General features: G+C 37.1%; 10 protein-coding genes, 2 non-coding genes and 1 pseudogene across 35 annotated transcripts in view; 7 read left to right on the top strand and 6 right to left on the bottom strand.

Annotated features, from left to right (window-relative positions):
- The first annotated feature begins 9,759 nt into the window (after nt 1-9,759).
- On the top strand, nt 9,760-13,000 carry LOC106441125 (transcription factor MYB59-like). Of its 13 annotated transcripts, none has more exons than XM_048746641.1 (7): nt 9,760-10,136; nt 10,218-10,347; nt 10,451-11,811; nt 11,897-12,179; nt 12,259-12,416; nt 12,489-12,609; nt 12,697-13,000. In XM_048746641.1, the coding sequence occupies exons 1-3, from the start codon at nt 10,079-10,081 to the stop codon at nt 10,914-10,916; spliced, it is 654 nt and encodes a 217-aa protein (XP_048602598.1). In that variant the 5' UTR covers nt 9,760-10,078; the 3' UTR covers nt 10,917-11,811; nt 11,897-12,179; nt 12,259-12,416; nt 12,489-12,609; nt 12,697-13,000. The 13 variants fall into 13 exon arrangements, with proteins under 13 accessions (XP_048602598.1, XP_048602585.1, XP_048602586.1 ...); XM_048746640.1 differs by having other exon boundaries at nt 9,808-10,104; XM_048746628.1 differs by having other exon boundaries at nt 9,780-10,347.
- Nucleotides 13,001-14,477: 1,477 nt separating this feature from the next.
- Nucleotides 14,478-16,424, top strand: LOC106441127 (very-long-chain (3R)-3-hydroxyacyl-CoA dehydratase 2-like). Of its 2 annotated transcripts, none has more exons than XM_048746642.1 (9): nt 14,478-14,673; nt 14,785-14,873; nt 14,964-15,011; nt 15,096-15,184; nt 15,278-15,331; nt 15,552-15,619; nt 15,728-15,799; nt 15,946-15,964; nt 16,157-16,424. In XM_048746642.1, exons 1-9 carry the CDS (start codon nt 14,609-14,611, stop codon nt 16,271-16,273), a joined length of 621 nt encoding a protein of 206 aa, XP_048602599.1. In that variant the 5' UTR covers nt 14,478-14,608; the 3' UTR covers nt 16,274-16,424. The 2 variants fall into 2 exon arrangements, with proteins under 2 accessions (XP_048602599.1, XP_013738386.2); XM_013882932.3 differs by having other exon boundaries at nt 14,479-14,673; nt 15,728-15,774; nt 15,867-15,964.
- A 191-nt stretch (nt 16,425-16,615) lies between these two features.
- LOC125581348 lies at nt 16,616-22,299 on the top strand (annotated as a pseudogene).
- Nucleotides 22,300-22,506: 207 nt separating this feature from the next.
- LOC106385544 lies at nt 22,507-23,712 on the top strand. The gene is made up of 2 exons (XM_013825459.3): nt 22,507-22,769; nt 22,866-23,712. The coding sequence occupies exons 1-2, from the start codon at nt 22,731-22,733 to the stop codon at nt 23,514-23,516; spliced, it is 690 nt and encodes a 229-aa protein (XP_013680913.2). The 5' UTR covers nt 22,507-22,730; the 3' UTR covers nt 23,517-23,712.
- Nucleotides 23,713-23,897: 185 nt separating this feature from the next.
- On the bottom strand, nt 23,898-24,015 carry LOC125582855. The gene has a single exon (XR_007320299.1). It is a non-coding gene; the product is annotated as a U5 spliceosomal RNA (small nuclear RNA).
- A 128-nt stretch (nt 24,016-24,143) lies between these two features.
- On the bottom strand, nt 24,144-26,815 carry LOC106441124 (monofunctional riboflavin biosynthesis protein RIBA 3, chloroplastic). Of its 2 annotated transcripts, none has more exons than XM_048746625.1 (7): nt 26,524-26,815; nt 26,174-26,435; nt 25,874-26,095; nt 25,348-25,673; nt 24,990-25,119; nt 24,604-24,900; nt 24,144-24,474 (listed from the first exon to the last, which is right to left on the bottom strand). In XM_048746625.1, exons 1-7 carry the CDS (start codon nt 26,577-26,579, stop codon nt 24,268-24,270), a joined length of 1,500 nt encoding a protein of 499 aa, XP_048602582.1. In that variant the 5' UTR covers nt 26,580-26,815; the 3' UTR covers nt 24,144-24,267. The 2 variants fall into 2 exon arrangements, with proteins under 2 accessions (XP_048602582.1, XP_048602583.1); XM_048746626.1 differs by having other exon boundaries at nt 24,144-24,508; nt 26,524-26,776.
- Nucleotides 26,816-26,874: 59 nt separating this feature from the next.
- On the top strand, nt 26,875-29,454 carry LOC111212172 (UDP-galactose/UDP-glucose transporter 5B-like). Its single transcript, XM_048746627.1, has 12 exons — nt 26,875-27,090; nt 27,202-27,345; nt 27,412-27,525; nt 27,609-27,701; nt 27,780-27,845; nt 27,922-28,020; nt 28,140-28,219; nt 28,345-28,457; nt 28,564-28,652; nt 28,825-28,911; nt 28,996-29,064; nt 29,195-29,454. Exons 2-12 carry the CDS (start codon nt 27,238-27,240, stop codon nt 29,306-29,308), a joined length of 1,032 nt encoding a protein of 343 aa, XP_048602584.1. The 5' UTR covers nt 26,875-27,090; nt 27,202-27,237; the 3' UTR covers nt 29,309-29,454.
- A 4,371-nt stretch (nt 29,455-33,825) lies between these two features.
- On the top strand, nt 33,826-36,014 carry LOC106441123 (exocyst complex component EXO70H1-like). Its single transcript, XM_013882923.3, has one exon. The coding sequence runs from the start codon at nt 33,985-33,987 to the stop codon at nt 35,830-35,832; it is 1,848 nt and encodes a 615-aa protein (XP_013738377.2). The 5' UTR covers nt 33,826-33,984; the 3' UTR covers nt 35,833-36,014.
- A 14,169-nt stretch (nt 36,015-50,183) lies between these two features.
- Nucleotides 50,184-51,642, bottom strand: LOC111214342 (18.1 kDa class I heat shock protein-like). Its single transcript, XM_022717066.2, has one exon. The coding sequence runs from the start codon at nt 50,891-50,893 to the stop codon at nt 50,435-50,437; it is 459 nt and encodes a 152-aa protein (XP_022572787.1). The 5' UTR covers nt 50,894-51,642; the 3' UTR covers nt 50,184-50,434.
- A 213-nt stretch (nt 51,643-51,855) lies between these two features.
- LOC106441122 (probable NOT transcription complex subunit VIP2) lies at nt 51,856-56,034 on the bottom strand. 7 transcript variants are annotated; one of them, XM_013882920.3, is made up of 13 exons: nt 55,825-56,034; nt 55,372-55,439; nt 55,139-55,250; nt 54,887-55,065; nt 54,422-54,797; nt 53,745-53,930; nt 53,496-53,623; nt 53,269-53,367; nt 52,711-53,190; nt 52,583-52,635; nt 52,444-52,485; nt 52,212-52,350; nt 51,856-52,113 (listed from the first exon to the last, which is right to left on the bottom strand). In XM_013882920.3, exons 2-13 carry the CDS (start codon nt 55,384-55,386, stop codon nt 52,054-52,056), a joined length of 1,869 nt encoding a protein of 622 aa, XP_013738374.2. In that variant the 5' UTR covers nt 55,387-55,439; nt 55,825-56,034; the 3' UTR covers nt 51,856-52,053. The 7 variants fall into 7 exon arrangements, with proteins under 7 accessions (XP_013738374.2, XP_013738372.2, XP_013738376.2 ...); XM_013882918.3 differs by having other exon boundaries at nt 55,369-55,439; XM_013882922.3 differs by having other exon boundaries at nt 53,269-53,357; nt 53,525-53,623; nt 55,825-56,033.
- LOC125582838 lies at nt 55,142-55,222 on the top strand. The gene has a single exon (XR_007320283.1). It is a non-coding gene; the product is annotated as a small nucleolar RNA snoR35 (small nucleolar RNA).
- Nucleotides 56,035-57,370: 1,336 nt separating the features above from the next.
- LOC111214344 (histone H4) lies at nt 57,371-57,962 on the bottom strand. The gene has a single exon (XM_022717069.2). It carries the CDS (start codon nt 57,876-57,878, stop codon nt 57,567-57,569), a length of 312 nt encoding a protein of 103 aa, XP_022572790.1. The 5' UTR covers nt 57,879-57,962; the 3' UTR covers nt 57,371-57,566.
- Nucleotides 57,963-59,531: 1,569 nt separating this feature from the next.
- Nucleotides 59,532-67,775, bottom strand: part of LOC106386409 (probable LRR receptor-like serine/threonine-protein kinase At5g59680) — a 9,479-nt gene continuing 1,235 nt past the window's right edge. The window contains exons 3-15 of one of the 4 annotated variants that reach the window (XM_048746647.1): nt 64,075-64,082; nt 63,014-63,339; nt 62,407-62,882; nt 62,150-62,294; nt 61,982-62,053; nt 61,811-61,882; nt 61,650-61,718; nt 61,385-61,551; nt 61,050-61,297; nt 60,726-60,852; nt 60,547-60,612; nt 60,271-60,460; nt 59,532-60,189 (exon numbers count right to left, since the gene is read on the bottom strand). In XM_048746647.1, the coding sequence (XP_048602604.1) occupies nt 59,781-60,189; nt 60,271-60,460; nt 60,547-60,612; nt 60,726-60,852; nt 61,050-61,297; nt 61,385-61,551; nt 61,650-61,718; nt 61,811-61,882; nt 61,982-62,053; nt 62,150-62,294; nt 62,407-62,882; nt 63,014-63,339; nt 64,075-64,082 (2,375 nt within the window). In that variant the 3' untranslated portion in view covers nt 59,532-59,780. Of the gene's footprint in view, nt 60,190-60,270; nt 60,461-60,546; nt 60,613-60,725; nt 60,853-61,049; nt 61,298-61,364; nt 61,552-61,649; nt 61,719-61,810; nt 61,883-61,981; nt 62,054-62,149; nt 62,295-62,406; nt 62,883-63,013; nt 63,355-64,074; nt 64,083-64,495; nt 64,504-64,615; nt 64,624-67,775 lie in introns of all 4 variants that reach the window. The other 3 variants (XM_048746646.1, XM_048746648.1, XM_048746645.1) reach the window with 3 other exon arrangements.

Here is a 67,775-nt window from a genome sequence, read left to right on the forward strand (position 1 = left end):
GTCATGTCCCTCGATGCAGTTCACCGCAGTAAGTTTGTTAATGTCGGAGAAGAGGTTATCTGACCAATAAATTTCAAGTTTTTAAGTCTCAAGATGACACTAAGCTAAAAGGCATTGTTTTAAAATCAAACCAATAACATACAAAAGGAATTCACCAGAGATTCCGATCACATCCATATCAGGGGAATCATCGCTGAGGAACTCAATAACATTATGCACACCTTTGGTTACCATGTCGATCCCCATTGCACCACACCTGTGTTACAACTGAACCATACATAGCCATTTTTTCCCTGCCAATGTACAGTGAACAGTTTGTAGCCTCGTAAATCTAATTGACATGCATCCACAAAATCATTATTTCATCAGCAAAAGTTTCAATCTTGAGTCGAACCACACCACAAACATAAAAAAATGTACATCTTGGTGGTACATGTTGTCTTGGTGGATTCTCCTAGGAAGGCTTAAGTTCCATAGCACGTTGGCACGACAAAAACCAGACAATAGGCGCTCTAGTTGTACCGTCCTTCAGCTCCGCCTGGGACGTACCCAGCCTTGCAGCCTCTGTTAGTCCTAGCAATCAAATAACTTTCCGTTATAGCCCATCAGAACATAGTTTACATCATATTAGTTAATCGGACAACTTCAAAGCGATCAATCAACTTTCACGATCGACCCCTTATCGTAGCGATGGATGGTAGTGATTCACACGAACTGGGATAGAACCATGGATCTCGGAATTCTGCCCAGAGAAATATACGCTTAAAGTATTAAAACTGATAGCTTGAGTATTGATTAAACAAATATGGTATATAGTATTCCATAGAAAGTCAAATTGTCAATACCTTTTCCTGGGTACTATGTTCTAGGTGGAGAAAGGTGGCGGGGACAACGACTGATTAAGCAACAACAACACTGGAGACTGACATCTTCGAAGGTTGGCTAAAAGCCGTGACAGTTCAATTTAGGAGTAATTTAATAAGAGATATGGGTCTCAAGGTTTGTTTGAGGAATTATATATACTGAGACGGATCGTTTCAGAGGTGAAACGGTACCATAACTGATCGTTGGAGATATAGAGAGGTGAAGATGAAAAGTTTCATAATTTTTTTTGATAAGCTAAAAGGGTAACGCTTTGGTTTATCGGTGGAAAAAGAGTACTATAAAAATCCTAGATACATACAAAAGAGATTTAGCCCACTTATAAGTTTTATTGGGCCAGAATGCGGATTTTACTAAATAGGTTTTGATGATCAAAGTTACACGTGAGTATTGAAACATTACAGTTATGTGTGGGATCCACTATAAGAAAGCCTCGATAAATATATATTAGTTTCGGTAATCAATGTACAAAGTATCCTTTAGCCGGGTTCGAGTCACAGACTTGACACTTTTTCACAATTTTTAAAAGTGGGACCCACATATCGCTGACGTGTCGCATCAGGAGTGATGCAACTGCCCTATTATAATGTATTTTTTTTTTTGAAACACGGACAAAAAATGCCTTTTCTTAAATCGTTTTAAGTGTGTGATGTCTTCACAAGTCAGTGGCCAGAAGAATTGAACGGGAAAAAATCTTACTTAGTGGAGTGGCCATAGAGTAACATCACCAAGAACTATAAACCCTTTTTCTCTCTTTCGTCTCCCTTATCTCCAACTCTCGCGGCGGCTCTGTAACTACGATTGACCGGCGCGTGGCGGTTCCGATAGCGCCACCGCCGGTCTAGTTCGCTTTGTCTCCTTTAGGTTATAGTTTGTGTAGCCATGACTTTTGGTTTGTCGGTGTGTAACTTTACATCTGTTTTGGGAGAGACTCGCTCACTTCAAATCAACTTGGGCTTTCTGATTTGGTTGGGGTTTTGCTACAAAAGTACCGGATCTATCGATTTACGGTGTAGTTTAACTACAAAAGCTTTTGTTTTCGAACCTCATTCTAGATATATTTTGCTCGGTTGATGTTGTGTTTCTTCTTCGCCTCTGGGATGGTCTCTTCTTTGTAGGTGTAGGCTGTCTGTGTAGAGTCCGCTGTGGCTTCCATCTAGTCCACTCTTATGCCGTTCTTGGCCTGTGTTCGTCTTTCGGATCAGGTGGGCCTCGCCCCTAGCTGTCTGTTCAAATCTCGTGGAGATTTGTTGTTTTGTGGCTTCATTCCTAGGCTTTCAAGGGTTGATGAAGACCCAGCCGCTTTCGGGAGTTCTCGTCTGAATCTGTGATTGATTCTAACTTCTGGTTTATGAAGCCTTGTTACTTGGTTCTTGAGGTGTTTCCTCGTTGTGCTAAGAGGAGGTGGTTTAGCGGTGGGCTGGCCGAGGGCATTCACGTTAAACAGTTGCCATAGATTCTCTAAAAGCTAGTCATCCCTTCTGTTGTCGTTAGACTTTTTCTGGAGGGTTAGAAGTTTAGTTGCTTGTGTTAAGAGTGTAGTTTGCTTCGTTCTTGTTTGCTATCCCGCAGTGGGTTCTAGTGTCCGGAGATATCTCTGTCTTCTACCGGTTTAGTTAACCACGGAGAATCATATTATCCGTTGGTGTTGTATGATCCTACTTTGGTTTAATAAAATATGTTGATGGGAAAAAAAAGGAGTGGCCATAGAGTAAGTGGTGCCGTCCACGTATCTCAGTCTTATATCTGTCTTCTTACTTCACTCCAATCTCTTCAGAACTTTGGGTCCTCCATTACAAAGACACCGCCTCCATTACAAAGACAACTTCAGAAAGAAGGGGCCAATACTTGAATTCTGCAATTTTACACAACTTGTGATAATTTTTATAGTATATATTTTAGAAGAATAAATATGAGTCTGGCCAATATGTTAAGAGTTATTCATCCTTATGGCGAACTTGTAGGTTCACCAACCAATAAAAAGTCGTTATTTTATTTAGTATCTTTTAAAGAAAGAAACAAAATATTATTAATTTATATCATGATTTTAAAATTAAAAATTAAAATAAAAATAGTACTAGATACAAAAAAATATATTTTTAACGCCATCAGCAAAACACTAAACCCTAAACTATAATCCTAAACCCTAAACTCTTGGGTAAACCCTAAACCCTTGGGTAAACTATAAACCATTGGATAAATCCTAACTCTTAAACCTTTGAGTTTAGTGTTTTTAAGATTTAGTGCTTAGTGTTATTGATTTAGGGTTTTACCCAAGGGTTTAGGGTTTATCTAAAAATTTAAAGTTTAAGATATAGAGTTTAGGGTTTAGAGTTTAGTGTTTTGTTTACGGCGTTAAAAATAATATATTTTTTTGCTTCTAGTACTATTTTTTATTTATTTTATTTTAAAATCATGAAATAAATTGATAATATTTTTTTTCTTTTTTAAAAGATATTAAATGTACAATAACGACTTTCTATCAGTATCAGGTTGTGAAACCAAGTATAACTCATATGTTAATAAATGGGCTTGATTCTGACCAAATCGATTAACACCGGTAATGTTTTTGACGTGGTTAATGTATAGACAGACAATCTATTAATAGTGTCCACTCAACGTATTATAAACAATACTACTTTTTATCAAATATATTAAAAAGTAGAAACATATTAAATATTTAGAAAATCTCCAAAAACTAATCAAGTTGTCTAGTGTCTAGACGGTCCCTGAACACCGGATTAACATCTATATGATGACCAAACCAACTAACAAAAATGAGACTGATATTTACTTTAACTAATCATTTTGCTTCAGTCACCTACTAATCATATATATTCTTCCAAATGCAGTACTCTAATTGTCCTCATTGTTAAAAGCTTAATATAAGTGATCAAATCTAACTACTAAGTATAAGTACGACTAGCTTCCCGCCACCACCCGCAAAAGTAGCTTTTATGGTTGGTAGGGGTTATTGGTGTTTTGCAACAATCACATAAAACGCTATAAATCGTTTTAAACTACTCCAAAGCTCTTAAATTTAAAGATATTTTCAGCTATAGTGTTTACGGTTGCGGACGGTTGCGGAAGGTAAACAATTTTTTTTTAAAAAAAAATTATATAATATAAAAAAAATCAATTAAAAAATTATATTGACATAATAGAAATACTACTTTATATATATTATTTTAATTTATATTATAAAAAATTAGAACAAAAATATTCTCTTTAATTTAAAAAAAAAATCTAATTAGTATAATTTTATAAATATAAATTTTATATTTACTATAATAATATGATTTTTAATACTTTTTAATTGTATAAAATGTAAATATTGTTAATTTATTATTTAATCATTGATGTATTTAATAGTTAATCAGTCATAAATTTTCCGTCGATGCATTAATTTTTAACTGTTGTATCAGTCGTACAAATTTTACATGCATCCGCATCTGCAACTGCAATAGCTGTTGTCACACCAACCAGACAGCGATAATATGTAGCAGCTTTCAGATTGTGGTGCTGTGCAGAATTTTTATATTCGCTATTGGACAATGGACAATTCGAGAAACTGAAAGCAATAGAAGAAGCATTATTCATTAAGAAATGCATTAGAACCCGAATATTCCACACCAGGATATTTAAGGCATTAAGCCGAACCACGTAACATTTAAGAGGGAAAACAATTAAGGGAATGTATTCAACCGAAAGTTTCAAGTGATTTGTATTAAAATGACAAATTCACTGTTATTGAAATATGAATTTTAAAAACTCATTTAAAATCCACTGTTATTGAATTTGACATTTCTTAAAGTACTCTGAAATCCAGTGTTATTGAAAATATTTTAAGTTGTGAGTTTTAAAGTTTTCAGGTGATTTTAGGGTGTTTGGGTAGGATTTCTTAGGGGGGTGTATTCAATTGAGAGTTTTAGGTGATTTGTGTCAAAATGACAAATCCACTGTTATTGAAACACGAATTTTAAAAACTCATTTAAAATCCAGTGTTATTGAACTTGACATTTTATAAAGTACTCTGAAATCCAATGTTATTGAAAATATTTTAAGTTGTGGAGTTTTAAAGTTTTCAAGTGATTTTAGAGTGGTTGGGTGGAGTTTATTAGTTAAAAAAAATAAAACTCAAATCCCATGGTTTTAGGTGATATTCTAGAGTGGTTTAACAAAAATCATTTTATTCTCTGCAATTCCTCAAAATCATCTAAAACCTCATTAAAAGTCAAATCACCTCAAATTTTAGATTGAATACATCCCCCTTAGTTAAAAAATTAAAATTCAAATCTCATAGTTTTAGGTGATATTTTAGAGTAGTTTAACAAAAATCACTTAAATCTCTGCAATTTATTGAAATCATCTAAAACCCCATTAAAAATCAAATCACATCAAATGTTAAATTGAATACATCCCCCTTAGTACGAGTGGCAGCCTGGTAGTAAGGATTGGTTTAAAACAATATATATAAATTTGTCTAAATTTGTCTGTTTTGGATTTGATTCTTGTTGGAAACTAAGTTATTATTGTTTGACGAAACAAAAATAATGTCATATCTTAGATTTACTTAGAAATTAATAGTGATCATGGAACGGCGAAGAATAATATATTCCCTAACATTCCTAAAAATATCACCATTCAGAAGAAATAATTTTTTTTCTCATTTCCTACCATTCTTTTTTTGTAGAGAAATAAAGAACAAAAGTCCTTGTTAAATTTGAGAAGGAACAATCATTTCTTTTCATTCCTGCAATTTTATTCCTTTACGTTCCTTTTCTATTTGTTCCTCTTGTTTCCAAAATGATCACCAGTCGAATTGAATTAATCGTCGGTTCTGTTTTTTTTTTATAATAATTTTAGATACTTTTGAATATAAACAAATATGTGAAAATACCAGGTATAATAACATGATATACTTTTAAGTAAATGTTGAAACAGAAAGGAAAGTACAGTGAAGGAAAAGAAAGCTAAATAGAGCAAACTCTAAACTCTGGTGGACACCGGTGGCAAGAAATCCAATCGATGGGACCTCACGACGCCGATGAGTCCAAGAATCATGCATGTTCCTTCGCCTGACCGTCAGATCACCACCCGTAGAGTCGTCCTGGGGGCCCAAACGCCTGAACTGAAAGATTGAGGTTGGCTCTATAACCCTAACGCCGGTAATCCGACTGAAACTCACCCTTCCTCCTAGGTCCAAGAGACACCACATATACCTTCTCACAGTTACGGCGGCGAAACACAGACTCCGAGCCAGAGAGAAGCCATCAAGAGAACCGCCATCCCATATAATAGAACCTCCAACATAGAAACTCGCTCCATCCATACACCAAACTCCGGTAGTTGACTAGCGGTTAACGGCCCCGTTCCCGCTCTTCTCATAGGAAGCTGACACCTTCACCGACGAACCACCAGAGCGACGGTGCTCACCTAGAGAGCTGCAGCACCAGAGACCAGTGCCGTGCTAGGACTTTTGGGAGCTCATGGCTAATTTTAAAAATAAAATTTTAAAATATGTAATAGAAAATATGAATTTTAATTGTGATGAAAAAAACCATTTTTATTTGTAATTTAAAAGTAAATGTTAAAATCATAAGTAGAAAACTAGTATTTTTAGAGAAAGTTAAAATAATAATTTGGTATTTTAGAAAGATAAAGATAATCATTTAAATACAAATGATAAAAATAATAAAAATAAAAGTGATAATAACAAAATATTGAATAAAAATAATGGTAGATAAAATATACAACATTTTGTCAATGATGATAGATAAAATATGTATGTTAAAACGTATTATTATTATTTTTTATGAACTCTTTTATCAAACTATCATAATGTATAAATAAAAATACAAACAACTAATTTTTTGTGAGGAAAAAATTGGATAGTAGTAAGTAACAAAAGCAAAACAAAAATCAGAACTGTGAGTTGAACTGTGTCAATTCTTAAATTAATTCTTTGCATTTTATTACACATATTAAAATTGATTAGAATAAACCATTCAGCGAAAACAAAAGTCAAAGTCAAAATCAGGTGAAAATTTACCTAAAACTATACATTCAGCTCTGTAGAATAATTTTATAAAACTAGGGGGCCTAAAAATTGCACATTTTTCGGGGTGTAAGGCAGAAGCTTTTTTCAAACCATGGTAAGCACGGCTCTGCCAGAGACCTAACCCAACCGGAAGGAGAGAGAGATATACCACCTTGACGATACAGGACGATTAATCCTCTGTCTTGTTGATCAGATACCGGGTGGGGAAGACGAGACGAGCTCCGACGAGGTCAGCGGAAGACACGCAGCGCCTCCACTCATGGAGAACATGAAGCTTGAAGATGAGAGAAAAAGTTCGCCGCGCATTAGATGCACTCGCGCCACTCAAAGGTCGACCCATGTAACTTTCGTAGTGACCTAGTTGATACAATTATTGCGAATCGAATATGGAATAGATATGCATGTTAGTTCATTTTCGAAGAAAATAAGAGGACTTGTTCCTGACTTCCCTGCTCTCAAGTTTCTCTACCTAAATGGTAAACCGGATATAATATATGAATAGCCAAATCGTTCATACTAGACCATCTGACCATGTATGTTTCAAATTCAATTGTCTAAACTTCCACGTTAAAAGTCACCATCATGGAATTTATAGATGTGAACTTTGGAAGGCTGTAAAAGACAGTCTTGTTTTCAAACATAAAGTTTGAGTTAAAAACATTTTTGTAACACAAACGTTTTCGGGTTTGAGATAATCTTTGCACTGTGTTACAAAAAAAAAAAAAGATATCTTTGCAAAATGCAAGCACAAAGAAAATGTTTCAGGTTTGAGCTATTAAAACAAAACTTGTACAGTACACAAAGCCAACACACAAAAAAAAACAATTGAAATAGTAACCACAAACACATAGAGCTCTAGCTTAATTTTAGGATCGAAGGTAAGTGAAGGGAACTAAGAGTAGGGATGTGGGATGTGGTGACCTTGGTAAATCAGTATTGAATTATTTCACGGCCCATAAAAATAAAATTAAACCGGAAACTTTTTAGTGTTTCGGTATATTTTTGCTTCTACGTAAGAACCACTATGCAACATCAATCTGAGTATACTTATCATATTCTTCTAGGTCATTTTCAGAGTTTTCCACAGAACAAAACAATTTGAAGAATCTTGGGAACTCTTTGCCAATTAGAGATATATGCTGAGAAAAGAAGGATATATATACTCCTTATTCTCTGCTTCTATGGACCAGCACATCAGGTCCTTAGAACCCTGTCTACTCTACTTGTTCATGCATCTAGAAGACGTAAGTAAGCCATATAAATTGCACACGTGAGCAACACTGTGTAAGGTCAATGAAATCCAATAAATCATATAGTTATAATAAAGAAATAAGTATATATATATATAAAGAAATATTGAGAAACAAGTATTACTAATGACGATTATTGGGGGGGTGTTAGGGTGGAGTTTTTAGCGGAATATAAGAACATGTCTCTTAACTTTTAAATAAAAAGCTAAGAACTGGTTTTTAAATAAGAGTTTTTTAGTTAAAAGTTAAGAGACATGTTCTTATATTCCGCTAAAAACCTCACTCTAAGAATCCCCAATAATCATGCTCTTAGACCATGATTAACCCGGAGTTCTTAGAATGAGGTTCTTAGCGGAAGTTAAGAAACTGTTTCTTACCTTTTAACTAAAAAAGTTAAGAACCGGTTCTTAAAGTCCTTATTTAAGAACCGGTTCTTAAAGTAGCTTTTTTAGTTAAAAGTTAAGAAACAGTTTCTTAACTTTCGCTAAGAATTTCATCCTAAGAATTTCGGGTTAATCATGCTCTTAGGGTTTGGAAAGATTATGGACTAAGAATTCAAACTTCTTTTTTTTTTTTGAAAAAAGAGCCAAGAATCCAAACTTTCGTCGACAAAACAGAGTACCAAGGGGCACATCACAATGTCAAGGCAAATTAAATTGGCCTTTCTCATCTACTAAATAAATAGTTTATTGGGTCACTAAATGAACTTCAAATCATTAAAACAATATCGAAGTATCTAACTTTCAATCTCAAGTGCTGCTGCTAGATACAAAAGCCACTTAATAGACACCCAAAACAATTCGACCCCTTTTACATATGCTTTTATTTAATTAAAATTTATCTTTCTTTACCTATAATATAAGAGCAACTCCAATGGGGTTTTTTTCCCATTATTTTAAAAACTTTCGGTTAAATTTTCCGTAATACTAAAATATTTATAATTAAATACTATTATTTATATCTATATACACATATATGTATTTTTAGAATTTCAAGAGAAAAAATCTCATTAGACATGCTCTAAGCTTCTATAGTGATATCGAGATTAACTTTTAATAAAGTCAAGGGACAAACTGCAATCATAACCTCACAAAATAGTAAAAAATAATCTCTAGAGCCTTATATATACTTCTTCCATGTTGTTAAAACCTTGAGATTAAAGACAACTAATAATCTGTATACTACTTTGTTATATAGATAATACGGATTATATGTATATAGTTTACCTTATTTCCTCTTCTGGTTTGATTTGTGGGATGCTGCTGAATATTTTACTGACACGCGAGCGAAATAGTGCAATTGAAACTATTGGGACCTGCCAAAAGGAAATATAAGAAAGCGTTCTTATTGCAACACACAAAAAGACAAAGAAAAGGCAGCATTAGTGGGGGTGTTGCATCAGTCGCCTATTAACGCGCGATCATTTCCTTTTTTATATATTCGCTAATGGCTTGGTGGCATCATAAAACAAGAGACCCCACATTATCATCAGCATCATCGCCTATTGACGATCATTTCCTTTATAAATATTCTTCTCTAATGGCTTGATGGCATCATAAACCCCACATTATCTCCAACATAATCGCTCACCATATGGACGGTAAAGATTATAAAAACAAATCATTAGGGAGTTGTAATAATGTGAGTGTTATACCGCGTAGACACAACAACAGTGTTCAAGTTGGCTTATATAAATATTGGTCTAGAGTATGCCATATAGATTCCCATAAAACAAGACTGAGAAGTAACTTTTCTATACACAGAGAGAGAAGAAAGATAGAGAACGAGAGATGAAGAATGTTCAAGCTGAATACCGTAAAGGACCGTGGACAGAACAAGAGGACATCCTCTTGGTCAACTTTGTCCACATGTTCGGAGATCGAAGATGGGATTTTGTAGCGAAAGTTTCAGGTTTGAAGGTGGAGGGAGAAACATAAGAATAGGTATAGGGCTTGTGTTTGGAAAAATGGTTGGTCTTTGCAAAGGACCTTCCATTAAAAGATATGACTTGGTTTTGGTTGTAGGTTTAAATAGAACAGGAAAGAGTTGCAGGTTAAGGTGGGTTAATTACCTACATCCTGGTCTTAAACGTGGTAAGATGACTCCTGAAGAAGAGCGTCTTGTCCTTGAGCTTCACGCCAAATGGGGAAACAGGTCAGAAAGAAATCTTCAAGAAACAGAGAAACCCTAAGAAAATGTTTTCAAATTTTTTTTTTTTTTTTGTTGTATGAACAATGCTAATATTATTTATACGCAGGTGGTCGAAAATAGCCCGGAAATTACCGGGTCGTACCGATAATGAGATAAAGAATTATTGGAGGACTCATATGAGGAAGATAGCACAAGAGAAGAAGCGACCTATGTCGCCAACTTCATCATCTTCAAACTTCTGCTCATCATCCATGACCACCGCAACTACTCAAGACACTGGACGATCCGAAGGGAAAATGAATCAAGAATGTGAAGACGGATACTACTCTATGGATGACATATGGAGAGAGATTGATCAGTCTGGAGAAAGCATTACCAAACCGGTGAAAGGCATGTACTACTCAGAGCAAAGCTGCTACTTGAACTTCCCTCCTCTGGCTTCTCCAGCCTGGGAAAGCTCCTTGGAGTCAATATGGAACATGGATGCAGATGAAAGTAAGATGTCTTCTTTTGCCATTGATCAGTTTCCTCTCAGTTTCGAACATGGTTCATCGTGGTCATCTTTAGTCTAGGATTTGTAACATTTTAATGTTTATATGTGCAGCCTATATATATTATCAAACGACTGTTGTAGTTTTCCATGACTTACATAAGCAAACACCACCCACTGTACTAATATCATGTGTAGTCATCATCATCATCATCCTATATATGTCGGTTCCTTCATATATGTTAGTTTGTAGAGTGCGTGAAAAAAAAATCGCATCCATCTCTTCTTCTTACAGAGATGCCTTTGTATGGGATACCAATGTATAATACAAGTAAGAACTCTATTTCCAAAATGAATAGACTTTGATATTTTTTGAACTACAAAAAAGAGAGGCATTAATAGCACATTACAATAGCATTGATTTACAAACTGCTATTAAAGATGATATTCTGGAATATGATACTTTATAATAGCATTTTATTAGTGCTAAATCGTATTTTCACTGAGCGGGAAGCGAAAGTGAGTTTTCGAGCCTAGTTTTCTTTATTAGCGCCAATACTTAGCCAAATTTTGGTTCTGGCAAAAACAAACTCTCACGGTTTCTAGGTTTGGTGTTAAAAGCTTTTTTTAACTCTCTCTCATTTTAGTCTCATGATAGAAAAAAAAATTCTTTCCAGATCTTTCTCTCCTTCGATGTTGCTTCTTCTATCTCTCCGACAACCATCAGCACCACATTGTTTCTCCACAGCCGTCCTCCGCCTCCCCACCTCCCGTTCTCTCTAACCCAGCTCACCCAAACCCTAACTCCATCTCTGTCCGCATCAAGGACGATTTGGATCCTCCGCTCTTCTTCTTTTTAATTCCACTGGAGTTTTATCATCTCTGCCTATTCGACTTAAGTGTAGAGATGGAGACTCTAAGGAGAAAGAAATAGCATTACTCAAGCTTATTCTTTGCAATCCTCCTCAACTGCTAAGGTCTGATTCCTTATGTTAATTTTGTCCTAGTTTTTCGATTTATGAAAGATTATAAATCGACTTTGCTATGTGTTTGTGAGTGCAGAATCATGACTTCCAGGGACTCGTCCCAGTGAGGGTGAAGAAAATCACCGAGTCTTTTCATCTCGGTGGTGAAAAAATCAGGTATCGTCATCCATGGAATCAGACTCACAAACGTACAATCTCTTCCAGATTTCTCCGTCTTTTCGTTACTTAGTTGTGTGGTGATGTTTGGTCTTGCAACAAGTGTCACTTGTTGGGTTAGTTAGTGACGAAGACTTCTCCAAAGTCACTAAAGTTAGATTCTCTCTTGTTGATGGAACATGTGGTATCGATTGTAAAAGACGGTACCTTTCTAAACATCCCTTTTTGATGAAATGAGACATATAGATTGTTTGTAATTGGGGTTGTGCCTTTTGTTATTAGGGTGAATGAATGTTTTGACGCTAGAGAAATGTAGTCAGTGCAGTGATTATACTATCTCCTGGGTCTTCTTCTCTCACCTTTCTTGGTAAAGTTTGTGTTTTCAAATATTTTTTCTCTTGTGAAACAGAGATGGAACTTATGTGCGTCTCAATTGTCAGGTATGTTTATATTTGATTCCTGTAGCACTGGTTTATAGGTTTTTGTATCAAGTTATTTACACAAGTATATAGGTCTCTGGCCCTCTTTGCTGCAGGTTGCTCCCTGAATGCTGAAGAACTCGCTATCTCGAAACTCGGTTTGCCTCGGTGAGTCTCTAGAGAAGTGTGGTATCAGTCACCTCTTCCCGTTCAGGTTAAAAGACTTTTCCTTTCAATCTGAAAACTGTTAAAGACTTATCCTTTATCTGTATTGACATATTGTGTTTTGTGTTGTCTGAAGAGGGATCTGATAGTTCCTGCACTGCAAAAACGAGACATCATAGCTCGTGCAAAGACAGGAACCACAAAGACAGTAACTGGAAATACTACTCTCGAGGGCAGAAGATGTTCTCACACATCAGAGATACATGCTAAGGCCAAGAAGAAAATGGGAGCTCAAGGTTTTAATTTAGTTCCCTTGTTTTCTATAGTCCTTTTTATATTTAGCTCAGATGTTTGTGTAAGATTTGATGAAAATGTAGACATGTTTGTGGTAATGATGTAAGTACATTTTGGTTTTATCAATGAAATATAAATTGAATATTTTTTTTATGTAAATCTAATTCACAAAAACATGTTTCTGTGAACAGTTTCTAATAGCACATAATCGATATGGCATTGATACATCACTATGATAGAAAATACAATAGCATCCAAAACAAAAGCTGTCATAATGTTCGACTAACCATAGCAAGTTAAAAACAAGGCTATCATATGTCTCTGATATAATGGCGTTTAAAAAACTGCTATCATATAGAGGAAACCTATTATAGTTGGGGTAGACATAGCGGTTTCAATAACGCTAACAATAGCATATAATAGTTGTTTTCTTACGCTAAGAAAGACCATTTTTCTTGTAGTGTTGGTGAAAGTTTGTATAGAAATTAATGTTGATCCATCAGAGAGATGTGAGTATCCATTATTAAAAGTTCAAACCCATGAAGAGTGAAGGAAGAAAAATGGAATAAGCAAGCAGCAACATGATAGAACAAATCATATTCATCTACTAAATAATTAAAGATAATAGGTTTGACTTGTAAAGCTTAAGCCAACTTTGTGAAAAAAGAATGTATTCTTCTGCTTTATCATCTTATTGCTAAAATCGAGTATGTTCTTTTAATCTGTTTGAGAAATTGCACCATGATAATAATAAAAAAGACCTTCACTCTAGTTTTTATGGTAAGATATCCTTCTTTATTTCTTTATTATATGAGCTGTTCAGGAGACCAAAGCATCAACTTTTCCTTGAAAAACTTTTAAAAATTCAAATGAAAAAAAAAACAAAAGAAGAAAAGAAAAGTATGGCGCCTGCTTAAAAGCATGCAAGCAACTATTTATCAATTAAAAACTGGAGAAGGGAGCATAATTGATAATCAGCTCAAATAAAGAAAAATAAACAAAGTGTATGCAATAACCAAAATATGAAAAATGAATCGTTGATTTCTCACCAAACAAGTTTTCTGAATCTTTTGATAGGCATATGATTAGTTTGCCTGATTTGCAGAAAACAATTAGAGCAGATATCTTTCCTAATCTGATTTTACCTGCCCCACTAAGAAGAAGAAATAAATAACAAACGGATGGGGGATAGATTAAGATCCGTATGCAGAGTAATAATCCGACTAATTAAAGTCCTAATCATACCACAAATCAGTCGATAAAATATTATAAGCAAACACCCAATAAAACTACCCCCCTTTCCCACCCAAAGTAATGGGAAGAGTATGTTAAAAAAAAGGCAAGTTGATATGAATGAATCCAAGCATATCTCAAAATCACAAGGAGATTATCAAAATATCATTATTAATTAAATTCCCAATTCCACTTCCAAGAAACGAAAAGAGCCAAATTACTAGCAACAACAAGGATTTGCGTTTGTTTGTGTCTCTCTCACTATAAGAAGGATGTTTAAGTTAATTTTATATAGTATAGGGTTATACTGAAACTAAAACTAATTCAGGGGTGCGTTAGTGTAAAATATGAAAATATTCAATTAAGCTGAAACTAATTAGCTGAAACATTAACCAACGTAACGGTACGAGTGAGTGACTCAGGGCCACGCAATCATGTGACGTCACTCCAAATCTCTCTTAACCCGCCGTCAAAATGCTATCCACACACTATTCGAGCCTCCGCCGGATTACGAATCGAAGATGTCGTCGTCGCCGTTCGTGAAGTCTTATCTCTTCGCTTACAATTTTCTCCAAGCTTCGTCATGGTATCTCTCTCTCTCTCTCTCTCTCTCTCTCTCTCTCTCTCTCTCTTCGTTTTTCACTGACTTTCCTTCTTTCGCTCGTTTATTCATGAGATTTTTGTGTTCTTCGAGCAGGACGATTTCGCTTCTGAGTATCGTTAGCAGCGTTTTGTCGAACAAGACGATCATTGGCGGCGCTTACTCTGCCGCCGGATATTTGATAAGTGAGAGATCCTCTGTCTCGCTTAAGCTTTTGATCGGTGTTTGATTGCTTGTGAGAATGAACTCTGTTGTTGGTTTTGGATTCGGTTCAGGTGTGATGCAAACTGTTGCTGTTCTAGAAGTTCTTCACGGAGCCATAGGTACTCTTTGATTGTTTGTGATTTGATTGGAGTGAATGAGTTATGAACTGATTGATTGATTGATTCTATTCGAAATTTTAAAAGGAATTGTTCCGAGTGGATTCTTGTCTCCTCTGATGCAGTGGAGTGGAAGAACACACTTCATATTAGCCATTGTTGGACAGATCAATGAGGTTTTTACTCTTTGAAGCGCTTTGCTCGTAAGCTGAGAAGATGTTTCAGCAAAGCTAGCAGTGTGATTCTGTTTCCACATTCATCTTTTTCAGGTCCAGGATTCGCCGTGGCTGGCAATAACTCTTGTAGGTTGGTGTATCGGCGAGGTGAGTTTGATTGATCTTCACTTCTCTATCGGTCTTTTACTTACGATAAGGCAGAGAAATACTAGTGACAGTTGAAAAGGAACATTAGCAGCGGTTAGAGTAGACTGAGAGAATTTTTTAGGAGAATGGAGCCCTGTCTAGGTGGAACAATGACTTTATATACAAGTAGTTGTATTACTATTACTCTTATGTGTAAGCTGAGTGATTGATTTGGATGCAGATGATTAGATATCCTCACTATGCTTTAACTTGCCTTGGTAGATGTCCCTATTGGCTAACCTATCTCAGGTACTACACCAAGCTTTATATCATTGTTTTTTTTTTAATCTGAAACATTCCCTATGACAGATTCTTTTTCGAGTTGAACGGATTATGTAATGTGTTTTTACCATCCAGGTACACTGGATTCATCATCATCTATCCAACGGGGCTGGTGGGTGAATGTGAGTGCTTTGAAACGTATAATACGTAATTGCTCTGAAGCTACAATTCTTATTTAGTTTCTTCTTGTTGACTTTGGCCAATGTTTATGCAGTGTTGATCATGTACAAAGCGCTTCCACATGTTAAAGAAAGGAACCTTTATGCTAATTTCTTCTCTGTTTTCCCTTTCAGTTACTACCAATTCCTTTGGGTATGTTCATCGCTTCCTTCTTCTCCATCAACAATACCCTTTTGGCTTTAAGTATCGTTTATGGACATCGTAGCGAAGCTGTGCACGTTATGTTTTAAGCAGCGTTTTGTAGACTCTGTTTCAGAAAACGTCTATTTTTCTTGAATCTTCATGGCCTTCTGTTTTTGATCTGCTTATGGCGTTTTTATTCAGGCCGTCCTCTTGGTCTACCCGTTCCTTTGGTTGAAGCTTTATCTCCAGTTGTTCAAACAACGAAAATCTAAGCTTGGAAAAGCAGAGAAGCATCACGGCAAGAGAAAGAGAATGTGAAATCCCCTTCAATCATCTCCTCAGATATGTCTTATCTTTATCCTTGTTTATGTTATCGCTCTATGTGCCCTTTAATTTTTGTTTTTTCCTTCTTTTTTTTTTTAAAGTTTAAATAATTTAATTATCATGGCCATATTATCAATTTGCTCTATTATTCGTAATCATAGTTAGAGAGGAAAATGAATCTCCTGATAACTTTCATGTTTCAAGAAGCAAATAATTGTTACTGAGAATAGTTTAGATATATCACTATCCCCCACAGATCATATCCAACAATCACTCTAAAATCTATCGAGCATAAGTCCAAAATCACACAGATTTGTTAATCCTTCTCTTGTTAAGATTAGTTACTGTACAATGGCAATGACCGATAAGAGTCCCTTTGCAATGTCCACCATGTCCGATGCTTTACAACACATCCGTTTCTCTAAAGGACTTTCCCACGCGCCTCCGTTATATCAGACTCCGATTACTTCATGAAGGTCGTCAGAAACAAGTACCGATCGAGACGCCTGCAGAAGCTCTTCGGAATATCAGATGACGTGGACGCGTTCTTCTACGCCGCCATCTTACGCCGGTTCTTCCACATCATAACCGATAACTACGCATCCTACGTGGCGAGACGAGCTATGGTCGTTTTCGATCAGGTGAGGAACATGCATTGTACGAGCACGTTCTCCACCATGCGCTCGACATATATATAGCGAGTAATCAGTACGGCTGCATCGCTCTCAACAAGTTCATAACCGACGCGGATGATCCTTTCTACAGAAACCTGCTTCTAGAAGTAGTCGGGCGCAACGCTCTCTGCCTGAGCAACGATCCTTCAGGGAACTTTGTTGTCCAACACGTGCTTAAACTGCATGACTTGCGTTGCAGGCTTAACGTTGCTGTTACTTCGTGGCCATTGCGTTGATCTGTCGTTTAAGAAGTACGGAAGCTACATCGTAGAGAAGCTTCTTGAGGCGGAGGAGTCGATGGCTGTTGTGGTTTTGGAGTTTTTAGAGTGCGGCGGAGACGGATTGATGAGGCTGGCGAGGAATGAGTTTGGGAACTTCGTGGTGTTCAAGGCAATGAGAGTCACGCAAGAGATGTCTAGGGTTGATCTGTTTTGGGGTTTGGTGCACAAACTCATGCCTTTTCTCGACCTCTTGCGTAGATCTCACGGAAGCAACATTGCAAACATCTTGGAATCGACTATTTAAGTTACCTAGCTGACCAGAATAGTTGCGTGTGCGCGTGTCTTTGTCTCAATCTAGTTGTACATTGCCCAAAGTGTTCGAATTTTGGTATGTTAGATCAGTTGGTGTTGCTCCTAGTGAAAATTTTTCCCTTCCCCCACCAAACCATGGTTCGACAAGCAGTCCTTTCCATTTCAGTTTAAAAATATATATCTAGCATGAAGGGGAAAGTTTCCTGGAAAGTTTGCTGCAGGCCAAAAGAAGAAGGTGGGTTGGGACTGAAATCGATAGCTGAAGCGAACAAAATGGCGAGTCTGAAACTCTTTTGGAGGCTAGTCTCTTCCTCATCGTTTCTATGGGTCAAATGGGTTAAGAGTTATCTGATAAGAAAGGGCTCTATATGGACAGTTAAGGAGACCTCCACAATGGGTTCATGGATATGGAAGAAACTCTTGAAGTATCGGGATGCTGCTAAGGAGTTTTTGAAATCTGATATATGAAATGGAGAAACAACATCTTTCTGGTTTGACATCTGGACTCCGGATAGAAGATTATTTGACATCACAGGCAGTAGAGGTTGTATTGATCTGGGCATAAGACTGGAAGCAACAGTCGACACAGTTATCAAATCGCATCGTCGACGACAGCATAGAGTGGTGACGCTGAACAACATAGAGGATCACATTCAGCGTATGAAAGAGAGAGGTCTCCTGGAAGGGGAAGATATTAGGCTGTGGAAGAGAGGAGACAAATACAAATTGGTCTTTAACTCCAAGGAGACTTGGAAATGATACGAGTGCCACAACCGAAAGTAAACTGGTTTGCTTTTCATACTCCTAAATACTCTTTCATGGCTTGGCTTGCAATTCTCAATAGGCTTGCAACAAGAGACAAAGTTCAGAAATGGAACACTCACAACCCCAGCTCTTGTGTGTTCTGCAACGACCCGGTGGAGTCAAGGAATCACTTGTTCTTTGCCTGCAATTTTTCAGAAAGAGTTTGGAAAGATTTAGCACAGAAGCTGCTGGCTGCGAGCTATACCCACCAGTTGGACCAAATCATACAACTACTACAGGACAAAAACAGAGACGAGACTGACTTATTCCTACTGAGGTATGTGTTCCAAGCTACTCTATATACCATACGGAGGGAACGAAACCAACGTAAACATGAAGAAAGTCCAAAGACACCCGATCAACTCATTCAAATGGTGGACAAGATTGTCCGCAATAGGCTCTCCTCCATTCGTGACAAGGCGCACACGGGAGGTTTAGCCAAATGGTTTGCCACTCGATAGCTATACAAGGCTTAGCTTTTGATTAGCTTTGATGAAAAAACTTCTGCTCTGATGTAACATAAAGCGTAAAACAGTTTTTTTTGTTTGAATTAATTTAACATTCTTTCAAAAAATAAAAAAGAATATGTTAGGTTCGATTTTATGTTAACAGCTGATATCTTGTAATAAAGTGTTGTTGAAGAAGAGTTTGAAAAACATGAAATGTTCATTTGTTTCTTTGTTTTAAGTTAGCTACAATGCTCAAATTATTCAGATTATATGTTTAAGGTTCGATTGAATGGTATTTACTGGTTTTTTTTTTTTTTGTATAAAAAAGGCTTGCTGGAGAAGAGTTGCAAACTGAAAAAATCACTCTCATATAAAATTTTCTTTAAAATCAATAGTAGTACACGTAAACATGTTTTTTTTTTTTTTGGTAAAAATGTAAAGAAACGTAAACATGTTTATATTATAATGTGTTACATGTTGGAATAACGGTTAGTTTTCTTACCAATTTTCATAACAATCGATCATCTACATGCATAGTATCTCCATGCACAGCGTAGATCTTCATCTAGTGTATTAACACATGCTCCGTAATTTTCCCTCTTACTAGCTAGAGTATAAAGGAACATATGATACATCTCGTAGCCTCGTTTTGAACTCTTACTTCAATCAGGATAAACATATGCCTTGATAAATAGCTTTACTAGGGTTCTTAAAGCTTGAAGCATGTGATAAAGCCCAAAAGTTCGAATAAATTAACAAGTCTTCATTTTCAGTCTAACTAAATGAGACCACACAAACAAACTAATAAATTATCTTTTTTTTCCTTCTATCCAAATTTTATAGAGCAACATACGTCTTCCTCTGCTGCAGGTTTGATTACCAGTCAACTACTCGTGTACCTCATGGAATGTGTTCGCAATTAATATCGAAAAAGTACTCAAACTTTAAATTTTGCAAGGACATTAAATAGAAATTTTAGAGAGAAAGCTAGTCAAGATTTCAAACCCTTGGACCGACTTTAATGATAAGAGTTGTTATCACGAAAGGTTCTTATTTATTGGCCGGAACCAACAATGAACATAACTTAAATTGTGTCAAAATGTAAATCATCTTAGACTGGATGACAATCATCATCAACAAAAGCACTAAAGTTTTGTGAAAGATCTAATTATCGAACCGAAATATCAAGCGACTGCTGAATGATCAAATCATACTATTTTAGTATATTAAGTCGTTAAATTATCATTTTTGTTATATGCTGTAAGTTTGATCTCAAACAGACATTTTACGTTTGCATAATTTGTTTTTCAAGATGTTTGAAATTTTTATAGATGTTTATTCACTTATATAGACAGTAGATCAGTAGATGAAATCGCTCTAATAGTCAAGCAAATATGGTTGGAGCTGAACCATCCGACAGCAAAAATGATTGTGATAGAAAGCAAACTGTGCCAACTGTCGTGGACCACAACCATTCTAAAAATGGAACGAATTAATCGTTGGGAGGGTCGAAATAATATGTTTTGTGACAAGCATTTGAAGATAAGTTCAAACTGATTGGATTTGATAGTCAAAGCATTTAGTATCCTTAAGTCGACTTTTAGAGGAACCAATAAGACACGTGTAATGTAGTTTTCAATTTACGGTCCAAGTCATGAAAGATGATAATTGTCTATATATGACTTGTATCTGTTGCTAAGTGCCGTCCTAGAAAATACCAACATCACGAGTTTCATAAGGTTTGATAGGCCAACTAAAAACAATATTGCAAGTTGATAATATATATCATAGAAAGAGTGTAAACATTACTAATCTAGTTTATTTGATGGGGTTTGTATATAGATTAGGATTTAAAAGTCTTAATGTCTCTTCTCTTTGTCATTATATGGTATGTGTTTTATTCATTATATATCTAAAATTTGTATCAATATATTCGATCTTTTACTTACTGGTTAAGCTCATTACAGCTTTCTCAAGTCTTTTTATTTGTCGAATACTTTTTTTAATACTGGTGTTACAGTAGTGTATATGGGTTTTTTTTTACCAGTAAATGGCTTTGTATTAAAGTATCATTAATTCTTCATTAAGAAAATAATATACATTATAACAAGAGTTCAAGTTTACATGTTTATATGTTGTATATATATATATATGCTTTAAGAAGACGTCAAAAGCAAATTGTGAGCCGTGTAGAAGTTTATAATATTTGAAGTGGAGGTGCCGGCAAAAAAAAAGTGGAGGTACGCCTATCAAATAAAAATAAATATTCTTTTTTGAAATGGAGCATATTGCAATTCCTTAAAAACATGGAAGATAATACCACGAAGCTCGATAAGAATGTTTTGTATAATAGTGGTTTTGAGTATTATGTGCGTAAAGAATATTTGCATAACAATGAAATTGAGTGTACGATCGACATTAAAGCTAGCTAACGTAACTACGTAAGGACTAAAGATATATTACAAGTAAAGAGTCTCTACAAGTAAATACATACACTCATCGGAGGAAAAAAGAAAACTGTCGCATTGGATATCAAATATATTTCTTGGGCAGTCCACTAGCCAATCTAGTAAAAGTATCAAGTTTGCATACAAACAAAAATGCATATATTACAAAAATATAATACGGCCTAAATTGGACCTGTCTGAATTTACATATCTTTTTGTAAGTTTGTGCACGAGAATCCGCTGCATTGCAATTATTGGGTAATTAAATGCATAAATGTATACGTAATTAGTTAATTCAATATATTACTTATTGCAAGTTTCAGATTTTTTCTTAATTATAAGTAACCGTGTAGGAAAAACAGCCTTATGGTTAATTTGAAACATGCAACCATGTTAGTCGACTAACACAAAAATTTGAATTATTTATTAAAACCTGGTTTTTTAGTTTATACGATTTGAATAAAAGAAGACTCTTTTTGATCGTATAATAAATAAATAAATAATTCGTGTCACAGAAAAAAAAAAAAATCTTATACTGTGTCTTTGACTATGGTTCTCTTTATAGTCTTAATTAATACTTAGTTTAATATTCATCTGCTTCTACATATAGTCTGTGTCAACAATTCTGCATCTACATATAGTCTGTGTCAACAATTCTACGACAATAGTTATAACTACGGTAAAAACTCTATAAATTAATAATGTTGGGGCTTTGATATTTTATTATTTTATTAATTTATAGAGTTATTAATTTATAGAAAAATTTCTTTTTTAAAAATTTATATATATTTTAAAAGGGATTTTATGTATACATATGAAGAATACTCAATTTTACGGTATATGTATTGCTTAAATTTTATTGATACAAGTTTTATATTATTTTGATTTGATTATTTGAGGTATACGGTAAATATAAATGCATTTTAAGTGTAAAATAACAAAATAACATTAGTATATTTAGAGATTAGTATATTTAGAGAGATTAAGAAATAATAAAGATAAATTTCACTATGAAAAAAATAAACTATGCATTATATTGATTATATTTATATAAAATTTATGAATACTAATTATTAATTTATGTTTATATTGCGACCATGTATTTGCATAAATTTATTTAAAAAAATTATTTTATTATTTTATCAAATTGTGTTAAATTTTACAATGGCCCAACTACGGAACGGTGAAATTTATTAATTTGTAGAATATTAATTTATACTATAGTAGTTTTGAGAAATGAGTTTAGATGTGCAAATATAATTAGTTTGGTGTAAATAAAATCTCAGTCTTTCTTTTTCAAGTATCTGAATTAAATCAAAGTTCAACCATACACTTTACAATTTTATTTGTTGTCTTTTTCTCTGACCTACATGGGTCAATGACTTTTTGAAGGATATTCCATAGAAAAGTAAACCAAGCAATGCACTGATATTTTACATTGATTACATTCTGTATACTATATATAGGGTTAAAGAAACCCACCAGAAGGGATCATTTTATTCTTAAGTCCTTAATAGAGTATAACAAAACACAGACACTCGTCAATGGATGACTTTTATTCTTCTATCTGGCTTCATCAAGAGGTATCATCATCACATTTTTTTTTGTTTTTCTTGGTATGTAGCAGTTTTCTTTGTTTATATAAATATGAATTGTTGTTTACCTTTTTTGAGATGCAGAGCTTTGATGAGACGAGGCAGAATTTGCAGAACACTCTGTTCGAGCTGGAGACACTGAGAATGGAAGCCAATGAGAAATCAAGAACACATACAGAAGAAGTCAACCAGCTTCTCACTCTCCTCAAATCCACTCAACAAGAACGAGACGAAGCTAGACAACAACTATCTCAGTTTCTCACCCAAACCCAAAACTCTAATTCAAGAAGCATCACTGAGTCAAACAGCCTCTCTCGTGACGGATCTTCTTCTCCTTCTTCCTCAGAACTCTCCAGCTTCCTCAACATTCATCCTCCTCAGCCGTCAATGATCCTCAACGATGCAATGGCTCATAAACATCATCAGCTCGATCCTATGGACGCTCTCGTGATGGGGAAAGCTTTTCCTGAAACGGGGAAGCTATTAAAAGCGGTGGTGGAAGCTGGACCGCTTCTTCAAACGCTTCTTGTCGCGGGACCACTGCCGAAATGGGTAAACCCACCGCCTCAAACGCAATCGCAGCGTTTTGATTTACCTCCTCCTTTCTCGTTTAAAGGGTCTGATGTTAGTAACAGCTCGCTAACGTGTTCTGGTTCGGTTATGAGATTTGGGATCGGTTCGAGTTCGGTTATCGATCAAACAATGTTAACCGGAAAGAGGCAGAGATTAGAGTAGCTAATCGATCATTTTACGAGATTTATCAGAGCAGTATTGTAAGCTGGGTGATTATTTTTGTCCCTTCTTTATGATTCTAACTCCGGTTTGAACGGTTCGGTTATTATGTCAAATTTGGTTCAGGGTAATAAATTTGTTTTCTGTACCAGTCACGGTTTCATTACCACTTTAATTTTCGATTTACTCGATTTGTGTCTATATGAGTAAATGGTTATGAGAATATGAAAGAATTAATGGACTGAAAGTGCAAAAACTGAATATTAAATAACAAACGTTAATTGAATAAACATTGAGACTTGTTCAACCGAAGCTGGTCGTTCTACCGAAACAAGCCATTAAACCAAAGCCGGTTTAGGGTTAAAACGTCAACTAATTGCTGTTGGGCCCACTCGAAAGCAGGACCCTCCAAAAATAGGCGTATACCACTTAGCGTGGAGAACACACGGTATTCTTTAGTAAAAGGCGAAAGAATAGTTCGCTTTGTGCTCACCACATGGCTGCGTGATTTGTTAACTGAAAAGGAGATCTTTATTTATAATGCAAATTCTGCTTCTCATTTCTTCCACCTTACCGATGTGGGACTCTCAGACGAAAGATCACAAACGGCGCTACTGATGGGCTTTGATGGACCATAAATACATTTGGGCTTTACATTGAATTATATGTGTATAAAAGAGGCCTTTCCTCTGGCAGTGTGATTAAATTGATTAACAAAATTAAAGTCTTTTTGTTTCTATCAAACGCTTGTGGGTCAAACCAAAGGCTGATCGATGTCAGAGATATAAATGTGACCCATCTTCTTGCGTTTGGTCTCCATGTATCTTCTGTTCTCATTGGTGATTGGTGTCACCACCGGCACACGCCCAACTACTGCCAGTCCGTACCCTTTCAGTCCTGTGAACTTAGCTGGATTATTCGTCATCAGCCTCATTGTTCTCACTCCTATATCCCGAAGCATCTACATTTTGGACCATTTTTTTCCGAAACCAAACCTGTTAGTTTGGTTCTAATTTTTTTTTTCTAACTACATAACCAAACTATCTAAACAAAAAAAATTAAAATCAAAACTGAATATTCTATGGCTGACCTGAGCACCAATACCATATTCACGAGCATCAATAGATAGACCAAGTTCAAGATTGGCCTGAACAGTGTCGTGTCCTTCGTCTTGCAAGTTATAAGCTCTAAGCTTGTGACCAAGACCAATGCCTCTTCCTTCGTGTCCCCTAAGATACACAACCACGCCTCTTCCTTCTTTCTCGATTAGCTGCATGGCTAACTCTAATTGGTTTCCGCAGTCGCACCGTGCTGAACCGAAAATATCTCCGGTTAAGCACTCTGAATGCACCCGCACCAGAATATCCTGACCGTTTCCGATGTTTCCCTGGTTATGGTTCAGACAGAAACAAACAAGACTGGTCTTAACCAAAACTGATCAAGATTTTGATCTAAAGCAAGTGGTGTTTGATGTACCTTAACAAGTGCTATATTTTCCGCTCCATCGAGCTTTGATCGGTAGCAATAAGCTTGGAAAAGACCCCATTTGGTAGGCAAACGAGACACGGTGATTCTCTCCACTAGCTTATCTCGCTTTCTTCGATATCTACGAGTATATTACATTTATTAGAGACAAAATCTCTCGCATCGAAAGTTAGAAGTTAGCATAAGTAATATATAATATAGATGAACCAATTTACTTATCATTGGTTTTATGTTAGAAGTCCGTCTAACTTAATATGGTATCAGAGACTCAGAGTCCTATCTAACCCTATCAGTCAATCCAACCAAAGTTATCAATCTTCTAAATACATTTTCATTCTCATTTACTTACCTGATTAGATCAGTCAAGGATACAATGGGAATGTCATTTTTTGTAGCAAGCTTTTTCATATACGGTAGTGAAGCCATAGACCCATCTTCTTGATCAAGAATAGCTGAAAGAACTGATACTGGACGTAAACCAGCTAATATCATTAGATCTACCGAAGCTTCAGTGTGACCGGCTCTCCTCAAAACTCCACCGTCTCTGTACTTGAGAGGGAACACATGACCTGGTCTCCTGAAATCATCTGGTTTAGCTTCAAGAGAGGCAAGTGTAAGAACCGTCATGGCCCTGTCTGAAGCTGAGACTCCTGTTGATGTACCTGACTTTGCATCCTGTAACCAACAACAATATAAGAGCTGAAACACTTTTGAGAATCATATCATATTTGTTTTTTGCAAAACTGGCCCGGGTCCGGACACAGTTAAAAAATGAAACATTGGACTTTAATTTGCCCCTAAATTTTTTAAAAGTTATATACATAGATAACTTTCAAATTGTGGAAAAAAATATTGAAGTTTTTAATAAACTATACCACGGTGATGGTGAAAGTTGGTGCAGAGGAATCTTCATCTTCCATTTCAGGTGACATGAGTGTAAGGTTTAATCTTTCAAGGTCTTGTTGCTTCATCCCAACTGAAACAATACCAGAACCATTCTTGATCAGAAAGGCTATGTCTTTTGGACTCGTTAGAGTAGCCGCCATGATCAGGTTTCCTTCAACATCGCCGTTCTCATCGTCAACAACGATCACAAACTGATAAGAAAGAAAGAAACGTGGTAAGACCGAGTCTACACAACTTATAAACCAATGGGGTCTTCATCAAGAACAAACCTTCCCTTGGCGTAGGGATTGAAGAGCGAGTTCGATAGAGGAGTAACCTTGAGTGGGACAATCTGGATCACCTTCTGCGTCACTCACGAAGAAATCAACAGTCTCAGGCGTGAGTTCCGCGTCAACATGATCAAAGAAAGACGCATCTGTTCCTCTGAGTGGACTTTCATTGCTATCACTGTTCCCAATAGCCTTAGTCTCCCAAGATGAACCATTAACTAATCTCCAGCAAGTAGTACTAGTAGCTGCAAACCTAGGCGACCTGTACAAGTAAGAGAGCCAGTGTTTTCAAGGAGACAACACAAGATAAACCACATAACAAAGAGGGAGAGAGTTATCATCATTCAAACCTTGAGTTAATGAAGCTGTGTGCGAAAAGAATGCGAGGAGATAAAGCAGAATCCATCTACAGGATCGAATAACGCAGAGGATAAGGACATGAAAGTATATATCTTGGTACGATCGATTCGCTGCTTCACGTTTTCGTAATCAAATCTACTACTTCAAGAAAAGAAAAAAAATAAACCAGACATTTTACAAGGATGTAACAGAAACAAAATCACGACCACGAGTTTTGGATTAGGACTTATCTTCTTTCTTTTCGTTTCTGTCATTACACATCATCATCGTACTGACAAGAGTCAAGTTCCTCATGGGCCACAAGTTTAAAAAGTTATATATCTTTAAACGGAAACCCTCTAGTTCGTCTAGAAGGCCTCCTTGACATTTTTGACTCGTGTGATGACGTGGCGGATCCTTACAAAACCCCAACGAACTGTACTTTAGAAAGGAGAGGAGAGGACGGTGGAGCAAAACCGGATCTAGTCGGAGATTCGCCGGAGAATTTTTTTCAGAGGTAGAGACATAAGTTTCTCCGATCTGACTAGATCGGTCGTTGCATTGTATCCGTTCCACGTGTAAGTTTGAAATCTCTGAGCTTTCAAACGTGTAGTTACCGTAGCTTCGCACGCCTTTGTATTATGTGATTCGTGTTTGGTTAAATGTGAGCTAGGTTTCATGTTCTTCAGGAATAAGTGAGGTTATTGAGAGGTGGTGGATGGAACATGGCTGAGACGGAGACAGCAAATGGAGTGAAGGAGAACAAACTATGGAAAGGTGTGTTCGCGGTTTCAGGCATTATGTCAACTCTTGTCATCTATGGTGTTCTTCAGGTCTGTGTTGTGTTCTCTGTTCTTTGGAATCTAGTTAAAAGTTTATAACGTTCTTTGTGGGTTTAGGAGAAGATAATGAGAGTTCCTTATGGATTGAACAAAGAGTTCTTTAAGTACTCTTTGTTTCTTGTTTTCTGCAATCGCCTCACTACTTCAGCTGTCTCTGCTGGTGCTTTACTGGTAAAACCACCCAACTTGAGTTTTATAATTTCTACTTAATTACCAAAGTTTGAAGAACTCTGTCTGGCTATTTTAATTTATAGGCAAGCAAGAAAGTTTTGGATCCTGTAGCTCCGGTTTATAAGTATTGCCTTATTTCAGTGACTAACATCTTAACCACAACATGCCAATATGAGGTACAGTTTTTATCTTTGAACTTGTTGTGGCGACTTTTATAACTATTGTTTTTTTGCCATATGTTGTAATGCCTACAGGCTCTCAAGTATGTGAGCTTCCCGGTCCAAACTCTAGCAAAATGTGCCAAAATGATACCAGTTATGGTAAGCTGTTACATTGTTTTCCAGTAGAGGCATTTGAGTTTAGCATCACCATTTCTTATATCTATGCTATGTACAGGTATGGGGAACTCTCATCATGCAGAAAAAGTACAAGGGATTTGACTATCTAGTAGCTTTTCTGGTGACCCTGGGCTGCTCTGTCTTCATTCTTTTCCCGGTAGGTCTATACCCATTTCCCAGTCGTTTTGAAAGCTTAGGTTTGTTAATAGTAACTGAGTAACCGTGAACATCAACATAAGATGTACTGATGTTTGTTTATATAAATCTGAGCTGTAGGCAGGAGATGATGTTAGTCCGTACAATAAGGGAAGGGAGAATACTGTTTGGGGTGTTTCCTTAATGGCTGGTTATCTTGGGTATGTATATCCACTTATATATATGTTACTCGTTTCACTGCTTATGTGATTAGACTGAGGCTTTGTTGTTTCTACTCACAAGTTATGAATCATGATTGTGTATTTGGTAATGGGCTATCTAACAGGTTTGATGGCTTTACAAGCACATTCCAAGACAAACTCTTTAAAGGATATAATATGGAGATACATAACCAAATATTCTACACAACACTTTGTTCTTGTGTTCTTAGTTTCATTGGTGAGAATCTTACTTGTTTCTGCAATCTTTACTGTAAGAGTTGCAACTTCTTATGTCAATCATACTCTTTACTTATCATTTTGTAAAAAAAAAAAAAATTGTATAGGACTTACATTGCAAGGCCAGTTACTACTAGCTGTAGATTTTGTTTCTCGGCATAGAGATTGTTTAGTGGACATCGCCCTGCTTTCCACAGTAAGTTTCAGTTTCCTCTATTTTTGTACTTATTAGTCTTTACAATACCATGTTTTGTCCTTAATTAGTCTTAGGTTTATGTAATCTCAGAGGTCCACAATATATGGTACTTTAGTTTGTAACCACTATGGGTTTTTAGTTCGCACTAAAGTTACCAGAGACTAATGTGCAGGTTGCAACAGCGAGCCAGTTCTTCATTTCTTACACCATTAGGACATTTGGTGCTCTAACATTTGCTGCAATCATGACGACGAGACAGGCAAAAAAACAAACCCGATCTCAATCCTTACTAAACCGTCTTAACAACTAACACCACATCCCTTTCTCATCTATCTTAATAAAGCTTGCAAGCATCATGCTCTCATGCATTTGGTTCTCTCATCCGCTTAGCTGGGAGCAATGTATGGGATCGGTAATATCTTTTTGATTCTCTCTTACGTTTTATGGAATTTGAACAATTAGATCCACTAAAAGCTTAGGCACTCCAGTTACTATACGTTACACTATTGATACTTTTGACTAACCAAAGTTCATTCCATCAGGTCATTGTTTTCGGGTCTTTATACGCGAAAAACTTACTAAACAACAACAAAAGAACAGAAAAGCAACCGCCGCCTCCAGAACTTCCGCAGTATGAAAAGCCTGAGGGCTCTTAAGACGCTAACCTTTTCATCAGTCGATAAAGTATAGGTTTCATATTGTCAGACTCTGCATTTTTCATTTTTTTTATTTATTTCATTTAGTTGGATCCCTTGTAGGAATATATATATATAATATACATAATGCATATGTGTTTCGATGACATCTGATGTAGGCACTGAGAGCATGATTATCCGTGAACCCCTCTTTGGGTTTCTAATTTTTTTTTTTTTTATCTGATTTAAAAAAAAAAAAATTTAAAATCGCATCAACTGCACGCCGCCACGTGTCGGTGGGGCCCGCAAACAGTGCACAAAACCCATCTGAAGCGGTCCTCAATTCACGTCTTCTGTTTAAAATATTGGTGGAGCCCACACACACCTTTTTGCCTAAAAAACTGTTTTACATCCTGCAATAATGCTGCTCTGAGACATCGGACTGGTTTCCAGTAGAAGACTTATTCAACGGAAAAGAATTGTTCTAGTTAACAACTAAACATTATGATAAGGTTCTTCTCTTACATGTGTGTTTTTAAGAAAGAGTTTATTAACTTCCGCTAAGAACCTCATCCTAAGAACCCCGGGTTAATGATGCTATTATATACATCACGTGGACCCGTTCTTAATTTCTATTCATACTTGAATACTTCAAACGAGAGAGAATCCTTAAGAAAATTTATTTTTCAATTATGTTGTAAAGGGTAATCAGTAATAGGTTAGCTGGTTAACGGTCTATAAATATTTTATTCACGTACTGAAAAATAATAATAAAATGTGTGCAATCGAATTATCTTGTAGTCAATAACTGTCTATAACGTCCATGGGTCTAACCAAATAACCTGTTGGACTTATACTCCACCAAAGACCACTTGTTTTTAGAGACATATCTTCAAATGATTTACCGTTAGTTCACTACTAACGTTAGCAAAATAATTGATATTCATAGTTTATCAGATGTTGGCTCTGTTTGACTGAGTCCATGACCTGAAATAATGATCTGCTATCATAAGGTTGTACCAATTTTATATTTTGTAGATCTTTTTTTTTTTTTTTGAAACACTATATTTTGTAGATCTTCTTATGGAATTCAAGGGTTAAAGAAGAGGAGCACCTTGATCAAAAAAAAAAAAAAAAAGAAGAGGAGCACCTTTTGCTGATCAAATTGCCGAAAATGCTATCCGGAAGGAGTGGATCAAGGAATACAACAAGATTAAGTAAAGATAAAATGCCTTGGACTATGAAGAGATGCAGCATTACCATTACCAGCTATGCAACATTCACATTATAAGGGTATAACGTTGGAACTGAAATTATCCCCACAATCGTGATTGGTGTATTTGATATGAATGCTGTATGTGGATCTTGTCTCTTTTAAACTGGTCTGAATCGGCATTGGTGGAAAATGACATTTTGATGGATCCTACCCCAAACCACTTGTTTCATTTTCATATCATCTTTCCAAGAGCCATTTACTCCTATCTTGACTGATTCTTGGCATGCATCATACGGTATACATATTTTCAACCATAAACCTACTTTTACTGTTTTTTTCTGTACATAGTATTGGAGTTAATTAATTTTGTCTTTAACAATGAATAATGATAACATTTACAATATTATTTAAGAAAAGTCCGTGATGTATATATATATTAGTTATGTACTCCAACTACTTATAAATAACAGTTTGAATTACTCTTCGCGATTATATATACAGTATGCACTATGGACACATCCCACATGTATATAAATAACACATACATGTAGCCAGCCGTGTACGTGTTTTATACATGTAGGTAAAACCGTCCTTATATACACCCTGTTTGACTTTGATTTAGCAATTGTGAGTTGAACGAAACTACGCATCACGCAAAGTGTTGCTTATTGAAACTTTCCTTTAGTATTTTGGGTATTTGAGGCCAAAATACGTAATTTTTTATATGAAAGCGTTTCAATTAATCAAATATCTGTGAATCTGTGATGTGATATAAATTATTTTCGAACATTTACTCTGGAACACGGTGTGAAGTATGGACCTTTCTTTCTTTTCGAAGCCGCCTTATGTTTTACGAATTAATAACTTCATCAAGTAAACGTCTTACGTCTTCTTATTATAGTGTTTTTGTTATATTTTTCAGTTATGGTCAAATAAGATAATTCGACTGCAAACATTTTATTATTGATTTTCAGTTCGTAGATAAAAAAATCAACAGGATATTTGGATGAGACTCGAAAACAAACGCTAGACCTGATTTCCATCCAAAAATAAATATTTGTATAATTTTATATTTTATTCGCTTACAACTTATATATAATTGTAGTTGCTATATATATATTTTGAGAATATTATGTTTTATTATATTAAATATATGACAACATATTCTTTTCACTAACCTAATATACATTTTTAGAAAAGGTTAGGACCCTTGCATAAAGCAGAATCAATCCTATTAAAATAAAATGTTTATAAAAATGTGCTAAGGTCGAGCGGGACAAACTTTTGTATGTGTTTTTCGTAAGGTCAAAGTCTTCTTACATTATTATCATCGGACAAAATAAAAACTAAGTGGTCTTTTTTTGTTTGAAAGAAAGCAAGTCGGTCGGCTTTAGAGTGTATATTCCAAATCACTAGGGGCCATGGAGAATGACCAGACGGACATTTTAAAAATGCCTGGGGGCTTTGGCTTTATCCCTCGTCGGTAAGAGCAATTCCATCGGTATAGTCTATAGAACCTCAAATAAGTTTCTCAGATACTTAATAACAAGTACCACTCAACTCACGCATTTTCATTGTCTTTAATTTCCTGGTTAGAATTATTTACTTCTCCACGACAAAAGAAAATTATGGAATGTATTTTTACAGCTAGGTGGTAACCAACTTCATGAACAAATCATTTGTAAAATTATTCTTCGAGCATATAATTAAATATTCACGTTAAACTTTGTAACTTCCGTTTCATTTGGTTGTCGGTTGATTAGTACTGACATTATATATCATTTCTTGTGATTTACATAGATATAAGCATATAATTAAAACTATAAGACAACTAGTCTCCGGAACATCTAAACAAATAGGATTAGGATACGACTAATTATAATTGAAATCACAATGTAAAAGCTTAAAGTTAGCATATATTAAAAATGTGAAAACTGAAGAGTTTTTAATCATCAAATGTATTTTTTGCTTCTAAGTTTGTATTAGTTGACAAAAAAAGATTTGAGTATTTATGAATATTTAAAATTTCGAAGACTAGTGACATGTCTTGCGGTTATAAAACTTATTTTTTTTTTTATATTTGCTTAGTTATATTCCCTTTATTGATGAATTTCAAAATGTTTTCAGATTAAAATTTTGGTATTGTGTTCTCAATCAGGGCCTGTGTTAAGCATAATTCATTAAAAAAAGGGAGAAAAAATGAATTAGTAGTCGTATCAAGGCAGTTTAGTATGTTTGAACTTTTGAAACCTATGGATCTTTTTCATTTATGTGGCGGCATGACGCAAATTAACATACAACAGGGAAACTTCCTCACACATCTCCGTTTGCCAAAATAGTGGATAAATCATCTAACTAACTAACATATTGACTATTGTATTGTACAGTAGAAAGCTAATTAACAGTTACAAACATACTTGTTTAATTTTCGTTATATCTGTTTACAGAAACTGTCAAAGCGTAATAAAAGTATCAATTTATAACAGACGGACCAATGAATGTAATACAATTCGCATCACATAGGATCATCGTATTTAGTGAAATGTTATTTTATCGGAAAAAATATAAAAATTCCCAAAAAGTATATATTTTTAAGTTTTTGTCGTAAAAATAGCGTTCAACAAAGAAAATGACCAAAATAAGTTACTTTTACCATAGAGTTAGCTAATAAAATCTAAACTTAGTGTTTAAAGTTAAATTGGTGGAGTTTTGAGGATATGATTTCAAATTTTAAAAAAATTAAAAATTAAAATTTTCAAAATAAAAAAAATTATTTTTGTCATTTTCTTTTTTGAAATCTATTTTTGCGACAAAAACTTAAAAAATGATATTTGAGAGAATTGCCCGAATAACTTTTTTTAGAATCTCTGGGTTGAATTTCAACTAGTAGCCCAAACAACTGTTTGGCACAGTTGGTAAATAAAGTTATTAACATAAAATTCATCTCACGAATTCACAAAATTACATGCATTCGTATTTGCAACATTTCTTTGGTGCATGAAATTATTAGAAAATTACAACTAATAGTAACTAGTATATATATATATTTGTTGCCATTTTTTTGATCAAATATATATGTTGCCATAAAACTACAGCTAATAACCTAGAATCTAAATCGCATTTAAAATAGAAACGGTAACTTAAGAAAAAATCACAGCTGCAGATGAACAAGGCAACTTTGGTCCGAAGTCTGACTTTAAACAATGTCATGTCGTATGTGACAACCGCGTTTGACTAATGAACATTTCTCCTCCACACAACTACACATTCACATACATATACGCTAGAGTATATCTATATAAATAGTATTTTAACATATTTTATATACATATTCCTCTTTATATATACCTCTACTGCTTTGCTTGGATTACAAACAACAAACCAGAAGTTTATTTTTCTGTTGAGTAACAAAAAAAAACAAAAGTATTCTCTTCACACGAATACAGAGAGTCTTCGAAACGAAATAAACAGAGTTTCAAGAATGGGGAAACAATTGTTCCGATCATCTCCTCCACCGGAGAAACAGCCAGCTCACCAATCGCTCGCCGAGTCAGCTGTACAGGAGTGTACGAGCAGCATCAACACCGTCATATCCAAATGGACTTCTTCTTCGGACGAGTTCCTCTTTTCCACCAACAGTCGCCGCGAAGCAGAGGAGTTCGTTGAAGCCGTTAAACATTTACAGAGCACCATGCACCGTTTGGTTTCCGTCAACGCGTCCTCGGATAAGCTCGTGTACGCTCACAATCTGATGCAGTCCGCGATGAAGCTTCTCGAATCCGAGTTTCGCCGCGTGTTGAACGCTAACCGCGACTATCTCGACCCCGAAAGCGTCTCGGTACGGTCGTCTTACAGATCGTCAAGATTCAGCACTTCCACCACGACTAGCGTCTCCGACTCCGAAGACGAAATCTCCTACGAGGAAAACCAAGACGATCATAGATTCTCCGGCCAAGACTCAGACGCCATGGACGATCTAAAAACCATCGCGGACTGTATGATCTCCACGGGGTACGCCAAGGAATGCGTAACGGTCTACAAAACCGTGAGAAAATCAATAGTGGAGGAGACGCTAAACAACTTGGCGGTGGAGAGACTCACTCTCCATCAGGTTCAGAAGATGGACTGGGAGACTCTCGAGTCCAAGATCAGGTCGTGGCTTCGAGCCGCGAAGCTAACAGTTCGGTCCCTCTTTTTCGGAGAGAGGCTTCTCGCCGACCATGTCTTCTCCTCCTCCGTCAACATAGTCGAGTCCTCCTTCACGGACATCACGCAAGAAGGAGCTTTAACGCTCTTCGCCTTCCCGGAAAACGCCGCCAAGATCAAGAAACTCTCGCCGGAGAAGATGTTCCGGTTCTTGGACATGTACGAAACGCTCGCGAGTCTCTACGTCGAGATCGAAACCATCTTCTACTTCGACTCAGCCGCCGCCGTTAGGTCTCAGGTGATCAGCTCGTTAACGAGACTGGGCGACGCCGCGAGGACGATGATGACGGCGTTCGAGACGGCGATTCAGAAGGAAACGTCTAGAACGCCGGTCACCGGCGGGGGCATTCATCCTCTCACTCGCTACGTCATGAACTACCTCTCGTTCCTCGTAGATTACAGCGAGTCTATCGCTGTAATCTTCGAGAACTGGCAGCCGAGCTTGCCGTCGTCCTCCTGCGGCGGAGAGGACGCTTATCCGGAGGAGCTCTACTCGTCTCCGGTGTCCGTGCGGATCGCGTGGGTGATTCTTCTCACGCTATGCAAAATCGACGGTAAAGCTCAGCCGTACAAAGACGTGGCTCTGTCTTACCTCTTCCTCGCTAATAATCTCCAATACGTCGTCGTAAAGGTTCGAACATCTAACGTGAAGCTCCTCCTCGGGGAGGATTGGGTGGTGAGGCACGAGGGGAAGGTGAAGCAGTACGCGGATAAGTTCGAGAAGCTCGCGTGGGGGAAAGTGCTGACGTCGTTACCGGAATATCCGGCTGAGGAGATCACGCCGGAGGAGGCTAAGGAGTTCTTAGTCAGGTTCGACGACGAGTTCGAGGCGTCGTACCGGAAACAGATATCGTGGGTTATACCCGACCCGAAACTTAGGGACTGGATCAAAGTCTCGTTGAGTCATAAACTGATGCTGGTTTGTACCGAGTTATACGAGATAAACCGGTTAGGTTCGCGAGGAGATGGGTTTAATGTCAGATATACCTCTGAAGATATAGGAAATTACTTGTCGGATCTTTACTTTGGAAGCAGAGGGTCCGGGTCAGGGAGTGTCTCGACAAAAGGTTCCGGAACCGGATCGTCGAGTACCGGTAAATCTCGGGAAGGACGTAGCCATTGAATGAATGAGAATCATGCATGGTCGTATCGTTTTCTTCTTCTTTTTTTCTCTTACGTGTACATACATGTTAAATTAATATTTGATTGAATTCTCCATTCTATCATTTAGTAATCATCTAATTTTATTTTTTGGGGAATTTTGTGTTAATAAACGACAAAATAAAATACGATGATTATATCCGACGCTTGGAGATTTAATAAGCACAAAGACGAGTTATAAGTAGCTATCACTCTTCGCACAAAAAAAAAAAGTAGCTATCACTCATTGTTAGTTGTAATTTGGAATTGTTTTCCCAGTCTTGACTAATTTTGATTTGGTGGTTTATATAACTCCAAGTTGGTTAATACGAGTTCACATGGTTATGAGACAATATAAGTAGAAGAATATTAAATACGAATTCAATGACACATTGCTTACCGAATAAGCACGGAGCATTGCATTGAATTTGTAAGTTGTTAACGAGACAGGGACGTTGAGAACGATCACGAATCTTATCATATTACTCATTTAATGTTTCTTGTTAGGCGACTTGGGATACGCGATCACGTTGTAATTTTATATAAACGTCAAAGATATCTAAGAGGATGATTATCATAGGGTTCTTATCACGGAATTCTTAACGGAATATAAGAACTCGTCACTTAAATTTTAACTATAAAAGTTAAGAACCGGCTCTTAAAACTCTTATTTAAGAACTTCCAGTATTTAAGAACCTCCAGTGAGCATGAACATCTCAACTTTTTTGAGAGATTTTTTGACAAAAATGTGGATCCCACTGACGTGTGGATCCCACAAAAATTTAAAAACCACTCCCCAAAATCATCAAATAAGGATCGATAATTGGGGGGGTTTTGGCACTGTTTGCGGAGCCCACCGACATATGACGACACGCGATTGGTTTACTTTTTTTTTCTTAAAAAAAAAAAAAAAAAACTTAAGGATCCCTTGCGATAATCATGGTCTAAGGTCCTCTTATATAAATCAAAGATATCTAAGTCCTCGCGTTATACTATTTCTTTTGCAATTGTCTCGGTGTATTCAATTGACAATTTTAGGTGATTTATGTCAAAATAACAAATCCACTGTTATTGAAACATGAATTTTAAAAATTCATTTAAAATCCAGTGTTATTGAACTTGACATTTTATAAAGTACTATGAAATCCACTGTTATTGAAAATATTTTAAGTTGTGGAGTTTTAAAGTTTTCAAGTGATTTTAGAGTGTTTGGGTAGAGTTTCTTAGTTAAAAAAATTAAAACTCAAATCTCATGGTTTTAGGTGATATTCTAGAATGGTTTAATAAAAATCATTTTATTCTCTGCAATTCCTTAAAATCATCTAAAATCTCATTAAAATTCAAATCACTTCAAATTTTAGATTGAATACACCCCCCCCCATATGTCTAAACTAAATTTTGATCGACATAAATGTCATTCCCAAGAATAATTATATCTGATAATGTTTAGTTTACATGAAAAGAAATTAAACATCCCAATCTTTTTTTTACTAGTGAATCTGTGTGAATCATCCCTACTCATGGAGATATGGATCACATTCACTCTTACAATTATCATGAAAAATGAAAAGTTTCTATATCTAAAGCAAAACTGCCTAATCGATCGAATTTGTAATCATATTCACTAAATTTTAGCAGTCAGTCTCGATTTGGATTGCAAAGATTTTCATTTATCTCATACGTAATGTAGCCAGAACAATCTTTCCATATCGGCATGTAAAGCCGAGAAACTTCTGTTGCAACGACGAATTCTGAATGATTCATCTCCTATCTATATTATTAAAAGAGAAGTACATATTTGAAAATGTTCTTATTTCATTAATTAAACTCTCTATTCTTTTACTTGTTTTTTTCAGTTGCATTTATGAAATATCCTAAAACGAATAAAATTGTCTAATTTATTACTTGTCTTTTCAGTTACATTAATGAAATATGCTTAAATGAATTTAAACTTTCTATTTTATTGTTTGTCTTTTTCGGTTACCTTAATAAAATATCCTTAAATAAATTTGGACATAATGTCATTTAATCAACCAAAAAAACTCATGAGTTATCCTTACGTGTATAATTTTAATAATGAAGATTTTAAAAAACGTGCATCATTAAAATGTTACCTAAAACATGCAGCACTAATATATAACATGCATCAATAAAACAAGAATTTGACTCACACAATTGTACGAATATTATTTTCAGTTGATTAAATTTAAAAATAATTATTTATTCAAAAAATATTTAAGAATGCCTATGTTTTTAAAAATTATATGGTATTATTTGCTCATAACTCATTTGTCATTTGCTAAATTGTTAGAAAGAAAATTTTATCATAATATAACTTAGTTGTCATTTGCCAAATATATGGTTTTTATTTATATTTTTTATTATTTAATTATAATATTTTCATTTTATATTCGAAAGATAAATGAATTTTCTTTCAAACAATATTTTTGAAATTTGTATTTTTTAAAAAATAATCAATTTAAATTGGGGCTTTTTGCAAAAGTGACTCAAAACTTGGAGTCAAACAGAAAACTAACATTTTCTTTTGACTCCTTTTTTTTTTGAGATTTTAACCCCACACCTGCATTTTATCTACGAAAATGCCATTAACATTTTGTTTTTTTTTTTTTTCGAAAATGGCTTCTTTACTGTCTCAACCTCATCTTCTTCAAGTATTTACAATATTGCCACTGCAATGAATAGTGGCAACAACCTTGTACGAACTGTTTGGAGCTTTTAATGCTCTTTAATGCACGTAAATCTCTTTACACTCTCTCTGTTTCAATTGTTATGAACTAAAAACAACATTTCTTTCACTTTCTCTCTATATTCATCCAAAAAACTCAAGCTTTTGATTCAAAATATGGGCTATGGTTGACAGAGCCATATTTCTTTCGTTTTTACTTACGGTTGCTTTCGTTTGAGGTTCTGGGTGGTTGGAGAAGACCCTGTGTGCAAACGAAGTCATCTCACCTAGTTTAAGGTACGAATTTGAATTTTTTTTCAAGATCTGTTCGCGTAGAAGACTTACTAGTAAGTCATCTGTATGTAGAAGACTTACTGATGAGTCTTCTGGTCAAACGGACGACTTAAATTAAGTCGTCCAGCTTTGTTTGTTAAAAAAAACACTCCAGACGACTTATATATACGTCGTCTACGAGAAACGGGCTAGTTTTGCATTTGACCGAATCGTGTCAGATCTTTGACTATTTCTGGACGACTTATAATTCAGTCGTCTCTGGGAAAGTTAAAATTTTAATATTTTATGAAAACTTGACGACTTACGTGTAAGTCGTCCTAGGTTAGTTTTGTAATTGAAAAATAAAACTTCATAATTTAACTTTAACCAGACGACTTAATATAAAGTCGTCCCTCCAGAAGACTTAATTTAAAGTCGTCCGGGGAAAGCAAAGTCGTCCAGAATTTTTCCCAATTTTCTGGTCAAACCTTGCTTATCCCGGACGACCTTAAATTAAGTCGTTTAGCTGGACGACTTTCATCTAAGTCGTCTGGAGAAAGTTAAATTTCAAGTTTTATTTTTCAATTACAAAACTAACCTAGGACGACTTACACGTAAGTCGTCAAGTTTTCATAAAATATTGAAATTTTAACTTTCCCAGAGACGACTGAATTATAAGTCGTCCAGAAATAGTCAAAGATCTGACACGATTCGGTCAAATGCAAAACTAGCCCGTTTCTCGTAGACGACTTATATATAAGTCGTCTGAAGTTTTTTTTTTAACAAACAAAGCCGGACGACTTAGAATTAAGTCGTCCCTTTTAATTTTCAATTGCAAAAGTGACCTCTTTAGACGACTTACCTTTAAGTCTTCTGGACGACTTAATGCTAAGTCGTCTGCGGCAATGTTTATTGAACTTCTTCATTTTCTCTATGTTTACTAATGTGTTTTATTTTGAATATTTGCAGATGATTTTTCAGTTACATGCAGTGTATGGAGAATGGTTGTTGAGAGATTTCCGTTGGGATTTTGTGGTTGATGATCTCAAAGGAGCAAGATTGTTTTTATTGAATGAAGATTCAACACATGCTGAACTTGTTGCAATGGCTCAAGAAGATTATAACCTGGACATGAGAACAGTGAGTGTGGAGATTAGCTACTCATTACCAGCAGAAATGATGATGGCTCCAGGCAGTCTTCCCATTCATGTTACAAGTGATAGACAAGTTCGAAACTTGCTGGAGATACTCAAAACCCATAGAGTATGTCTTTGTGTATCAAGCCGCAGCAAGGTCGAAACGGTTTCAGAGAAAAGGGATATTGATGAAGCTGGTGAATGGGAAAAAGATGTTGGTGATAATGATGAAGCTGGTGAATGGGAAGAAGATGTTGGTGGTGATGATGAAGATGTTGGTGATAATGAGTTTGTTGAAGATGAAAATCAAGATGGGGAGGAGGAAAATGGGGAGGAGGATGCTGATAATTCTATTGTTGGTGAAACGGATCAGAATGGTGGGGATTACAGTCTTTATGGAAAGGTTCCAGATGAGGACGAGGAAGATGATGATAATATTTGTTTTGAAGAAATCCAAAAGGCATATGCTAAGACAAATGCTATTGAAGGAGGAAAATCGAATGGTACCATCTATGTCAACCAGAGTTTTGTTAGCAAGGGTGCACTGCTTTCAGAGCTGCGGTTGGCAGCAGTGAGGGGTAAGTTTTCTTTCAGATTATACAAATCAACGAAAACTCTCGTTGTGGCAACATGTCCGGTTAGCTATTGTGGATGGAAGGTCAGAGCGAGTGTCAAACATGGGACAAACACGTTTTGGGTAACAAAGTATGTGGAAAAACATTTATGCTCAGCGGGAGACCGAATCGCTCAGCGGAGACACTGTACTCCGAAGTATGTAGGTAGTCTTTTCATTGATCGTGTTGGAATCATTGATGGGATAACTCCGCAGCATATCACTGATGCAATGAGGAACATGTTTGGCATGGCGCTTGATTACACCACTTCATACAGAGCACTGTTATATGCACAAAGATTGGTGAGAGGATCAGCAGAAGAAGGGTATTCGCGTCTGGCATCATATCTCGAGCAAATCTCCATTGCAAATCCTGATTCTATCACGGCGATAGAACTTGATTCTATGAAAAGATTTAAGTATCTATTTCTCTCTTTTGGAGCTTCTATCAAAGGTTTTAAGTATCAGAGAAGGGTCATTGTGGTGGATGGAACTCACCTAAGTGGAAAGTATGGAGGAACTATGTTAGTTGCAGCCGCACAAGATGGCAATTTTCAGATATTCCCATTGGCTTTTGGGATCGTGGATGAGGAAGATATACCTTCTTGGGAATGGTTTTTCACAAAATTGGCTAGTTGTATATCTCATGACAAGCCTCTGGTGATAGTCTCCGACCGGCACAAGGCCATTAAAAGTGCGTGTGATAAGGTGTTTCCTTGGGCAACCCGAGGAATATGTTATTATCACCTTCAAGATAACATTGTCAAAAAGTTTAAAGGGAAACATCTCATGTACTTGGTGAAAGGGGCTGCTTATGCTCACACGGTTTACGATTTTGACCGGTACATGGCTGAGATACGGAGTGCAAACCCGGAACTTGCAACGTATTTGGAGAAAGCCGACGTCAGGCTATGGTCAAGGGTTTATTGTAAGGGGAACAGGTTCAACATAAAAACAAGCAACATTGCTGAATCTATTAATTCCGCACTGAAGCGAGCAAGAGGATTTCCGATTACGTTCCTGCTGGAGTTCATAAGGCAGAAGTTAGGAAAATGGTATTGGAAAAGGAGACAAGATGCTTTGAGTCTCACAACTGAACATAGCCGGGCTGTTGAATACTTGCTTGCTGTTCGAGAAGAGATAGCGGGTATGATGACGGTCGAACCAATTGATGGATGGCATTTCTTTGTCAAAGGTGGCAAAATGGACTGTGTGGTTGATTTGGAACATGCAAAGTGTGATTGTGGTGTCTATGGAGTGGAGAAAATACCTTGCTCTCATGCTATAGCTGCTGGAATACATGCTGGTTTGCATATCTCCACACTTGTATGTCCACTGTACTCAAAGAATTATCTGTATGCAGGATACTCAGAGAATATATATCCTATCGTGTCACAACATATTGAGGAACGAGAATGCTTTCCTCCAGAACTAAAGCGTGGTCGGGGGAGACCGAAGAAATCAAGATGGCAATCTTGGTTGGAGCTATCTAGGATGAGAGGACACAAACCCAGGAAGAAACACAGGGCACGGAGATGCTCAAACTGCAAGGAAACTGGCCATACGAAACCACAATGTACACAACCAGTTGACTAGTTGTCCAGACGACCTAAATTTAAGTCGTCCCGTCTTGATTACCCGTCCAGACGACTAAATATTTAGTCGTCCAGTGTATTTTATTTTTAGACGACCTTCTACTAAGTCGTCCAGTGTATTTTATTTTTAGACGACCTTCTACTATCCCTTCAAGTGTATTTTATTTTTAGACGACCTTCTACTAAGTCGTCCAGTGTATTTTATTTTTAGACGACCTTCTACTATCCCTTCAAGTGTATTTTATTTTTAGACTACCTTCTACTATCCCTTCAAGTCGTCCAAACCTTCTAGACGACTTATTTGTAAGTCGTCCAGTTGGAAAACCTTCCAGACGACTTATAATAAGTCGTCCAAACCTTCTAGACGACTTATTTGTAAGTCGTCCAGTTGGAAAACCTTCCAGACGACTTATTTGTAAGTCGTCCAGTTGGAAAACCTTCTAGACGACTTATTTCTTCCAGACAACTTATATCATGTTCAAATACAAAAATCATGTTAAAAAATCATGTTCAAATACAAAAATCATGTTAAAAAATCATGTTCAAATACAAAAATCATGTTAAAAAATCATGTTCAAATACAAATCTAATCATACATGCCCACGAACTTATCACCATCCACATTTTCTTTCAGATGCTGATCAACAAGCTCCTTCCATATATCCACCGCCATATTATCCCTCATTTTCTTCGCGTTGCACCTAGCAAAGTCTTTAGGGTCAAAGGAGCCCCCGAGCGCATGACATTCAATGTACTTTACAGTGTACACGCCACAATCACCATTGTTGGCCGTGGGTACACCTTTCAGCGGTCTCTCATATGTGTATGGCTCCAACCCGTATTTGACCCGCATTTCGTCGGTGGCTGCGCACTCAACAAGCAGATAAGGGACCATCTGGAGAAAAGGCTCCATTATCGCATCCCATGCGTCTGGTACACTAGATGAAGGTATGCTGTCCCAGACGACTATGTGCCTCTTAGGGATCGATATCCAAATAGCAACCCAATGCTTGTCGTCCAAGTTCACTGGCGCATAGATATCATCAATGTCCTCCCCCCACTTCTTGTTTGATTGGCAAAATGAAGGTATTGATCCGTCATAAAAATACGACGCCCCACCAGGTAGAACTCTTCCTAAACCTTTGTGATCAGGTTCCGATGTTTTGAAGAGCTGATACTGCTCTCTCCAAGACTGAGAAAAGTTGTGATCCAGGAAGCACATTCGCTCGCTCCTGAAAGCTTGTGGGTTCTCCTGATACCTCTGCCTTAGCACATTAATCCAAGCATCTATATGCTGCATATTAAATATAACAAGTTAGAAGTTACCAGACGAAGACGACTTATATTTAAGTCGTCTACGTGGTCGTCCAAGTAGACGACTTTCCAGACGATTTATCTTTAAGTCGTCTGGAAAGTAGTCTACTTGGACGACTTTGTAGACGACTTAAATCGTGTGCAGAAGACTTACGCAGTCTTCCAGCCATCCTCTGGCTGTCCGGAGGAAGTGGTACCACCTTGTTGGTGATGTACGTGGTTTGTCCTCGATCTTAGTTAAATAATGACTGCAAACAAAAAAGCAATCAGTTTTGGACGACTAAATCAAGCTATTATGGGTAAAGCAATCACTTACGGATCAGTTTTCAACCAATCAGCGAGTTCCTTCAACTTTTCTTTGTTTACTGGCGGAAATGGATTATAGGCTGCCACTTTATCTTTTTTTTTCTCTGCCATATAAGGAGATCTCACAGTAGGAGCAGGTTTCTTCGCTCGTTTACTCTTTGCACGCTTGTCCAATACAACCAGGCTCGGTTGTGAAACTGGATCGCTTGGCTCGGTGGAAGCGAGGCTCGGTTGTTGATCTGTGGAAGCGAGGCTCGGTTGGTGATCGGTGGAAGTGACAGCAACAATCTCTTTGGAGGTGACACCATCTGCTTTATTTACCGAGTTCGCCTCGGTTGCTGTATCCTCCGGCAACCATCTCTGCAATAAAAGTTGCACACAAGTTAACCCTGGACGACTTAAATAAAAGTTGTCTGGACGACTAGTTGACCCTGGACGACTTAAATAAAAGTTGTCTGGACGACTAGTTGACCCTGGACGACTTAAAATTAAGTCTTCCGTGGTCAACTAGTCGTCCAGACAACTTACGTTTAAGTCGTCCAGGGTCAACTAGTCGTCCAGACAACTTTTACAGTCGTCTGGACAACTAGTTAACCCTGGATTTGATACTAACATCTTTGATTTGAGGAGGCTGTTTCTTTTGAGGAGGAGGCTGTTTCTTTTGAAGAGGAGGAGGCTGCTGCTGTTTCTTTTGAGGAGGAGGAGGCTGCTGTTTGGTTTGATGAGGAGGAGGCTGGTTACTAACCACGGTTTCATTGGCATGAGGGGTAGCCTGTTTGTTTCTACCCCCGGTTTCTTTGGCAAGAGGGGTAGGCTGTTTATCTTGAGGGGTAGCCTGATTGGTTAGAGGTGGAGGGGTAGCCTGATTGGTGACACCAACCTTCTTCTCCACAGCTTCCAATCTATCAGACAACTTCCTAAACTCCCTCATGCACTTATTAAACCCTTTTTTCATAGCCTCAGCTACGCCCTTGAACATAATTTCCAACTCCTCTCTGGTCACCCCTCTAGCCTCTTCTCTAGCCTCTTCTCTAGCCTCTTCAGGAGCCTCTTTACGAGCTTTCTTCCGAGGTCTTGGATTGTCTTCCTCCTCCTCCTCCTCCTCCAACACAACCATCTCTTTGGCCTTCTTCGATGGAGTCACAACCTTAGGTTTTGTATTGACCTTAGTACCAGTGACTTCCCAGCAATCCATGGTCCACTTCCACGGTCTCCGCTCATACATGACTTTAATGATGTTCTCCGCGGGCAGGTCCTCAACCTCAGAGTCCCATTTTGGCCACATTTCACTAATGTCCTTCTCAACAAAGTTGATCACGCGGGTCTGCAGTAAATAGAAGAATCGAGTTAGATATTTGAAAAAAAATACTAAATAGACGACTTAATTATAAGTCGTCTACTAAGTCGTCCAGCTGGAAGACCTTCCAGACGACTTATAATAAGTCGTCTAATAAGTCGTCCAGATGGAAGACTTTCCAGACGACTTAATTAAGTCGTCCGATAAGTCGTCCAGCTGGGAAGACTTTCCAGACGCCTTATTATAAGTCGTCTAATAAGTCGTCCAGATGGAAGACCTTCCAGACGACTTATAATAAGTCGTCTAATAAGTCGTCCAGATGGAAGACTTTCCAGACGACTTAATTAAGTCGTCCGATAAGTCGTCCAGCTGGGAAGACTTTCCAGACGCCTTATTATAAGTCGTCTAATAAGTCGTCCAGATGGAAGACTTTCCAGACGACTTAATTAAGTCGTCCGATAAGTCGTCCAGCTGGGAAGACTTTCCAGACGACTTATTATAAGTCGTCCGATAAGTCGTCAAGCTGGACGACCTTCCAGACGACTTATAATAAGTCGTCTGCGCAGTCTTTTGGATTGAAGTAAATACCTGACTCAAGATAGCAGCTTTCATTGATCTGCGGCCTCTGCTGCCCTCGTAAGCCAGTATCGGTGGAGACGGACTGTCTGCTCTGGGACCACCAATACTAGCACCCAATTCCGGCATAGCTGTGTACGTCCAGACTTGAAGAACTTGTATAAACCCATCCACGGTGTAACAGCCAGCAATTTCTTTGTTCCACAAAGAGTCCATCAGCACCTTAAACGCGACTCTCCCCCATGGATAATTCTCAAACCGTTCTAAATCCATCACTAGCCTTGCCAGAGTAGATCGTGTAGCGGTTGAAAACTTTCTCCCTTCAATGAATCCAGTGAAGATGGAGAGGTACGCGAGCCGCTTGCGATCTTCCCTGGACCAATCCCCGCATCTCTTCAGTGCTGCTATTATCTGATCAGTAGTTGGCCCAGCTTCCAGATGAACTCCCAGCATCCCCCAGAAAGAAACCATCTCTGGGGTAACGTCACATTTTGGTGTCTCAAGGTCCTCGATGTACTCGCAGTTTAGACCAGTGAGGTTTTCAAACTCTAACAGTGAAAACCTCAAAGGTTCTGGACCAACGAGAGACCACATCTCATACTTCTTCTTAATGTCCAGCTTGAAACTGAGCATGTAGTGAACCAGCCTTGAAGCCCAACCAAATCCCTGCTCCTTGAACTTGATGAAAACTCCCAAACTCGACTCCTTGAGCTCTTCAAATTCGTCATCAGTAAGAGCTTTCCTAAGAGCAGTATGCAACTTGCTGTTATCCGTATGATACGAAATGCTATTGTGGGCTTCTGGCTCTTCCCCTGATGTGTATAACCTACGGGGGAGTTCTGGAATATCCATCCTTTTTGTCTGCAAAATAATCAAAGACAACAATATAAGTCCAGACGACTTAGTAGACGACTTATAATTAAGTCGTCTGGAAAGTCTTCCAAATGGACGACTTATATTTAAGTCATCTACTAAGTCGTCCAGTTGGAAGACAAAGCCGGACGACTTAAATTACTTACAAGTCTTCCAGTCGCAGAAGGAGTTGGAGTACTCGTCATTGCGGTTATAGATCTGAAAAAATAAACGTGAAACGGTGAGAATGAGTAAATTGATAGAGACAACGTTTTATGTTCATCTTTTCCTCGAGATTGATGACTTAGCGGCGTTAGGGTTTACAGAGAAACGGCGCTAAGGTTTACAGAGAAGAAGCGGCGGCGCTAGGGTTTAGAAGAAGCGGCGGCGCTAGTGTTTAGAGGAAGCGGCGGTGAGAACGTTGGTGACCACGGTGGCGAGGGCGACGGTTTGTTCGGAAATAGTGGAAGCGGCGGCGCTAGGGTTTAGAGGAATCGGCGGCGCTAGGGTTTAGAGGAATCGGCGGCGCTAGGGTTAGAAGAAGCTGCGGCGACAACGGTGAGAATGAAGTGAGATAGATAGCCGACGTTGAGAACGATGGTTTGTTCGGAAATCGTGGGAATTCGAAATCGCCTTTGAGAGAGAACTGTTAGGGTTTTGAGAGAGAACTGTTAGGGTTTCTGAATTTCGCGAAAAATGAAACAAAAAAAAAAATCACCTTATATATTGGGTAAATAATCCGGTTAGCTTTAAAAGTACATTGGTAAACTTTAAGGTTTGGTCCGGTTTAGACGACTTATTCTGGCTGATAATGTACAACAGACGACTTAATATTTAGTCGTCTGTTTTCAGACGACAAAATATTAAGTCGTCCTAGACCCTAAAATGAACCCCTAAACTAAAATGACTAGATTAACTAACTAACCACGTTATAAAATCAAATTATACTTAAATAGTGTTTACTATACACAGAAATGAACACGCATAAGTAATTTTAAAAATTTTCAAAAACGGTTTTAATGCTTTCCAAAATCTAACCCTAAGAACACATACAATACTACAACATATGTTGATGAAACATAAACTAAAGAATATCATGACTCACTACTTTCACTCATCTATGCTGAAAACAATTGAAATTTGTTATATCTTAATTTATACCTCCTAAGACATATGTTAATTACATAATTCCCATTTTTCACTTATCAAAATATTTTTTACAAAATTTTTAAATTATGTTTAAGACTAACTGTCCAGACGACTTTCAGTTAAGTCGTCTGGACGACTTATTTTCAAGTCGTCTAAACAGACGACTTGCGAGGGGTAGAAACGTAAAAAAAATTCCGTTTTTTTGTTTGGTCACAAGGGGATAGTTGTAATTTCAATAGCCTTTTAGGTTACTTTTGCCTTTGACCCAAGTTGGGGTATTGTTTTGGGTTTGACTCCAAGTTTTGAGTCACACTTGGCAATTCTCCCTTTAAATTGTTATTATCATTGAATATAATTATTTTTGACATATTTAAGTTTTCGTTTACATAAAAATTTATCATATTTTAGGATAATTTTAATTTAAAATGTAATTTTCATATTTTTCAAACAAATTCTAAAAATATTTTTTAAATATTTTGTTATAAATTTTTTAAAAAATATTGAGTTGCATTTCAAATAAAAAGGTTAATATATTAAAAATATTCTAATTAAAATATGTAAAATTTAATATAGTTTTAAAGAAATGATCAAAATTAAAAAAAAAAATTACAAATAAAAAAAAATCATGATTTTGTTAACTGGGTGGATCATTATTTATATGATATCGCACACGAAAGAACATTTATGTTTTTACAATTATCTAATTAACTCTATATACTCAATTTTTATATTTTTTTTATATGATCTCACACATTCGTAAAAAAATAGATAGTTTAAGATGCAAAAATATATTTACTTAATAAATATAATATGAACGAATATTACAAATACATCATTTAATAATATAAATAATTAAAAACTGAAAATTCATATCCGCGCTGTTCACGGATCATAGTCTAGTTTAATCATTAAGACTTAATTCATACTAAATTACTAACTATGTGCGGTAGGTCTATGAATCATCAATTTGACGGATCAGGGGTAATTATAGAGATAAAGATGAAGATTGGTATAACTAGATAATAACAATCCCCTCGGGATTAGGACTTTTTTTTTTTTTTTTTGAAACACGGGGATTAGGACTCTACAATGATAACAATACACACAAGCTTTACAGTCTATTTCAGTAATCGAAAAGGGTTTTTCATAGGCCTGAACATTTTAATCTGGACCCGAAGACCCGAACCAGAACCGACCCAAAAATACCTGACCCAGAACTAGACCGAAAAATTACAAGTACCTTTTGGGTCTAAATTTTTTTTAACCGAAAGAACCGGAACCGAAAAAGAACCGACCCGAATAGACTCGGACCCGAAAAGAACCGACCCGAATAGACCCGACCCGATAAGAACCGATTTGTACCCGACTTAAAAGCATGTATATCTAAAACTATGATGTTTTTGTGTTCTATTTTATATATATTATTTTATGATTTAGTTGAAATATCTTTTGTTAACAACATTTGTTATTATTTTTTAACATTTTTAAAGTAATATAAAGCTTTAAAATGTAAAATTTAGAGTTTTAAAATGTTTTATTTTAATTATTAATAGTTTCATTTAAGTTGTTTTGTAAAATTTTAGATATATATGACAAATATTCAACTAAAGTTGATGGAATTGGGTATATCATGTCATTTTCAGATCCTAAATACCCGATCCGGATCCGATATGGACCCGAAAAATTACGGGTATTTTATGGTTATTTTATGGGTATTTTAATTATAGACCCGAACCGACCCGGATCCGAGAAGAACCGATCCAAACCCGAACCGAAAATTTCTAAGTACCTATTGGATCTAAATATTTAGGACCCGAAAAAACTCGGACCCGAAAAAAACCCAGCCCGAATCTGACCCGAAGACCCGAACGCCCAGGGCTAGACTTTCTCGATAAATTCATTTGGAGGATCATCAAAATTCTTTTTCTCTTTAAAGTTTGATTTCCTTCTACATTTTTTTTTTGCTTTCCTCCAACATGTTACAGAATATTTGATTAGAGATGTGTTTTTAACTTTTCAAATCTACCAAATAGTTAATGGAAAATGTACAATTTTATTTGAGAAAAAGACAAAAATAGCACTAAATCAAGTTTATGTTCCCAAACTAGCACTCAAGATTAAAAGTCACAAAAATAGTACTTAATGTTTTATCAAAAATCACAAACTTAGGGTTTAGAGTTAAAGTATGGGGTTTAAGATTTAGGGTTTAGGGTTTAGGGTTTAGAGTTTAGGGTTTAGATTTTAGGGTTTAGGGTTTAGGGTTTAGAGTTTAGGGTTTAGGGTTTATGGTTTAGAGTTGAGAAATGAGGTTTTGGGGATAAGATTTCAAATTTTGAAAAATAAAAAAATTAAAATTTTCAAAGGATAAACTTAGAAAGATGCTATTTTGATCATTTTAGTTTTTGAATGCTATTTTTGTGATATAAACTTAGAAAGGTGCTATTTTGGAGATTTGCCCATTTTATTTTCACAAGAACTTTTTTTTCTAAAACGAAAATCCATGTTTTATGTGTCATGTCGAAAATAATTATCTGTTTCGTTTCTTTTTTGTTAACACTTAATTAAGCGTTCGTCTTGATTGTTTCTTTTGATTTTTTTGAGAGATTAGCTTGAAATATCGTATGCTTATAAGAGAAACAATAGTCTTACATTCTTTTATTTATTACAATAATCTTACAATATTCATGATTTAGAAAAAGAAACAAAAGACCACATAAACTTTTTGTAGCAAACACACGTTTTATTCCACACACCAAATTCTCAAATGTTCATCTTCATCGTTTGTGACTCAGCCTGAGATATCAATAGACTTGACTTCAGGCTTCTTCTCAGGCGCCTTTGGTACCGTAACCGTAAGCACGCCATTCTCCATTGTTGCCTTCACTTCTTCCATCTTCGCATTCTCAGGCAACTTAAACCTCCTCATAAACTTCCCACTTGCTCTCTCCACACGGTGCCAATTGTCGTTCTTATCTTCATTCTCCTTGCTCCTCTCTCCACTAATCTGCAGTATGTTCTTGTCTTCAACCTCAACCTTCACTTCCTCTTTCTTCAATCCCGGCAAGTCCGCTTTGAACACGTGTGCCTCGGGCGTCTCCTTCCAGTCCACTCTTGCGTTTGTGAATGCTGCCATGTCACGAGCCGAGGAAGGCGTTAAGAGTCCTTCAAATGGATCCCATGCATCTAGCGAGAACGGATCGAAGACGTTTGATCTGCGTCCTCCAACAAGGCTTGGAACTAGAGACATTGTTGTTTCTCGAGTGACTTAATGAACTTTGATTCTTGATTTTTCTTGTTGCTTTGATCTGATTTTTGAGATCTGATAAATGGCTCCTATATATAAGGTAGGGGAGGATGAAGAGAGAACGTTCTTCGAGTTTCTTGAATTAGAAAGTGCACTTTTTCTAAAACCTTCGTTTATCGTCTAGAGTCCAAAGGGTGACAAGATTTTTCTTGGCATTTCAGGAAGTTTCGGATGTTAAAACAAGACGACGTGCATTCTAGCTGGACAGTTAAACGACGTGCCGTTTTTTGCCTAGTGAAGATTGCCCTCTTTGATAAAGGCCCATCTTGCTTAAGACAATAATTAAGAAAGTTTCTATATAGCCCAAAATCTAGCTCTTGTATAGTTACGACACAAATACATCAAGACTGACCCTAGTTAAGTAACAGATAAGAAAAATTCTTCTTTACATTCTTTCCGTATTACTACACAACAATAAGTCCGTACATTATAACTTGTAAGCCCTAGTAAGTTAGCTAACCTATAACCTTTGCTTTTAAATGGCTACATTATTCATCGTTTGAAACTATGGTGTGTGCATAAGTTATAGCTAACCTTTATTATCATATATTTTCCTGTTGAATAAGTCGAGCAAAAACATTGGCACTAACTCTGTTTTATGTTTCCGCACTACTTAAAGAGGAAACTGTATGTCATACATTATGCTAACCAAATATATCTCAGAAAGAAAAACAAAGTTCAATCACCAAAGAAGTCGGTATTTTGTTTTAGACATGACTTATGGATTCATATAGTTCTTAGCATACTTGACACCAAAAATAGAATACACAATATATCAAAGCTCAGCCACGTTTTGGTTTACACAAACGCCAATTACTAAACAAGTATACTAAAATATTTGATTCGGTTATTGCGACCAAATATCAGGTTATTTACTCGGTTCTTGTCATGCCTGGTCACCAGACTGTCTAAATATTATTTATTAAAAACAGAAAAGAAGAAAAAAAATTAACTTTAGTTACCTTTTATGGCAGAAATTTGAGGTTAAATTTTGAAAACTGTGAAGATTGTTTGGTTACTAAACAATGGAGCTTGCATGCAGGAAAAGAGAGAAAAGGCTTTACATTGTAAAGATGCTAATAATTGAACAAACCTACTTGAAGTCAATGCTGTAGCAAGCTTGGTCTCTTCTCAATGTGTTCGTACTGGACAATACAATGTTCCTGCAAATAAACCATCCCCAAAGACACACAACTTAGTACACTGGGCACTGAGAGAGTACCGATAAATAGATATATTCCTGCAACAATCATTGATTTACCTTTCTGACTGTTTTGAATGAGTTTGGATCTAGGCACTCGTATGTTCCTCTTTCATACAGAGCTGTTCTGACCATAGGTTCCCCAACTCTGAAGAACCATAATTTATGTTCCTTATGGTAAAACCAACCTCTTTCGTAACTGCAAAAATATCAAACAAACTCAAAATCATTAGCGCAAAGAGAGCTGAGTAAACAAACAATGAAAGATTATGAAGGAGATTTAAAAACATACAGTTCATCTGCTGCGTATAGTTGTGCTTCATCTTTTGGCATACTGGAACAATAATTAGACAAAAGTTAATTTGTCAAATTTGACAAGAATGATTCAAGATTTGGCAAATTAGATATTAAATGGTCATTTCTTAACATACCTGTAAAATGTGTAGAACAATAACTCAAAGGAGAACCTTTTGAAACTTGCTCGCTGCAACAAATGGAAATTATAATTGTTAACCAACTCCAGTGTAAGAACTACTCAAAAGATCAAGAGGGCACTTACAGTTAGAGGCGGAGGTGGTGTGGCGTAGTAACAACTTGGCACTGTGAACTCGACCTCTGTCTTTGCAGGCTCATTAGTCCAAGGGGAAGCAAATGTCTTGTAGAGTTTTCCAGTTGAATTCAAATCCAATCCCAGCGTCGTTAAGTCGATCCCAAGAGCAAGGGAGGTTAAATCAGGTTTGGTCCCGTTTAGCACGTCTAACAATCCAAGTAAGCAAAAAGGATCTGCCTCCGACTTTATCTCAGAATCTCTAAATTGGTTGATGGATGACATTTGTTGCACAGGGAACTGGGGCTGATTCTGTTGCTGCTGATACTGCTGAATAAGCTGATCGTAACCGTTACCGGAAACTGAATTGGGAGAGTTTAGAGGTCTCAAGCCAAGACCTTGTAGCCCACCAGATGAAGTATGTTGTGGCTGTTGCTGTGTACGATGTGATGGATATGTTCCCCCCAAGTTGAAACCACCAGATCTAGGTATCTGCAAATTTGCAATACCAACATAAACTACCCCATCACGGTAAAACATTTTATTAGTTTCGAAACAGTTAAAACTTACAGAAAAGCTTTGAGAGTGCATCATTGACATAGCATTGTCATGGAGTTGTTCTTTCTGATGCAAATCCATCGGATAATCAGAACTACCACCTGCAAAAATCTACTACGCTTGTGAATGGTCCAGCAGGTTTAGCTTATAGCATTCAGAAACAAATATGTCTGGGAACGTTTTATAATCTTTCTGATGCAACACGCTATAATATGTAAGGCAGAAAAAAATGTATGAACCTCCAATGAAGACGATAATAAACCAGCACCTTTATATCCAGGGAGAGCTGGAAAGTCTTCATTTTGGATGCTGAACTCCTGGTGTTGTTGGACAATTGGGACTCCTAAACCTTGTTTCCTCAAAGAGCCTAGAAAAGGCACCACAAGAGTATGTATGAGGGAACAAAACATGAAATGGGAATATGTTTTCAAATACTTCTTTTATATCAAGTATACGAATTTCAATAGATGTTCAGATAGATTGACTACCCAGTTGTCCTTGAGAGCCACTAGCAGAACCAGGACGACTTGTCAGCTGGGGGAAATCGTTATTGATGTCAAACAGAGAACTGTCGTTAGAGTGATCACTGAGCATCATATTGTTAACATGGTTCTGCGAGAGTTGGCCACCACCAGCATGGTAGGAGTTCCCCAGCATAGACATGACCTGAGATCCTGTACAATAAAATTTTGCAATCAGATTTGAACTGTTATATCTACATACAGCACTTGCTAGCTTATTGCATGTTTCAAAAATAAGATTTTAATGTGCAAAGTATACAAGCTCTTCTTACAAATCCTATACAAGCACAGAGTATGTAAAAGCTGAAAACAAAATCTGCTTCCTACTCGCATGAGTCTGGAAAAGTATAGACCATGATAGCAAAACAAGTTCAATTGCTGATAAAATCCCTTCCTTAATAACTACTTATTTAGGTTGCTACTTTGCAGATTAATTTCTTTACTTAATTTCAAAAGCACTCTTCCTAGTTACTATACCAAAGACCCATAAACATAAAAGTATAAAGGTAACTTCCATAGTTCAATACAGCAGAATTTATATTGCGTCTCATGAAAATGACATAACAACAAGAAAAACAAGGCTCCTGTATCTCAACTTAGAAACAAAATAACCCCAAAGACAGAAATGGATAAATCATATATACCTTGAGGAAGTCCTCCACCCAGCATTCGGTTCTGTCCTTGAACATTTAATCCTGATCCGCTATTAGCTGCCATATTTAGCCGTGAAGAAAGACCAGGCATAGACAATCCACCAGAGCTAATAGTCCTCCCCAAGTTAACTCCACCAACCATGTTTCCCATTGCGCTTGTTATCCGAGGACCCGCGTTCGCCAACAGATGCGACATTCCAATATTCGAAACACTATTCCTACCACTGAGCCCAGCAGATGTGGAGAGAATCCCAGGAATAGAACCACCAACTCCGTTTGCGTTACTACTATATCCAGGGTTGCCAACATTATTAATACCTCCTCTATTTGGGATTCCAGAGTGCCCATGTGAGTTACCATGAGAAAGCTAAAAACAATAATCGTGTAATATAAGATATAGATTCGAGACCAAGAGGAGTTGTTTTTTTTTCAAAAAAGTGTCAAACCAACATGCACCTGAGCGAGAGCAACAGGTAGGTTATTTGAAGAAAATCTTCCGCTGGAAAAACTCCCGTTAGCTTGTTGTACACCGGGAGATGGTAGACTATTCATACTTGAGTTTCTTGAAGAAAGTGAACCTTGCATGTTCCCTACATTATAGCTACCATGAAGATTATGAAGTCCCTGAAGACTTCCTGAAATGAAAGAAAAACGGTGAACGTAAGTAAGTTAATAACAAAGCATTTCCAAGATGATTATCACACTCACCAGCAGCATGATGAAAACCGGGAGAGGGTGAACCAGGTTGTCCAGTATAGGAAGAAGCGAAAGATCTGCCTGAACCATCTTGTAAATTCGAAGCTGAACCATTGAGAGATGACTGCAAAAAGGCAAGAAAACTGACATAAGGAGAGATTTTCACATAATTTAGGCAAACGATATCTTTAAAGGTTTAAATATATTTAGATGATTAGGGGGAGGGCGAGAGGAAGGTATACTACATGAAGGTTTGACATTGCACGAGCTGAACAAAATATAATTCGGTGACAAGACTCGAACCGCCTACAATCTGAGAAGGAACATACATGAATTAAAAGCCTTATAAAGAGAAGTTCAACAACGCTGAAAAAAAATCACAATTAAACATAAACTAACACATGAAACACTACTCAACATAAATCTTAATAGCTATCGAGAATTCACTGTTTAACTAGAACATCGGCTACATCAACGGGGGAGGGATTTATGAATCCATGAAATAAACTAACAAACTTGAAGAGGATCCAATCAACGCAAAGCGTAATTCAGCGGCAGGCCCTGAATTCAACTAGCGCGATGTGATTTCAATAGTAGCGAAATTGAACTACGAAAAACCCCTAGAATCGCGACTTCTCTCAGCTCACACTCACAGTACAAAGAAGGAATAGGAGGATAGCACTGCCGAATTGGTAAACCTTGGGGGGTAGATCAAGATATGATTTGAGAGAATCCGAAGGAGATTGATGTTTGGTGCAGATTCTTTTGATTGGGGGGGAAGGCGGGGCGGGGCGGAGATTTTAGATTTTTCTTTTGTGTTGAGAGATTTGTGCCCTAAATCGAAAACGGATTATCGGAAGGAGGAGACGGAGCCTTATTAGATTTAGAAAATGGTATAAAATAATATATTTTTCTGGTCTGAATGATTGGACAGTCCCGATGTCATGAAGGGTCCCACAAAAGCCTCTAAACTAACGAGAGTGTTTCTGTAGAAAAAGCTTTAGTTCCCCAATCAATATTTTTGGGCCCAACCGAACAGGCCCATAAATTTTGGTTATTCAGAATCTCTCTGGTGCTTTCGACTTTAAGAACATGATTAACGCTCAAAACTCCTTTGGGTTTCTTAAACTTTTTTTTTTATCAGATTAAAAAATAAAAATAAAAAATAAAAATGAAAATCAATCGCGGGCCACCACGTGTCAGTGGATCTTTTTTTTGGTGGTTTTTATAACATGTTTCTTAATTAATTGGTGGGATCTGCGCCATAAAGATCGTTAAGAACCTCATGAATATCCCGCGATATTAATGGCCTAAGATGATCATACACACCTGCTGAATTGACGATGAAATGGCAGAAGAAAAGACAGCTTGAGCTGATCATGTATCAGTATTTTACGGGGTAAGACTAATATCATACTTAAATTAGGTGAAACAGAGTAGAGTTAGCTGACTATGGAGCAGTGCCGTCTTAAAAACATTAATGACCTTAGACCAAATATAAAATAAAGACCTTTTATAAAAAAAATCTAAATTTTTATTTATTACATTTCCATAAATTAAAGCAAAAAATTAGGGTATTCAAAGAAAAAAAATAAAAAAAATGGGGTTTTGTGTATAAATTAGATTTTGTTAATGGAAAAATTAAGAATGGTGTAGGATAATTTTTTGTTCTTATTGTATTTAAATTAGGTTTAGTTAATCATGAACATTTTTGTTATAATTTCATCAAACTAATTGATATTTAACAAACAAAAATAAACTTTTTTAATTAGTAAACTAATACTAATTTCTTTTTTGTACCCATGGCAATTGACTATGTTGCCATGGGTTAGAGCCGGCACTGCTATGGAGTCGATTGGCTAACAGTAGGAGATGTGTTGTGGAATCTTGACTATGATTTGCAGCTGCGTGAAGCTGTCATTGATTGTGATCAAGATGATAACAGCACGAACATTATCGGTGAGCTACGTTTACGGCTCTATGATTAGGACGACGATGACACCAGCGTTAACATTGCTGTGGTAGCCAGAGATGGACGATTAGAAGAACATTTCATGTGTTGATGTGATGACCCATGAGTAAAGTTGTCTCCCAGACCAGTCTCAACGGAAAATAAAAACTAAAGAGGTTAATACTAACTAGAATTTAGAACCGCTGTTCTTCTCAGGCTTTTTTGTCTCTACATGATTTAACCTTTAGACATGGATTTTCATTCAATGACCACCAATCAAAAGAAAGTCCAGATTCATAAACTCGAAATAGCTTCATAGATAAAATTGCGTAATTACACATAACGAAACGCTAACGCAACACACAAAAGATCGAACTCAAACGGAATTCAAAACACAAACGCTAAGGAAAACATGATTTGATTAGAAACTTCCTTAAGAACACGCCTAAAGAAACCCAGAAACGCAAAACGCGAATCTACAAGAGACCCTTAACCACCAAACCCGTAAAGCGTCCTCCCTTGCCTCTTCAACGCGTAGACCACATCCATCGCAGTCACAGTCTTCCTCCTGGCGTGCTCGGTGTAAGTCACAGCGTCTCGAATAACGTTCTCCAAAAAGATCTTGAGGACTCCACGTGTCTCCTCGTAGATGAGACCACTGATACGCTTGACTCCACCTCTACGAGCCAGCCTCCGAATCGCCGGCTTGGTGATTCCTTGGATGTTGTCTCTCAGAACCTTCCTGTGACGCTTGGCTCCTCCTTTGCCCAAACCCTTTCCTCCCTTTCCACGTCCCGACATTTTTTTCCGATGAAATTGGGTTTTTTTTCTTGAGAAAAGTTTAGCGTTGAAGAAGATTCGATGCTTGAGTTTATACGAGATGAGAATGTGAAATTGATTTTATAGGGAAGACGGGAGCCTTGTGATTTGAGCAATTAGATCGCATAGTAGATCTAACGGCTGAGATATCGATCCGTGCATACAGTTAAAAGATGTATGAACCGTCGATATGCTTTAATCAAAGGTATACATCAGCGATCCGCGTGGTGGTTGTGATAGCCAATATGATTCATTTATTTGGTTTTACATGAGGCGCCACGAATTTGGGTAATGAAGCGCCAATTTTCCATCGTGAACTCAATTTTGCGCCAAAAATATTATTTTAAACCTTTTCATCACATGCGTTCACAGAAACAACTAAGAGCATCTTTGCTGTATCTGTCTTAAGTTGGTCTCTTAACGTAATATAAGATAAGATCTCTTTGTTAAGAGACGTTTTTTAATTTTTTTAGTTAAAAGTTAAGACACCGTATCTTATATTACGCTAACAGACCCAACCTAAGAGACCTACGATAAACATGCTCTAAGAGCATGATTATCGGTGGTGGAAATAGGGTTCTTACGCGTGGATCCCACCACATTTTTGCAAAAACAGTGCTTCAAGTCACCAAATAAAAAACGTTTCACAGGGGTTTGTTGTACTGTTTGCGGGTTCCACATATACGTAGCGGCCCGCGATTGGTTCATTTTTAATTTTTTTTTTAAATCAGAAAAAAAAAAAAAAAATTAAGAACCCCAAAAACGTTTTTACCGATAATCATGCTCTAACAATACATGTTACATCCAAAGCACTTGGTTCTTGCTAAACACTTGAACTAGTTTTTTTTTCTTAACACAACTTATAATAAAACATGAAAACCACCCTTGAAACTAAGGTAGTGGCCGATAAGTAGCAGTAGCAGTACACATAGTAGATTTATCGAGATGATAAGCTAGAGTGTTCAATAGTCTCACAATAAACTTAAAAGAAACTGATAAAAATTGAAGAGATAGATGTTTGATATCCTAGATGATTCCGAGAGGTCAGCCGGAGGAAGCTTCGAAGAGATTGCTGCTAAGAACGATTTGTAGTGTGTGTGAAAACATATGCTATGAAAACCTTGCGATAGGGCGGTGGTGAGTGTCCAGCGGAGTGCCAGTGCTTCCGCGATGAGTGGTGATGCAACATATTTCTTTACTCGAGAGGTCGTGTGTATGATCCGTCCTTCCCTGCTTTTGAAGATGCATCCGAAGGCTGCTGTATTTGTTTCCTTTTTCCATGCTGCGTCTGAGAAACCAAAGATTAGAGCATCCAGATCGGGTACACTTAAATTAGTTATTTACCCTTTTTAAAGTGATGTAATATATGCCTATCTGAATTGTGAGTGATTTAGCTTTTATTTGAGTACATATTATAATTGATGAGGATGTTAGCACGGATAGCACTTCTGTTTAAGATCATATCAAATGATTCACTCTAATCTTTTCTTCAAAATATAATAATTCTATAATAAGGTTGTTTTACTTTAGTGGTACTCTATTTTATAATAATAAAAAAAATGATGAATAAAAAATAAATAAATTACTATAAACCCATTATTTACTCTATCATAGAATGAAGTTAGAGTTGGGTTGAAACTGACATTCACTTCTTGGTAACATAAAAAGATCAACAAGTTTTTGTATATTAACTGAAAACGAGATTCAAGCATTTTTATTTCCTTTATCTTCATGAAACTATATATATTTATTTTAATCAATTTATTACACAGAACATCCTTCAATCAGTTCAGTTACTATTTCATTTTTACATAAATTTTTGAAAACCAATAGGCATACAAACACACACTGAGGTTATTGTCCTTGTGATACGTCCGACACACACTATCTTGCTCTGGGAATCATACCACTGTCAAAGGTCATGCTTACTTCAGGGGAACTCAGTGAATCCATTCTTCGACTCATATTTCTCCTCGAATTTTCAGATACAAGACATTCTTTTAGTTCGATAACAACATGAGACATGGTTGGTCGTTTTGCTGAAGTTGGATCCGCGCACGACATTGCCAGCTCAAGAGCTCTCCAGGCAGAGCGAGAATCATAATCCCCGTGAAGGTTTGGATCCATGATATTTGCAATATTTCCTCCCTTGAGCTCAGACCCAACCCATTGTGTTATGTGAGAATTTCTGCGGTTTCGATCAATCACTGATTGGTTTGTGATAATTTCCAATAACACAATGCCGAAACTGTAAACGTCACTTTTCTCACCCAACCGACCTGTATGGTAATACCTTCAAGGCAAGAAAATGGTATACTTCTCAAACATTGAAAATGAGAACAAATTATAGCACATTGTAATGTTAATTACTCACTCAGGGTCTAGGTAACCAGGAGTACCAGCAACCACCGTCGAGACATGAGATTCACCTCCGACTGGGAAAGACCTGGAGAGCCCAAAATCAGCAAGTTTGGCCTTATAATGCTCGTCCAACAATATGTTTGTAGTTTTGACATCTCTATGAACCATTGGCGGTGTGCATCCAATGTGTAAGTACTCCAAACCTATGCAATGAATTCTTCTATATCAGCTGATTATTGTCAAGCCAATATAGTAATATTCTAGTTCTACGGTCTAACTTAGTACAAACCTAAAGCTGCTTCCACAGCTATTCTTAGCCGAATACCCCAATTGACGACAGACCTTCCTCCTTTTCCTGTGTATTAGTTCATTAGATCCTTTCGAGATTTCAGGAAGAACATATGTTTCATGAACTTATGATAGATATGATGTAATAGATCAACTAGAAGATTGATATATAAATATTACCTGATAGATGTTGTCTTAGGTCTCCATTAGGTACAAACTCATAGATGAGGGCCAAATGGTCTCCTTCATCACAATATCCAACGAGGCTTACCAAATTTGTATGGTGAACTCTCAGTAGAAGATCAACCTATAATTCACCAAACAAGAAGTGCATAACAATATTTGTGATGTTAAAAACATATTTTTTTTTGAAACACAACTTACTTTCATTCAAACTTTAAACTTCTTCCATACAATAAAAAAGGAAATTATCATCTTGTTTAGTTTACTTATGTGTTGTATGTTAAAAACATATATTAGTTGGAAATATTGCACTACAAATACCTCTGCTTTGAATTCTTTATAGCCTTGAGTTGATGACTGAGATAGTAGCTTAACAGCTACCTGTTCACCATTGACAGTACCGTGACAGACAACCCCAAATCCTCCTTCCCCTACAACTCTTTCAAAATTGTTTGTCATTTTGGTAACCTCTGAATAAGTAAACCTTCTCTTTTTCATCTCGATTGATGGCTCAGGTGAATTAGCATGTGTAACATTCACGGTAGGCCTGCTTGGTGGTGGGCAAACAACTGTTTAATCATAATTAAGGGGTTAGAAAAAACTATATCCATGAGATTTTTGGTTCTCTTATTTGACGAGTCTCTCTGGAAAGTTACCTTCAATAGTGGGTTGCCTTTTCTTTCTAAGAACAAGATAAAGAACCAATGCGGCAATGAGCATAGCTACAGAACCAACCGATGCAACAACTGGTACTACAAAGCTTTTTTTAGGTGGCTTTGTTGGTGAACTAGAGGGAACAAGCAGCCTTGGGTTTCCTTGAAGACTACAAGAAAATAAGTGTTGTTTAAGACACAAATTGCGCAAAAAAGGTATTGAGTGTAACTGACAAAAGCTCACAAAATTATGTGGTAAGTTTCTTACGAAAGCTCGAGTCCTTTCCTTTGTAGAGATGTAGGAACTGAACCATTAAGATCGTTCCCACTTAAGTTTCTGCATAGAAAAGTGCAATAAGAAGTCCAAGGTGGAATTAGAAAGAAATAAAACATACGTTTGGTACATATATGAACATGCGAGAAACTTACATGAGCAACAAAAATTTCAGGTTGCCTAGAAACTCAGGCACTTCTCCAGTCAAGTTATTATTGGACAAGTCCCTAAATTTACAGGATAGAATATAATATAAAACTATTACATACGATTTCTTTGCATACATATACATTTTTTTGCCTTCAATCAAAAATGGACATTCTTACAGTTTAACTAGTTGCGTAAGGTTTTGAATGGCAGCTGCTATGTTTCCAGTTAAACCACTTGAAGAAAAGTTTCTGGTGAAATTTTCAAAACCACAATCAAATGTAACATAATTACTTATATATCCTGATGTGTGTGCGCATGTGTATTGTTTAAATTTTAAAACTTACAAAGAAATGATTCTTGGTGGCGTGAAGATATCTGTGTTGCTGCAGTTTAAACTGTCCCACATAAACTGTCGAGGGACGCAAGGATCACCTTGGGAGTTAATTCTACTCAATCCATATGCAGCTTCTATGGTTTTGATAGCAACCACTGACAATAAAAGGTTATAATGAGCTGAGTACTCTAATTTCTCTATGATCTGTTTCTACCAACATAAGAAAGAGTAACATTATATGCATAACTTTTAAAGATGTATAGATACCATCGTTTTCATCTGTTTCGGGCTGTGGAAACTGAATAACTTTGTAGACCTCAATAGCGTTAAGCAGAGGAGGAAGAGTTGATCTGTTGGTTTTTATCAGCTGGAGGCTGCATGTCACTCCTTTACAAGTTTCCGGTGTCCCGCCATAAATAGTATTTATTTCTCGCTTGTCTGGAACTAGAGGGCCATAATATTTTTCTCCGTTCCAAAACATGTTGAACTCCCTGGTTTCATTTGCCTGCAACTCTTGGATCTCAGCAAAGTGTGTATACAAGTAATACTGGTCCTCAGGATTGTCTGAACTCCAATCAATCGTCAGCGGCTCGCTTGTATTCGTAGGCGTGGCAGCAGTTTTGAGGGCGGCTTTCGGTGGCTCGTAGTTGTTGGAAACGCGCACATCGCTAGATGTGGTTTTTTGAGTCCATCCCGTCTCAAAGTACGCAGTCCATTGGCGATCATAAACATCTTCCGGGAACCTGAGAGTGTGAATAAACAACACCGTAGTGGAATAAGAAAATAAGATTGATAACGTTAGCTGTTATTGCACCTCTTTTAACCATTATGAGATTGTTCTGTTTCATTGTTTTTAAGTTGAAGTTGAATTTACCTTAGGTAAGTATCTGATTGGTTAAGATAAATCCGGAAGAAAAGATTAAGAGAACCAAAACTGGTGCTATAAGATTTATTTCCCAACGGTCGTATCTCCAAGGCTGAGATCAGCGGCGTTGTTTCTCCAGTTTTGACAAGACAAATCTGCAATGAGCTTGATGTTGGGATGTGGAAGATCTCTCTCCGGGTACCGTTATCTGCTCTATGCAAATCCACCGTTGCCCATAGATTAGGTCCAAGATAGAGATCAAACTTGGGGTTAATGTCAAGGCCGTCATAGTTTCCATATATAAACCTAGCCCTGATCAGATGATTTCTTCCCTTCTCGACGCGTAGATTCTAGAATCAAAGACTGAAAGTTTCTCAATATAAAGAACTAACTCTTCTTTATTAATGCTTAAGAAAACTCACTCAAAAACTTAAGCTCTCAAACCCTCAATCTCTAACCCCACAAGTTATGCCACACTTTGACATATCCTTTTTATATAGAGATTATCTTTTCCTAATCCTATTACATAAATATATCTAGATAACTCCTAAATATATTATTAATCCCAATCATAATAGGATTAGGTAATTAACTTCCTTCTCAAGTTTCTTTGATCTTCAAGCTTATCTCAACATTCTCCCCCTTAAGCTTGAAATCATTTTTCAACAAATCTTGCATTCCGATCAAATCCTTCATCTCCTTGAACTTGATCCTTCCAAGAGCTTTAGTAAGAATATCAGCCTTCTGTTGATCACCAGACACATGCTCCACGACAATTTTCCCTCTCTCAACACACTCTCTAATGAAATGATATCTTGAGTGTATATGCTTACTCCTTCCATGAAAGACAGGATTCTTTGTGAGGGCTATAGCTGACTGATTATCAATTCTGATCACGGCTTTCTCAACCGTCTGATCCATGACTTCACTTAGTAGCTCTTGTAACCATATAGCCTGTTTAGCAGCCTCCGTACCGGCCATGAACTCTGCTTCACAGCTTGATAATGCAACCGTGTCCTGTTTGATAGAACACCACGTAATCAAGCTTTCTCCAAGGTAGAATATGTGACCTGCAGTGCTTCTCCCGTCGTCTGGATCAATGTTATGGCTACTATCACTATAGCCAATGATCTTAGGAATCTTCGATACTGATCTCGTGAATATGAGGCCAAGCGATGTCGTCCCTTTCACGTACCTGAGACAATGCTTCATTGCGGCTTCATGTGACACTCTTGGACTCTGCATGTACCGACTCAATACTCCAACAGTAAACGAGAGATCCGGCCTGGTGTGTAGAAGATACCTCAGACAACCAACATTCCTTCTATATTTCGTCGCATCAACCTCTTCTTCATCAATGGACTTTGCGAGTTTAAGTCCATTTTCCATAGGCGTGTGTGTCAAGTTGCAATGCTTCATGCCGCTTTCTTCTAAGATCTTTGTCGCATACCGCATCTGGTTTAAGGTTATGCACTCGTCTCCTTGACTTACTTCAATCCCTAGATAGTAACTCAGCTTCCCAAGATCACTCATTTCGAATTTAGAGGCCATCTCCTCCTTAAAGACATTAATAATCTTCTTGCTAGCTCCAGTAACAAATAAGTCATCGACATACACCGCTACTACAAGTATGTTTGTGTCCACGGTTTTCCTATATACCGAAGCCTCTTTAGTACATCTTTTGAAACCAAGCCCGAGTAGAATCTGATTTAATTTGTGGTTCCATGCCCTTGGAGCCTGTTTCAAACCATACAATGCTTTGTGAAGCTTATAGGCTCTCTTTTCACTTCCTTTCACTTCAAATCCTTCAGGCTGTGTCACGTAAACTATCTCATTCAGCTCTCCGTGCAGAAAGGCGGTCTTGACATCCAGATGGTGTACTTCCCATCCACTGGTTGCTGCAATGCTGACTAGTAGTCTGATGGTTTCAAGTCGAGCCACAGGTGCGAATACTTCATCGAAATCAACTCCGTATTGTTGGACGTAACCTTTTGCCACAAGACGCGCTTTGTATTTCATGATAGACCCATCAGAGTTTCGTTTGATCTTAAAGATCCATCTAAGACCAATAGGTTTTATACCTTCTGGTAGATCAACTAAACTCCACACTTGGTTCTTCTCAATTGATTGTAGTTCGTCGAGGCAAGCATCTATCCATTCCTTTAGCTCGCTTGCTTCAACGTAATTCTTAGGCTCTTCATTCAGGCATAGTAACAATGTCTCTCCTTCTTTATCTGCGATCAACACATAGTCATCAAGATACTTTGGTTTAGACGTCTGACGTTCGCTTCTTCTCAGTTGCCTCTCGTCATGATCGCTCTCACTATCCTCATCATCTATTTGAGTTGTATCTGTGACTTCTGGTAGACTCTCATCAGCTACCATACGATCATCTCCATTATCATGATGCTCTGTTTCGTGATCAACATGTGTCTCATCAACTGTTTTAGCTATCCCATGATTTCCAAACTCCCCAAGTGTTACCTCGAAATCATTGTAGTTCTTAGTCTCAGTGTCGATTTTCTTCCAGTTCCAGCCTTTTGTCTCATCAAAGACAACGTCCCGAGACACGACAATCTTCTTAGCATCAGGATCATACAGTCTGTACGCTTTAGACCCAGGCTCTGTCCCGAGATGAACGAGCATGCGTGATCTATCGTCTAGTTTCTTTAGATGCACTTTGTCGACTTTTGTGTAGCCTATACAACCGAAAACACGTAGGTGACTCAAGTTTGGTTTCCGTCCTCGCAAAACCTCATAAGGAGTTTGATCCTTGAGAGACCTTGTGGCTATCCGGTTGATTAGATACGTTGCATGCCTTATCGCCTCTCCCCATAAATAGTTTGGCATATGCATATGCTTTAAGATGCTCCTTGCCATCTCCATTAGCGTTCTGTTCCTTCTCTCTACCACTCCGTTTTGCTGGGGTGTGTATGGAGCCGTAAGATGCCTCTTTATCCTCTTGTCTTCACAAAACACGTTGAACTCATGAGATGTGAATTCTCCACCACGGTTTGAGCGGAATGTAGCTATAGTCTCTCCCACTTCTTGCTCTATCAACCCTTTTAGCTTCTTGAATTTATCGAAAGCTTCACTTTTCTCCTTAAGTAGGATTGACCACATATATCGAGTGTGATCATCTATAACCACAAATATATATCTTTTCCCACCTGATGTACTTGGCGTGATAGGTCCGCAGAGATCTCCGTGTACTAGCTCGAGTGGTCTGGTTGCTCTATACATCGTTGATTTTGGGAATGCTTGCCTCGCGTGTTTTCCAAGTAAGCAGGATGTGCATAGTTCCTTTTCAACATTAACGCTTGGGACTCCATCAACAAGTTCCTTTTGCATCATTAGTTTCATTGTAGCAGTGTTGATGTGTCCAAGTCTGTAGTGCCACCTATTTGACTCGCTTATCTGACTCAAGTGTAGTTGTGTTGCATCTCTAATGCCCATACGTACTTTGTAAAGCCGATTCTTTGACCTTTTTGCAGTTACAAGAAGCTTTCCTTGCTGGTCACTCATCGTTAGATAGTCATCTTTGAGCCTTATGTCACACCCTGACTCTGTTGCCTGACCGAGGCTTATGATGTTACTCCGTAGGTCAGGGATAAAATACACATCATTCATCCTTCTTGCTTCTCCATTCATATCAGTGAACGAGATAGTACCTTTTCCCTTTATGTCGATCTTTGAGTCATCGCCGAACCTCACCTTTCCTGTGACTGTTTTGTCCAGATCAGAAAAATATCGTTGATCACCCGTCATATGATTACTCGCTCCGTTGTCCAAGTACCATATGTCTGCAGTATCCATGTGTGTCTCATACTTCTCAGGATTGCAGTTTTTCTCATTAAGATACACCACTTCATGCATCATCAACTCATCTGCATCTTGTGTATCGACATTGTCATTCTCCTGAGCTTCTTGAAGTTTTAGGAGACGGTCAGGACAGTCTGTGGCATAGTGTCCTAACTTATCACAGCGATAACACATGATTCTTGAAGTGTCTCTATCTCCATTATATCGTCCTCTTCCACGTCCTCTGTTATATGATCGACCTCCTCGTCCTCTGCCTCGATAGTTTCTATTGTAGTCACGATTAGAGGCCGTGGATTGCGATTCAGAGTTTGTATACATCAATTTGTTTTGATCGTCTTGTTGCTCTTCTTCTTCACAAATACGTTCCTCGTAGGCTTTTAATCGGCCGATGATGTCTTCAAACTTGATGTTGTTGAGGTCTAGTACTTGTTCGAGGGAGGCAACGATGTGTATAAACTTTCTTCGCGGGAGACTTGTAAGAAACTTCTTTACCAGTTTAGGTTCTTCAATACTAACTCCTAAGGCCGCAGATTTTGATGCTATCTCTGATATCTTACCGCTGAAGTCATCGATCTTCTCTGTATCTTTCATCTTTAGCCTTTCAAATTCAGACATCAATGTCTGTAACCTCGCCTCTTTGACTCTCTCTGCTCCAACGTGTCGAGTCTTAATGGCTTCCCATACCTTCTTTGCCGAGTTGAGCTCACCAACTTGAAGAATCAACGCTTCAGGAATCGATTGAAAGAGAAGGGCTACAGCCATGTTATTCTTATCTCCGTCAGGGTTCTCTTCTTCCACAGCTTCCCAGACCTTATGCACCTTCAAAGCTATTTTCATTCTTATCTCCGAAACCGTATAATTTGTTGCAGTAAGCATTGGACACTTAATGGAGGTTCCTCCTCCTTCTTTAGTTTTCGTATCTATTGCCATGATCTCACCACTCATCTTC

This window comes from Brassica napus, chromosome C2, assembly GCF_020379485.1.
Source record: "Brassica napus cultivar Da-Ae chromosome C2, Da-Ae, whole genome shotgun sequence".
Lineage (NCBI taxonomy): Eukaryota > Viridiplantae > Streptophyta > Magnoliopsida > Brassicales > Brassicaceae > Brassica > Brassica napus.

Excerpts from the sequence above, each read along its gene's own strand:
- LOC111212172 (XM_048746627.1), top strand. The coding sequence starts at position 27,238 with ATGGCTGAGACGGAGACAGCAAATGGAGTGAAGGAGAACAAACTATGG. Across the intron at positions 28,653-28,824 it reads ACATCGCCCTGCTTTCCACA|GTTGCAACAGCGAGCCAGTT; the intron begins GTAAGTTTCAGT and ends ACTAATGTGCAG. Across the intron at positions 28,912-28,995 it reads CAATCATGACGACGAGACAG|CTTGCAAGCATCATGCTCTC; the intron begins GCAAAAAAACAA and ends ATCTTAATAAAG.
- LOC111214342 (XM_022717066.2), bottom strand. The coding sequence starts at position 50,893 with ATGTCTCTAGTTCCAAGCCTTGTTGGAGGACGCAGATCAAACGTCTTC.
- LOC106441127 (XM_013882932.3), top strand. The coding sequence starts at position 14,609 with ATGTCGTCGTCGCCGTTCGTGAAGTCTTATCTCTTCGCTTACAATTTT. Across the intron at positions 15,775-15,866 it reads AACGGGGCTGGTGGGTGAAT|TGTTGATCATGTACAAAGCG; the intron begins GTGAGTGCTTTG and ends ATGTTTATGCAG. Across the intron at positions 15,965-16,156 it reads GTTACTACCAATTCCTTTGG|GCCGTCCTCTTGGTCTACCC; the intron begins GTATGTTCATCG and ends GTTTTTATTCAG.
- LOC106441124 (XM_048746625.1), bottom strand. The coding sequence starts at position 26,579 with ATGGATTCTGCTTTATCTCCTCGCATTCTTTTCGCACACAGCTTCATT. Across the intron at positions 26,436-26,523 it reads CACAGCTTCATTAACTCAAG|GTCGCCTAGGTTTGCAGCTA; the intron begins GTTTGAATGATG and ends TTACTTGTACAG. Across the intron at positions 24,475-24,603 it reads AATATGGTATTGGTGCTCAG|ATGCTTCGGGATATAGGAGT; the intron begins GTCAGCCATAGA and ends TCCAAAATGTAG.
- LOC106441125 (XM_048746628.1), top strand. The coding sequence starts at position 10,079 with ATGGGATTTTGTAGCGAAAGTTTCAGGTTTGAAGGTGGAGGGAGAAAC. Across the intron at positions 10,348-10,450 it reads CACGCCAAATGGGGAAACAG|GTGGTCGAAAATAGCCCGGA; the intron begins GTCAGAAAGAAA and ends ATTTATACGCAG.
- LOC106441123 (XM_013882923.3), top strand. The coding sequence starts at position 33,985 with ATGGGGAAACAATTGTTCCGATCATCTCCTCCACCGGAGAAACAGCCA.
- LOC106441122 (XM_013882918.3), bottom strand. Across the intron at positions 53,368-53,495 it reads TATTATCGTCTTCATTGGAG|ATTTTTGCAGGTGGTAGTTC; the intron begins GTTCATACATTT and ends CAAGCGTAGTAG. Across the intron at positions 52,486-52,582 it reads TTGTTCTACACATTTTACAG|TATGCCAAAAGATGAAGCAC; the intron begins GTATGTTAAGAA and ends TTATTGTTCCAG.
- LOC111214344 (XM_022717069.2), bottom strand. The coding sequence starts at position 57,878 with ATGTCGGGACGTGGAAAGGGAGGAAAGGGTTTGGGCAAAGGAGGAGCC.
- LOC106385544 (XM_013825459.3), top strand. The coding sequence starts at position 22,731 with ATGGATGACTTTTATTCTTCTATCTGGCTTCATCAAGAG. Across the intron at positions 22,770-22,865 it reads CTATCTGGCTTCATCAAGAG|AGCTTTGATGAGACGAGGCA; the intron begins GTATCATCATCA and ends TTTGAGATGCAG.